At 33.1% G+C, this 53,756-nt stretch overlaps 3 protein-coding genes across 5 annotated transcripts; 2 read left to right on the top strand and 1 right to left on the bottom strand.

Moving 5' to 3' along the window:
• Positions 1–3,332: 3,332 nt before the first annotated feature.
• On the top strand, positions 3,333–5,394 carry LOC108775651 (uncharacterized). Of its 3 annotated transcripts, none has more exons than XR_001940760.1 (5): positions 3,333–3,608; positions 3,874–4,251; positions 4,509–4,607; positions 4,762–5,020; positions 5,341–5,394. XR_001940760.1 is itself a non-coding variant. In XM_018542080.1 (5 exons), exons 2-4 carry the CDS (start codon positions 4,000–4,002, stop codon positions 4,942–4,944), a joined length of 534 nt encoding a protein of 177 aa, XP_018397582.1. In that variant the 5' UTR covers positions 3,333–3,608; positions 3,915–3,999; the 3' UTR covers positions 4,945–4,989; positions 5,341–5,376. The 3 variants fall into 3 exon arrangements, 1 of the variants encoding a protein (XP_018397582.1); XR_001940759.1 differs by having other exon boundaries at positions 3,915–4,251; XM_018542080.1 differs by having other exon boundaries at positions 3,915–4,251; positions 4,762–4,989; positions 5,341–5,376.
• Positions 5,395–5,942: 548 nt separating this feature from the next.
• On the top strand, positions 5,943–6,996 carry LOC108775606 (uncharacterized). The gene is made up of 4 exons (XM_018542023.1): positions 5,943–6,176; positions 6,251–6,349; positions 6,539–6,699; positions 6,834–6,996. The coding sequence occupies exons 1-4, from the start codon at positions 5,943–5,945 to the stop codon at positions 6,994–6,996; spliced, it is 657 nt and encodes a 218-aa protein (XP_018397525.1).
• A 5,160-nt stretch (positions 6,997–12,156) lies between these two features.
• Positions 12,157–34,705, bottom strand: LOC108775607 (neural-cadherin). Its single transcript, XM_018542024.1, has 24 exons — positions 34,627–34,705; positions 26,618–26,761; positions 25,151–25,266; positions 24,398–24,562; positions 24,132–24,269; positions 22,887–23,073; positions 22,354–22,587; positions 21,680–21,852; positions 21,077–21,226; positions 20,470–20,775; positions 19,963–20,236; positions 19,553–19,761; positions 18,956–19,288; positions 18,556–18,762; positions 18,105–18,376; positions 17,705–17,910; positions 17,485–17,627; positions 16,650–17,261; positions 15,639–15,939; positions 15,057–15,246; positions 14,748–14,989; positions 13,678–13,893; positions 13,445–13,600; positions 12,157–13,062 (listed from the first exon to the last, which is right to left on the bottom strand). Exons 1-24 carry the CDS (start codon positions 34,703–34,705, stop codon positions 12,953–12,955), a joined length of 5,163 nt encoding a protein of 1,720 aa, XP_018397526.1. The 3' UTR covers positions 12,157–12,952.
• Between the last annotated feature and the right edge of the window lie 19,051 nt (positions 34,706–53,756).

The following is a 53,756-nucleotide window of genomic DNA, read 5'->3' on the forward strand; positions in this document are numbered from 1 at the left end:
TATATATATATATATATATATATATATATGAATATTGAAACCGTTTGTATAATTGAGTTGCAATTAAAATTGGGATAACTTTAAATAAATTAAAAATCATAAATAGTATACGAGAACTACCTGTTTGTGTAATTTCCCAATGATTCAAGATTTTATCGTGGTAAGATCGGACGGAAAATCCTCGAATGGAAAATATCAAGTCACTTGATATGCAGGAACAGAGTTGATAATAATCTTGAAACGGCTCGGCATAAGAACGCAAAGAAAGTAGGAACGTGTGTTCGAGAAAAGTTATTTCCCCTCTACCCGAAGAACTGAAAAGAGGGATGAAGTTGCGTTGAGAGTAGTCGACTCTCCGAGGACTCTCGCTCGATCGCGGACTTCCCTCTTTAACCTGCCGCATACCACCGTCTTCTTTATTCTTTTTTCTCTTTCCATTTTATTGCCCTACTCCTTACGCGTTGAAAGAAGTCGAACGGAAACAGATGTACGTACGTACTTTTCCCCAATGCACTGTGCCGTCGTCATGACTACCCGTTAGATCGACTTCCAGTAATCACTGGGACTTTCCAAGAATGTGTCGCTAGTCATATTGGGCCACTCTCATACGCGTCATCAGAGATTTAACTTCTCCACGGAGTTGTATCTCTGACGTCAGGAGCCGCTTGGCGTTAAGGAAAGTATAATTTGTAGCAGATAGCACGAAGAAAGATATTAATTCCTTTCAGGACAGTTGGTTTTTCGAAAAGTAATTTGATTTTTACGTGCTGACGTTTTTATAGGATAATCCTACTTCTTCAAATAGTACTATCACATAAATAAAAAGAAGTAAACGAGTCTTTTTTAAATTGAACACATAGGCAAAAAAATTGTCTCGTAAAGCTAATTTAATTTGGATTATATTTTTAATTAGACAAAAATCTCAAGATAATTTGGCTGAATTATCAAAATAATTATGTAGGAATCTTATAATAAGTACGATGAATGATACTGCAAAAAGTTTTGATATTCTAGCAATTTTGATGGCCCAATAAAGTTATTTTTGGATATATATCTATAGTTAAATTTTTAAGTGTTTTAATAAGTATTTTAAGTGTTTATTTTTTCATATATTTTATTATACTTTATTATGATTTTTTTGAAAAAATTTCGTTTTAGAATCTTAAAATATACATTAACTCCATTATGCTTCTTTTTATTTTACTTTTTATAAAAAAGGAACAAATTATTTTAGAAAGAATTAAACATTAAATTTCATTTAGATTTAGCACTTCTTTCATAAGAAATAATAGCTTCTATTTTTCAATGTTAATAATAATGTCATCTCTTTTTCTAATGTCATCACTGTAATCCGAGTTTACGTAGCGAAATTGTCAACCGCATAAGGAGCAGACAAAAGAGAGAGCAGATTGAAGAGACGGCAATTTCCTGGTTCTCTTTACCTAGTTGAGTACCTCTGTCCAAAGTTATTCAACCATACCATGTCTGTGGAAACGACGAGCTTTAACATTGAATCCTCGCAGCCATTGTCAGAATAGTAAAGTAACTACTTTACTATTTATTTATAGTTTTGCACGTTACAAGTTTCCATTTTTAATATTTTTGAAAAGAAAATACGAATCGATTTGTTACGGATATGATTAAAATTGTTCTTTCAAATTACGTAATAAATATTTTTATGTGACTCGGAACTCCGTGTTGCCAGTTAATGGAATACTCTTGTCCACATCTCCTTTCTTTTCAGACTCTCGATTGATTTATTTCCGTCTAATCGTCTTCATTCTTCATTTGAAGAAGAAATCGTTAATTTCTTCCAGATAAGTATATAATAATCCACTTATATCTTTTAAAAGTCACTAATTAAAAATAATACACACAAAAAATATATAAATAGAAATTAGAAATTTTAAATAGGACACACAATTACTTTTTTGTAGACATTTTACTTATTTGAAAAAATACAAAGAGGAAGAGAATTCTTTCTGTATAATTTTTATACTTACTTTTATAAATAATATTTATTTTTATTAACTCTTAAGAATTTGCGCGAGGATCAAACTGACTCAGATGCATGAACAAGATTTTAGGAACTGTTATTTATCGCTATAATTTTTAAGTGTTATCAACTTCGCTGCATCAAGAGAAATTATCATTACATTTTACCGCAAAATTCATTACAAATTTTACCATGTCCATAATATATTAATATTACACACCAATAGATTAAAGTTACAGTAAGCAAAAGTAGTTATAAACATCGACAATTTTGAGAAAATTATTAAGAGAATATACATAGGAGAATATATGAGAATAGAAGAGGATAAGAGTAGCAAGTACAATTTATATAGCTACGTAAAATTAAAATTAAGAATTATATAAGAGGCGTGTTGTTTCGAATTACGTTGCCACAGGTGGCAGAAGAATCTATTTTTGAATTCACGCAGCGATGACATTAGGTCTGTTAGTTTTGTTTGAAATTCCCCAAAATTTTTAAACTTAAAATGAGATGGATGTATATACTTGAGCACTGAAAAGAGAAAAAGCGAATACGCTAAATCCAAAAATTACAAGCAACGCGGACAGACCTATTGTGACTCGACGGTGGGAGGCGAGAAACAGAAGAAGTTTATTCCATAATGATACTTTTGTACATTGGATGCATAATATAACAATATTTCTACTGCTATTTTTATGGTCTATCACTTTAATGAAAAAAGAAGTATAGTCGTTTTTCTTCGCAATAGCTACCACTTTCATCTGATAGCAGGATTTATCCTTTCCAAAACAATGGTATTCGCTTTCATACATAATGCATTGCATTTAGAGATAGTAGCTGCTAAGAAAACAAATGGTATTGAATAATAAAGTCGATTTCTTGTATACTGAATCCGAGTTGAGAGCATTGATATCATTGTAAGAAAAGAAAAAATATAAAAAGTCATAATTAGAACATTTAATTTATATTGATTAATTCGTGTTTATGTTTTATTGTTAAGTAAGATAAACTATATTTCAAAAATTTGTGAGTTATTAAAAAATTATTCAACGTTTAGTGTTTAAAGTAGGAATTTTAATCATCGGTCTTATAGCGAGGAACTAGATAAGCGATTACTTTCATATTTAATGAAGGGAAACTAACAATAAAACTGATAATTAAAAAATTAAATGAAATCATTTATTAAATCATTAATATGATTAATTTAACTATAATAATATTAATAATTTTATATAAATTTATTTAATTTAATTGACGATATTAAAAATTTTTTGTAAAAAATTAAAATATTCTGTAAAACAGAAGCATGAACGCCTTGATGTTTGCAGCATAATAGGACAGTTTTATAACCTGCGTATTCGATGTGTGGACATTGAGATAATAATAGTGCAACGATAAATTAACAGTTCGAGCGAGAATACTCTGTATCGACAGTTAATGTTGGTGAAAATATTAGTGAAGATATAATATATCAAACATTTATATATGGTGTCGCCGATATTAAAAATGAAATATTAACCAAAAATCGCCGCATTTAACCTTATATATATCAAATACTGCATAGCTTTGTAAAGTCACCGTTTTTTTACAACTGTTCTTATCACGATGCGAGGTTTGTTATTATAATAGAATAATTCAGTAACGTGACAAACATCTAATATCTTGAAAGACAGTATATATACGATATCGTTTATCTTGTTTATTCATTTAATATTAATTAATGCGTGTCAGAATATTTTTTTTCTTTTGTAATATTGGACTACAATGAGCAGATTAATTAAATAAAGGACTCCTAAAATGAAAATGGAAATGTAATTTTAAAAAAATAGGCTATTTAATTACTTAAAAAATGTTTTTCTTAAAAGTATTTCTTTTAGGTTTAGTTGATCAATCTTGCGATTTTGATTTGAAATTATAGTGAGGAAAATCATCGCAGAACAAAAGGCACACAAACAAAACTTTTTGAGAAGACTTTCTTAAAAAAGATTGTGTGTTGACGTAAAATGGAAACTGTGAAATACTATGCGAATTTCATAGATCCTCACTGGATTACTGTAGTAGCAACAGGATTATATACTCATTTGCGACAAATCTGTATAATTGGTCTGTGTTTTGAGGAGGAGAACGCTTTGCCTTTCGATCCATCATACGCGTCGGTACTATTTGTGTTCTCAGTTTTGTGTCTATTAGCGGAATACAGACTATGGCCTATAACTCTTAAAGAACCACCAATCCAACTATTATACATTTACGAAGTGAGTCTTAGACTTAGAACCATCATTTAGAGATTTCTTTAAAACCGTTTTAAAATATATAAAAAAAAAACAAATGTAATATTTTCATACAATATCGTTTTGGTTAAGTAATGTAAATATGTAAAGTTATTGGATTAAGATAATTATTAAGTAAGAGAGAGAGAGAGAATTTCTTTTATGATGTGGACAAGATAATATCGAATTGGACAACTATTATACTATTATATTATTGATTCAAAATCGATTTTACTGTGTAGATGTTAATAGCTGCATTGAGCACGAATTTAGCAATCCATATGGTATGGGTACCAATGATGCATGCAATTTTCTGTCTAACTCATGAATCTAATAAGTGGGTATGTATATTTAATATATAATATATGAAAATATGGAAAATTATTACTGATAAATTTTACTTATACAATTATACGAAATTTTCGCCATGCGAGAAACGGAATTTCCAATAGATAGAAGTTTCAAGTTTTGAAATATTCTCATTTTTCATTTTAGTTAATGTGGTTGAATAGAACTATGGGTCTCGATAGTTATTCTTGGTTATATTCCTTTGCGGATTACATGGCTACAGACTACGCAGCCACGTACATGGCATTTTGCATGTCATTATTGTCATTTGTGTGGATGTTAGACGCCACTGAAACACTGGACACGTTTCTGGATACGTGGAGCAAGTAGTGAATTTTGAAAACTTCAAATCTTATCCGCAAAATTGTCAGACATGTAATAAAATTACACAGCAGTTTATCAACTCGTAAATATACAATTCTTAATAAAAAGAAATTTCAAATTTAATTTCGTAAAATTCAACAAAATGTAAATCTTTGCAAAATATAAATAGTGTGCATTTATTTTATTCTGATCCATCAGCAGAATATTTTATTTTACTTAAATATTATTATAGTTATAAACTTTGGAATATTTACTAAAGATTGGAGCATTTTAATTTAATGTCCTTACATAGAAACAGAATTAATATAACCTTTAATTAAATAGTCTTTTAATTAAAATTAAAAGCTTTAATTTTGTATGTAATTATAATCTAATAATAATTCTTTTTTTGTTTTTCTCGAGATATGTGCAATTCACGAATGCAGGACATCCCAAACGTAAAAAGGTTACCTTCAGCAATCCTGAAGTGACTCAATCATTCTTTTATAAATTCTGTCAAATGAATCCTTTTACAATAAATTTTAGAAATTATAATTTTTTTTAATTTGCTAAATTTGTAATATATATGTTTTTACGTTTAATAAATATCTTGAAATATTTTCTAAAATTATTATTGCGTTAATCATCCGCGCGTTGCATTTTGCATTATACAAATATTTACAAAAATATAGGTTTTTTTATTTTACTAATTTAACTTTGAAAAGTAATGGAATTTATTGACAAATTATACTGCAAATTTAAAATATTATTGTTCCATGAGTTTACTATTTCGTAAGTCTATTACATTATATCGATATGCTTTTTCAGACAAATATATTTATTACACACAAACTTAAATTTTAATACAATTATTTTGAAGAACTGTTTATGTTTGATTTAATTAACTAGAAATTATTAAACTAACTTCATTGTAAATGTCAAATATTTTTTCTCTTCTCATAATTGGCGATCTATAAATTAAATCTGAATGGCTAAATTGCGATTATTTAGTATTATTATCAAGAATGACACGATTATCATGTACGATATGGGCATTAGTGCTCAACAGTTTAAGAATACCAATTTTTCAAACATGTTTTGCTAACGCTATGGAAGATGAATTTGGTTATCCTCTGATATCAAGTCCATCAGTTACTTCTTTTTTAATTGCTGCAAGTGTCTACATTATCATCGTCAATTCCACGATATTTCCACAATCTTTTCGAGAACCGAAACCTGTTTTTATGTGTTTATATGAGGTTAGTGTGTCGCTGAATATGCTTTTTTCTTCTATATTTCTACATTACCATCTTTTCTCTATTTTTAATTGCAGTTTCTAGTAACCGCGTTCTTCCTAGAATTTACTATTGCATGCATATGGACGCCGATAGATGTACTCATTTTAAGCACACTGCCAAAGAAAATTTATCCCGTAACGTAACAATTTTTATCAATTAATCTATTTTAATTTTAATATTATAGTAACATATCCAAATAACTTTAATAATTAACTATTTTGTGTTAATATTTATATTTACTGAAAATTAATGTGAACATTTAAATAATTATGTATAAAAAATGTATGTTGACATTTATACTTACCAAAAACTAATGTGGGCAGATACTCATATCCAGTCGATTAAAATTGGGAAATGTAGCCGAAATTTTTTCCATATTTGGTACGATTAAATCATTCATGACGATTCTCACTAATGTAATAGCGACAATGTTTTTTCTAATTACTCTTCATGTTACAAAGGCTGTCGATTTCAAAGATTTAACGTGAGTTTATAATAATTTTGTTTTATTACTGATATTTTGTAATGACAGTAATAAAATACGAATCCTTTATTTAAAAAATGACTGAATTAGAGCTGATACAGATTTTATTTATTGTAACGTAATCAATAATTCAGGGATAATGGAGTAATGTATTTCTTGTCGCATTTGGGAACCAAATTTTGGCAACGTATATGGAGCGAGTTTTCAGAAGTTAAGAAAAACAAAGAAGATAAATATCGTTATATAAATCGCAGAAATAGCCGCAGAAAGAATCGTACGAACAACCACCAGAGATAGCGTTTTGAATATGCTGAGAAGATAAAAAAATCGTGATATAGAAGAAAGACTTATTTCAAATTTTTGATCGTTGTAGGATTATCTTATAAAAAATATAAACATTTTTCCGATATTGATGTTTTGACAAATAATTGATGCAAGTAGTCTAATATAATTTAATTAAAAACTGAAACAGTTTATCGTCTAATCTAATCGACGGTTTTATGAAAAAGAAGGCATTTATTTCGTTCGAACTGAAGTGTAAAGTACAAATGGTATAGATAATATAGTGGTAATAATATAATAATTATAATCGTTAATAAATATCAATTCAATTAATAATACGGTGTGTCCCAGTATACTGCGGATTATTAATATTATTATTATTATTATTATTATATACGGTAATTGTACTAACGGGATGTGTTCAGTGGCAGCGTTACATTATGTAATAATATGTATATCTTACAGTGATCTTTCTTTTCGTCGACCAACAGATAAAGTCATCTTTCTTTATAATAAATCCTTCTTATTCTACGATCGTTAACTGTATTTTGCTGTGAAAGAACATTGATCCATGACATTAAAAAGAACACCTCTTTTAAATGTTAAATTTCTCTAACTTGCGAAAGTAGATTATTTTATAAAATTCTTTATATAGAGGATATTTTCAAGTATACATTATGTGTTTTTTTTTATGTGCTAAAAATCTAGGAAAAAGATTTTTTTAATATAATGAGCAGAAAAAGTAAACTTTAATATTGCACACTTTTTTTTAATTTTAATAAATGCATTAATTTAATTATTAACGACCTAACGTAATAATTAATAATATCAAAAATACTATAATTTTTTGGAATAAATAAAATTGGTTTATAGTGCTAATAGAAAAAAGCTAGCTTGTCAAAAACAAGAGGTGTTCTTTATTGTCTTTCCTAATAATGTGAAGCGAGCTTTGCCATTTTCTCTCTTCGTCCTTTTTTTCTCTCTGTCTTTTATCTCTTTATTTAAAATAAATAGAATTTGGTTGTGTTTTAATTATGTACGAGTTTGCTCGCGCTCGGCCCTATAGTACCCCGCTTACAAAGTGTACTTTTGTGCACGATTAGGCAGTGCTCAGAAAAAGTTAGGGATATGTAGGGGGGGATGAGCATATTTTTATGTTGCGACCGAAGCGATCTTCAGTTGCGGTAAAATGTACTGTAAAATGAGATCTTTTTAAAAGATTTCGTAAGTACATACTTAGATAAATTCCCGTATTACAAATAGAACATTCGAACTTATTTGCCTTCGATTATAACGCCAATTTTATACGCACGAACTAAGTATAGACTAATCTAATTTAATGACGACAAATTACTTTGAGCCGAATCTTTTAGTATTAATTATATTAATATTGCGACAATTGCATTGGAATGGATTTAAGGAACGTATCGTTATTTTAATTGTTTTGTTCGAACAGTCATGTGTTCCTTTGCCCATTTAAATTTGCGTGTCTGTTCGAACATTCTTTGAGTTCTGTAATTTACGTATTTCATGAAATCTTCAATGCCGTTGAATATGTAAGTACGATTAAAGTCAGTCGATCGCAAATGAAATCGTCCGTGAGCATTTTTGTGTTTTGAGCGATAGACTCGCGGACTCTGATTTGCTCATTAACGTTTTAGATTTTATGCAAAAATCGAAACCGATTTAATTACATAATGAGGTTTTTATCGTCATTGTAAAAAATATTTTGTTTTTACAAATGGTAATATTGTTTAAGTTTATAAATAATAATGATGTATACAAATTATTTGAACAGATTATTTTCATATTTATATATTGAAGTATAAGTTTATTAAAAATATTCTGAATTTAAAAAATGCTGTAAAGGTATTTTAAAAAGATCGTGAGATATTTAAAAGACATACTGATCTTTTCAATCTGTTTTAAATATCTTAAATACTTTTCAAAGAGCTTTGTAAGATGTCGGTTTCAATTTCTGCACTCTCTCAACCTTAGAACTTTAGGTTTCGCTTCTGTTATATATTTTTCGGTCATCACGTTTTAAACGCACGTACCGTTTTTCAAAGCTTTTACATAAAACAATCGAGGTGCACGGGTCGAGCGAATGGAAGAGTCTTCGAGCTTCGTCGATGCACGCGATCGCGGATTTTTTATCAAGTTTGTACAATCACAAGAGTGCAAACTTGATCAATACGTTGATTCAAGTATACAGTAGTTTAAATCAATTTCACACAATTTTTAATTTTTATGATAGGAAACTTTTTCCGTAAACGAATTAATTGAATCATTATCGTAGAAAAAACTTAAAAAAATTTAGATGGTACTTAAATTAGAAAGACGATATTTTCTTATGCTTAAAATAAATAAACAATCGATCGCACCTCATCGACGTGTATACTCGCATAATTAGGCTTGCCTGTGTCTGTTTTTTTTTTTTTTTTGCCACTGCACACACGCGACGCGCGCTCGCGCGCTACTCAATACAGTTACTTAACGATAATTCTTTCGTCCTCCAATAACCTCATTCAAATACTGTCTCTGCTTAGAATCTACTTGACAGGGTAGAGTCGATGATGGGAATGTCTGGAGAAACTAAAGGATCTAGGATGAACGACAGGATTCAATGAACTGGACGTGCGGGCACCGAGAAAGCATAATTTTTTTTTAAATAAAATTCATTTTGCCTGTACGAGCCATAAAATTTTAGACTTACAAAAATTTCCAATCAAAATTTCTATAAAATATCAACAAAATTTCGTTTTTCAAACTATTTTCTTGAAAGAGCTTCTCAAGCAATTTTTTTTAGTTTTGAAGAAAGATAACGTATTTTCCTTTTTTTTCATCCGTCATTCTTCTCAGTCAAATGTTCAATTTAATTAAATATGAAGGTATCAACAATGAATACATCAAGTAAATTAAAAAAACGAGGATTAAAGAAAACTATAATCAAAAAATAGAAGTGCATCTATTGCTACCAAACTTATTGCTCGAGGTAGGATTATTGCTGTCCCATAACGCGTTGGTCAAATTACGTTGGACATTCGATGTAGTGCGAAAGAATTTATTTTCTACTGTTCAAAATTCTGTGAGCTTTCCGTAAGCTACTTGATGATAATTTAATATTGAATGGTTTAAGAGAGACGCTTTATTGAATAACTGTCGCGTTGTGATGAGTATTGTCGCCATGGTTTTGCGCTACAGAAAGCTATTATTATAAATCCGTAACGTGCAAAACAAATGCCTGAGACTTCCAATCTCTCGTCAATATTCTTCAGATGTCTTCTAGACTTTTACTTTTGTTGGGTCGTCGTGCTCGGTGCTCGCAGTCTTTGAGGAACGACGATAGTACGCGGGGACGTGTACTGCTGTAGATATACGCAACTTAATATCACAAATTCGTTGAAAAACCATACGCAAACACGATCATTGGTAGGACAATTATACGGCGATGCGCAGTGACGCGAATACTGCGCGCGCCGGCACACTCATACACATGTTAATTACAATATTCGTACAAGTGCTTACGACGTATTCCTAACGCCTTCTCTCTTCGGCCTCCCTCTTTCTCTCTTTCTCTAACCAGTAAATTGACTATTAATATTCCCGTTGAGAATTTTACAGATTCAGTCGGGGCTCGGTGCGTGGAAAGTCTCCTTTCACGAAAGGCGCGATGATATAATCGCACATGCACGAGTCGCCGAGAGGCATCGAAGAGCTCGTGGAGCCTCATTTCGCATTAAATGAATTAATTCCCTTTGATAAAAATCTACCGTTTAACTAATTGCGATTAATGATAATTTTTTCTACATAAAATATCTTGATTTCGCTTAATTCGCGTTTGATCTCGTTTAGAAATTGTGTATCGACTTCGTTCATCATTTAATTCTTAATAGCTTTTTAACACAATCTTTTTTACATAAAGTTAAACGATACTTTTAGGATTTCCTGTTTGCTTTAAAGAAGCTATGTGTATTTACGGGTTATCTCCGTGTCTTAATACATCATTAAATCCAAATGTTTCGTAAACACTGCAATTTACTTTATCGAGGTGAGATACAACCTGATACTTATTGGTTTAACGTTGTATCAAAACATAGAGATAACCCACAAACCGCGCAATTTTTTTAAATTTAACTTTTTCGTTCGCGAACGTTTTGCAGATACTTTTTTTAACAAAAAGAATTTCTCAATGATTCACTAAAAACTCATAGAAATTCTGATAAATCTTGAACGGAGATCCTGCATTGTTAATGCATATAACTGTGTTTTTATTATATAAATTCATTGTCAGTCAGCTTGTTCAGTAATAAGAGAAGAAAAAAGATAAAGAAATTCTATGTAGAAATGATGCCTCAACAAACAATTCGGGATGACTAGAATGGAATTCTGCTACATTTTTCTCATTTTTCCCTCGACTTCTCGTGCACACTTACTCCATATATCTCGTGCCGTGCTAGTTATGCTTTCCGCGCTCCGATCTCCTTTGAGAGATGAGAAAAGTAAAATAAATATTAAAACTATATCAAGATATATCAACGGTGTGAGCATATTTTAGCGAATGTAAATTTCATCTCTCTGTGTTGTCTGTATGTTCGTACGTGTTCTCTGTCTGTATGTATAATATATATTTGTATTTATATTTATATATATATATTTATATTTGTATTTATATTTAGACTTTATGTCCGCTATACCGTAATTATAATAATTACACTGCGCGCGCGCGGTAACTCGTGCTTTTTCCTTTCACGGACTTCCTCCATTAATCACTTTCCTTATTCATTTCGTCGTGCGCTTCTATATAAATCCATATTTATAATATATTTATATAATATATTATAATATTTAATAGTATAATGCTATCGGTAATGAGGATGGCGGTGACGATGACGATGACGACAATGAGCCGATCTCGCGACAATTAACGATATCTTAACGATAATTCCTATTATGGCAGACTATCTACGGTAGGATCGTTCGTCATGAACGAGAGTGCGTTGTTTCCAAGACTCCTCCGCATTCAGGACAACGAAATGTGTACTGTTTGTCGAGGATACGTCCCGCGGGACGTCGTGCAGAAGAACGGAGAAACGAAGAGTTCGTGAGACGAAGGAAACGAAGGATCGTCGCCGAGTAACGACGAATCATGCCGCCTTTGAACGGTATCGTCGGTATCGTGTTAACGTATATGTGTGTATGTATATGCGTATGTTTGAATGTGTGTGAATGCCCTTGATTAATCAGTTACAACACATCTAACACGGTCGCCGAATTCGCGACATTAAATAAATTAACGAATCCCGGTTGCACGAGGACGACACGTCGATCTAAGATCCGACACTTGACGACAACGACGCGATATTATACCTACACGTATATATGTATATATAGGTGTATGCATGGGGTGAATTTACCGATGGTGACCGATGAGCGGAGTCGATGACGGGAAAAGGGTTCACATTAGAAAAAGTCTTTGTCGCGTGTCTTTGGATATTTCACTACGTATAACGTACTATACAGTTAAATATATGCTGCGACTTCTCTGCCTTCTCGTTTACCACCTTTCTACGTATACCGTCGCGCTATTGCAACGTTCCTTTATGCACCTGTGACCCTCGAGTACGTGTGTGCCCGCGTGTGCCTGCGTCCACGCAGCGCCGATGACGCGACAACGTGTCGCGTGACGCGATGGGTATGACGTCACGTGTAATTAGTACTTTCACTAGCTGCACAACTACGAGGAAGCTGTCCCTCGTTGCTCGTCGGGAATTTATCACTCTCGGCGAAGGAAGCCGTGCTCTCTTTTTCCTTCGAGATCCTCCGAATGTACGTCATGACGATCTCTGTCATCCGACGTGACGGATCGGGTCGTCTCGACCGAGGTGGTCTCACGAGCGTTCATTCGGACGATGTGGATCACGTTACTCGGTGCAATGTGATGTGGAGACTCGGCTGTATACTTGGCTGATTATTCCTCCTCTTCGCTCTCTTCCGCGGGACCATACATGTCGGCCAATTTGTCGAATCTCGGGCCCCAGGCGCCTAAATACTCGTACTCGTGTTGTTCATCATCCGTACCTATACAGGATTAGGAAAAATTAAATCTTGATAGCTTATTTGTTATTACAAATAATATATCACACATATAAAAGATGTGTTTTAAAATTTGTGTCCTAACGGTCCACCCAAATTTTTATGTTAATTTAACATAGATGAATATATTAGGAAATAACACAAATATTTGATATGTAAAAAATTACACAAAAAACATTAATGCAAAACATTTTTTACAGTATGATGAAAAATATATCGATATTATTTATTGATATGAATGTTTTGTATTATAATGGAGTAAATTCTTGCAAAAATAATGTTTCTTTAATTTAGAAATGTTTGTAAAAGATATAGTATGTTATACTTTTTTCTACAAAGTGAAATAATTAGATTTCTTTTTCCGTACCGGAGGCTAATGATTCCAAAGAACCCGCGGTGCTTCCGCCACCTTCATACGCGTAATTCCGTAAATCGTCGAAGGGGGGTGCGTTTGGGTCACTGTCAGCTCTCTTCTTGTGATCTTCGATAAAGACACCGACGTTCGGTTCCGGTCCAAGTGGATCTGAAAATAACGTTTCGATTATTCTTCCATTCTTATGAATTATTCCGTTACCTTGTAATAAAAAAAATATAACATACAGGCTACTTTACACGGAGGCAGCTTGCCACCCATTTCCGGTATCGGGCCACCAATCGGGATCTGCAGAGGCGTGATATCGAACGCGGTCATGTCGTCCTCTCCGCCACCTTCGTCATCATAATTGATAATGTTTTCCCTCACATCGTCATCCGGACCAGGATACTTTATGTGCGCCTCTCGTCTTCTGTTGTAGACGACGAATACCAACACGAGAACTAAAATTTTGGTATTAAAATAATTAATTCACATTGTTCGTGTTGAACAAAATTGTTATCAAATATATCAAAATAATACTTCTCTACTGAGAATTCAAGTAAGTGCAAAGTGTAACAAAATCCATAACAACGACTGTGTTGTATAATATTGCAATGTACAAAGCAAGTATCAATCTTATCAGTCGGAACACATTATTCTTGAATCAAGGTTTATTGACGAAGCCATATATTGTGCGATCTTAAATATCTTAGTTCTAATTATAGGCATAGTGCGTTATGAAAATAATCAAAGCAGATGCGCATATATAGAAAAAGTGTATAATTACAAGGGAAGAAATAAAATAAAAAGCAAACTTTTATAAAACTTGTTTTATTTTTTGGTCGATCATTTAGTGGCCACAAAAACAAGAACTGAAACATAATTATGTGCTTAAAAACATAAAATAAAAATAACATTATCAAAGATGTAATACAACTTATAAAATAAAAAGATATGCATATAATAGAAAGAAATAAAAGGCATGCATTAAATTATATCGTTCATTTGTGACAACAACGACATAACTAAAAAAATTAATTGTAATTTTTAAAAAAAGCAAATTGTACTTTTTTTTTAATAGCTTGTAGAAAGAGAACAAATATAAAGATTTGTGAAAAAATATACATTTATTTCTTTACAATTAGTTATTACTAAAATTATATTTTAAAATTAATATTACAAAATTTTAATGATTCAAAATTGAAATTAATTTGTGCATAAAAAATATATATATTTTTTTTTAATTAATCGGTCATGGCAAATGAACAATATATTTAATATTTCAAGTGTCTAATATGTAAATGTTTGTACTAACCGAGAATGATTAAAAGACAAACGAGAATGGCCGCCAATGCTCCCATACTCAGTTTGAGCGTTTGACCTTCTTGAACTAATTCGCAGTTTTCTCCCCAGAAACCATCAGGACAAATGCATCGGTATCGGAATCGTGGATCCTGATTGATACATCTTCCACCGTTTAGACAGGGATAGTCAATACACTCATTTTTGTCCATGCATCCTTTGTTATCTGGCGAAGGGATTCTTCCCTCTCCGCAACTGCATTGAAAAACGTGATTTATCGATTGTCTCGAAGATAAATAAAATTAGTAATAATGATACTCACGTGCAATCGTACTCGTTCCAAAGATCAATGCACTCGAAGGGATCCTGACAAATGACATTGGCGCACGGTTTATTTGACGGACAATTCCTTTCCAGATTTCGCGCCATCGTTGCTTGACCCCATTGAGTCCCGTTCATGGCAGGTGGTAGCGGAAGATGTTTTCCTTCTAATCTTATGTCATCCAAACAACCTGAAATTTTTATTAAAAATTATATGAATATTAACAAATTTATTATGTTATGTGAAAGATTCGAAATAGAAATGATTATAAAGTTCTCATAATAAACTAAAAAGTTAATTCGATTTTTTAATTAATTTCTCAAATAAAAAGTTATCAATAGAAACTATAATTTCTTATATTATTATATATAGATATACGTTTTGTTTTATAATATTATATTTGTCAAAATAGAAAATTATTAAAAGTATGAAGTGTAGGTATCTTTAATTAAATAAATTATAAGTTACAATTAAAAATTATGTAGTATGTCTCTCTTCAATAAAATAAATATAAGTTAATTTAAAAATAATACTACAGTAAAAAAGTATATTTATGTTAATTACTTTTGTGAAGCAATTTACCTTTCTGATAATCCGCATAAACTTCAAATGTGCGGACACCAGTATATTCCGCTTTGCCACCCGCGTAGACACCTTCCTGTTTATCGACGAGGAGCCATTGATGACCCTCGAAGGAGAAGGTCTCATTGAATCTTCGTCCTTCGCCACCGTCCAGCTCCAAAGTTGCGGCAGATCCGTATCTCGATACTCTAACCGTATGCCACTGTCCATCATCTACGGCTATTGCCGAGAGCCAGATATCTCGCTCTTCTGTCCGAAGACTGTTCAGATTATATCTGAAGTGCAGTCTGCTATCTTTGATCTGAAATTAGAAGGAATAGACGTTTCAATTCGCGATTCACTATAGTTTGACTTCCGTACTGAAGTTAATTCAAACCCAAAGTTGAAATGTTTACATTTCAACTTTGTTTGGTAAATACATCCCAATTGTTTGCAAATTATATCTTATTGCTTTATGAATATGTAACTTCGACACTAACAACCGTGGAAGCTTATAGGCATATTGCTTGTACTGGATTATTTTTGTGGAGCCATAAAACTATTAATTTATTCAAAATTATAAAATTATTAATTTTAATCTGTTTTAAAATTTAATCTGTTAGTAAACCTAATTCATCCAAAAATAAATACACATTGTAAAATTTAAAAATCCGGATATTTTGAAAATATATTTGAAGTCCCAACAAAAAGATTTTTTTTAATTAATTTTGTTTTATAAAATATGTTTATTATATAAAAATTGCAGATTTGTAATTGTAATTAAATATTTACTTTGTTAAAAGTAATATAAAAAAATAACTCATGCAAGAAATATTATACATGGTGAAATTAAATTGCTTTAAATTGCAATTGTTTACAACTTGCATTAAAAAAATAGTGAATTTTTTGAATAATTAGAATTATTTAATTGGCGGCTATATATATATTTTGTAAATCTAGGAAATATTTATTGAAAATAAATGTATTAAAAAAAATAATCCTTTAATAGTTTTTAAAACACATCGTTTTTACCTCTAAAATGGCGTATTCTCTGTTATGCTGGTCGCTCACTCTGAACAATTCGCCGTGCATCTCTCTAGTGCGGAATCTCAGTTGCACCTGAGTGGAATATTTATCCGGCTCGAAGGACAACGCATATTTGACGTAACTCTGGGGCTTGAAAGTAGTTGGGATCGTCGGTGTCATGCAACCGGGACCGGTCCAACCGGGATTGCACTGGCATTTTGCCTCGGTGAAGCTGCCGACGCAAGTGCCATGTTCCCAGCAACGGAAGGTCGATTCCTGATTGTTGCAAATCTCCTCCGTTTGCGGGCAACCAGCGACGCTGTTCCGCGAAAGACCCGGGTGAGCAAGGTCGTACAATTTGCTGTTGTGGAACAGATTCTTGATGCAACCGTCGAAGCCTTTGCCCACCGGCATATGTTTCCACTTGTAATGCGTTGGATCGAATTGCTCTACGTAGAGACCGCCGATCTGCAGCGGTGCGTTTACGTTCAGGTACTCGTTGAACGGGGGTATAGTTCCCGTAGCTTGACAACTGGTATCATTGAATTCTGGCGGGCTTCCATCCTCCAGCTCAGATATTTCCGCGGATTTGCAGTAGTCGATGATGAGCTTCACGGTCTGTAGGTAATTCTCATGTTAGGACTATTTTTTGTATTTAGGAAGATCGTAATTTAAATCTTTTTGGAAAATCGTAAATAGCTATTATTTTATGGTTTATAGTAAGGAATATGTATGGCAATTTACCTATTAGAGAGTATAACGAATGATTTTTATTTTTTAAACATTAGTACATGCGTTTCTTATTAAGATTTACAAATAAACAATATAATATCGATTTTACCTCCGTGTTCCAGAAAATATCAAGTCGATGCCATTCGCCATCGTCCAAGGTTTTCTTTGGTTTCACTTTCAACTCCAAAGTGCCAGATCCAAAATCAATCAGTAGTCTCGGTATACCACGTTCCAATTCAATTGAAATAAAGTCTGTAGACATATTTAGCGTAATAAAATTATTGATACGCTATTAAAAATGTAAAAATTCGAAGGATTAAAAATCTTACCAGAAACCATTATTTCATCGACTTCGGGAGGAACAATCGGGCCATTGTATAATAATAATCCTTCAGATTTTCTTGTGACAAATTCGAAGCTCAAATGGCTGTTATCGCACATTTCCAAAGCGGGATACCAGGCCCATCCGTTGCCTCGGAAACTTCTGGCGGTCTGCTGACACCTCGGACCGTTATAGCCAGATGGACATTGACATCTAGAATTGTAAAACACATAAAGAGGGCCCTAACAATATTAAAAAAAAAAAACCGAAATTATTTAATAAAATAATAGTTTTAATTTATCTTGATTTACAAAGATAAAATTCTTTATTTTTATTAATAACAAACCTTGCATAAATGATTGTGATTTGCAATACGTTAACGTGAAATTTAATTGATTTTCACTCACGATAATCCAAATCGGTCTTCCACGCAGCGTCCGCCATTGTAGCAAGGGCTGTTCCTGCAGGATTCGCCTTTGCTGAAATTTCGCGCTCCGCAAGTGCACTCGGCTATCACATCAACGCGTACGCCAACAAGAGCAGTCCTATTCGCGTTCACCATGTATGGCAGGTTGCTGATATCAAGGGTATTCGTACAACTTCCTTCACACATCTCGTTCTCGTAGTAACATTCGTCGATGCCGACCATAGTTACGTTGATACCCACGTCTTTTTCGATCTGTCGGAAATGCGATTTAATTTTTTAAGCTATTTGAAATCAAATAAATACGCGTTAGTTAATTAAATGAATTCTATTATAAGAATTTATTTAAATTCTTGATCTTTATTCCATGTAATTTTCTCTTTCAAAGAATTTAAAATTAAATCTTCAAAATCTTTCTTTTGAATAACGTTTACCTCTTCGCGATGCATAAGCACAATGCCATTCAGCCTGACTGGTTTGTAGTACAGTGAACCATGTGCGGCGAATCTGACATCTGTCAACGGCGGGTGCACTCTCCTTAATTGAACGCTGAAGACGTCCACGTTATCCCTGTCTATGTTCAATAGATGCGACAACTTGTCTCTGAATAGATCTGCCTTGCTCCGTGATAAAGTTTGATTCTAAAAAAAATTAAATTAACTTTATATTACTCTTTTCCGAGTTAAAATACAAACGTTTCAAAAAATTATATCTGTGAAATTTAAGAGCCTAAATATATTTTATATTAAGAGAAATATGTAATTTCATTAATAAAATGTAACATGTGTGTAAGTGAATTATATAATATTTAGTGTAGGATTTAAAAACTCTCACCTGATAATTCCAGACACGAATAAAGTCCTCATCAGTTATCCCGGATATTCGAACTGAGCCTGAATTTAACACCGCCTCGTGCGGGATACTCTTGACGGTGACGGTCACGTTCGCGGGCACGTCTGTCTGCGTGTGCTTCCGATCGTAAACCTTGAATCGTAGGTGATACTTGCCGTCGTGTGTACCAGATTTCATGTAAATCATTCCCGAATCCTCGTCGAGTCTAAATTGAGCGTGTTCCAGTCCCTCCCAATAAAATTTCTTATCAGGCAGATCCCAGTCGTCCAGATCGTATACGTACACTCTACCTATCTCGGTATCCGGCGATTGTCCCTAAGAATTAATTAATTAGATTAATTTGTTTGAATTGTAAACATTTTCACAAAAACATTGTTAAGCATCAAAATTCGTTTTGATCGCAAAACTGGATATGATCTTCGCTTATCGTGTTCAATTACATTATATTGCATTTATGGGACTTTTTGCAAAAATACACTTATGCAATTTTTGAGATTCGTTATTCAGCACAAAAATTTAGATGTAATATGGATAATTTATATAATTTAGCATATAATTCAACATAATTTAAATACATACTGCGTAATTATATACAAAGATTTCCTTAGAGCCAGGTTGCATTTTATTATCGTTAACATCCCCTATGATAACCGTCAATGTACTGGTCCCAGACATAGAAGGGTTTCCAGAATCTTTGATAACAATGGGAATCAAAAATTCCTTTTGTTGTTCCCTGTCAAAAGATCGTAAAGATGAAACTACGGCCATTCCATCTCCATTAGCTCCCTCTGAAAAGTAATGAGAGCATAAGTGATGAACTACATTATTCTCTGCATTTTCATGCAACTGAATTTTTATTATTAATTAAGACAAAATATATTATAATTATATATGTGATAATTAATATATGAAGATAATATTAATATACGTAAAAACAGCGAATTTTGTCGTAATTTTTTACACTGAATTTATTAATTAACGAAACTTACTGTTATCGCTCTCAACTTTGAAGCTAGCTCTGATAACATCGTTGGCGTTAGGATCCATCCGGAAAGTAAACGGAGGGCCATTGCTCCTTGATCGATCATCGTCGTCGGTAGCGAGAATCTCAACGACCTTTTTAGTTTGTGCATATTCTGGTAAAACTGGACGATAGTCTTTGAGGAATCTTGGTGGATTGTCATTAATGTCTTGTACAACGACTGTCAGGGTGGCTGTCGCGGTTTTAGGTGGTATTCCATCGTCGATTGCCAAAATTTTAACCTGAGGTAATAGATCATCATATTTTAATAACTTTTTCATGCTACAATTTATACATTTTAATTTAAAATGTATAATAATATGTAAAATGTTTAATTAGAATTCTATTATAATTTTTATATCAAATGTGACTCTTCTACTTTTTTTTCTATATGATAAAAATAATTAAACGTCAAAAATTTTTTAACTTTGTTTATTTTTCATTTATTAATCCGTGTTGATATTTTATAATTTACCTGATGCCGAGGAGTTTCTTCGCGATCAAGGCTTCTCTGTATCGAAACGGTGCCATTTTCGTTGATGAAGAATTGTCTCTTTCGATCGGAACTTCTGTCAATGGAATACGAGACTTTACTCTTGCCACCTTGATCCGGATCGGTGGCTCTGAACGTTTCCAAGCTGCTGCCTATGCGGGCGTTCTCTGGTACAGTAGTCTCGATATTGGCTTTCTCGAATTGTGGCTGATTGTCATTGATATCTCGCAATTTCACGACTACCCAGGAATAGGCCACGTGGTATTTATCATTGTCATTGTCTTCGCCCTGGAAAAACGATTGTTCCATTAAATTGTTATATGCATGACGAGTTGCTTTATTGGTTTTATTTAATGATTTGATAATTTAAAAATTTAAATAGATACAAAAAAATTTTTTTTCTTGCAAAACTATCAATTTATAGAAGAAAATATTTAATGAAGAATGTTATAAGCGCACATATAATTTAAATAGAAAGTTTTATGAAATTATATTTAATTAGAATATTTCTTCATGTCTCTCGTCTTTTCTTTTTTTTTTCAAAATTACTATAAAAATTTATGTCATATTTAATTTCTTTTTTGCTTACCTTATCGTTCACTTGTATCCTAAATCTAAAGCCATTACTCTGCAGTTGGTCCTCATAATCTAACGATTGCACAATTTTCAACGATCCTGTGCCATCATTGTTTCGTACCATAGTAAATTTGTCGGCACCGTAACCGCTATTCTCGATTACCTTAAATCGTGAATTGTTATTTTTTAAAATTGCTAAATATAGTTATCAGTATATATTGAGAAAAAAGAACTCTAGTTATTATTACTGATAATTATTTCGATCTCGAAAGTTTATAATATTAAAAATATATGTAAGTATAATCAGACACACTTTGCAATTCTTATTTCTAATTGCTTTCATCTCTTTTTAATTTTATCCGTATTATTTATGAAATTATAACATGTCGTAACTACAAATTTTACTCCGGTAAATTGTAATTGTAAAGTAATTGATATATATGTTTATATATTTTTCTTTATTTTATATGCTATGATAACATTTTTAATTACTCGTTAAATGAAAGTTAAACGTCGAATGAGTACAAAGAAGAATACAATAACTTATATATTAAATTTAATCATCCCCCAGTTTTAAGCCGATTAACAATTTCGCGTCGCGAACATAAATGGATACCTTGTATTGGAATTTATTGGTCTCGTCCTCGTCGTGGACGGTTACGGTGAGTATCGGCATCTCTGGCAGATCTGGTCCTTCTGTTTCATCCACCTCAGTAAACCATTCATCCTTCGTGAATTGTGGTGGCATATCGTTTATGTCTTTGACCCGTATCGATGCCGTCCCGGTACCTATCAAGAAATGCATAGAAATGCTGAAACGATGCCTTTCTATGGAATGCCCTGGACAGCTCTTAAAACATGCAAAACGGCATTGCTACTGTTCATGGAAATATCCATAATCGTTTTACACACATGGTTCGGACTCGACTTTCATACTTGAATACGAATGAAGACCCAAAATGATAAAGGACGCATGGAGAGAACATTTAGTAATATTTTAGTAAACGAGTGTAAGGTATAACAAAAATGTAAAGAGTAAGCGCAAACAGTCGATATCTTTTTTTATCTTTACGACAAAGTATTTTACTAGATAGTATTCATAGAAATAAAATAAAAATGAATCAATTTCTCATAAAACACACAACACTCTATCACAATTATTACTAAACCATTTTTATATTTTAGATGTGTGAGAATTATTGAAAAAATAATTATGATGATTATTAATGACACTATAATTAAAAATTATGTGAAAACTTATTCAATTTAAAAGCACTGAAAGAATTTTACCCTTTAACCCCCCTCCATCCATTGCAACGACTTGTATAGAATAATCCGGGGTGCGTTCTCGATCCAAGCAGCACACAGCGGTCTTGATAACGCCAGTTTCCGATTCAATTTCGAAAATGGGTGAACCAGTCTCTTCTTCAATGACATTTTTCTCGATGGAATAGATAAGTCTTGCGTTTGTGCCTTCATTTGGATCATCGTAGTCCACAGCTGTCATCGTCATTACTACCATTCCTAATGAAGAAGAGCATAAAAAGCGTTAATTTCATTTATAGTCCATTTTTTCGTTCTTACATTTTTTTTATTTGTCGGCGAAAATAAATAATTTATCTCTTAATAAATCGTTACATTTTTTCTCTCTTTCTCTTTATCTTTATCGCAAGTTTTAAAATATTCATTCAATCAACATCATTACATGTAGAACTGTATATAACAGTGTAACTACTACGAAACTGGAATCTAATCAGCGTAACTCTAATGGCACGGGAATGTAACCGCGTCTGTGTATAGCCCATTGACTATGTCCCACAAACCTGCGGTGCCGTTCTCGGTGACGTTGCCGAAGTAGACACCCTGCGGGAATATCGGGGCGTTGTCATTGATGTCCTTGAGGTTAACTTGGACGTCGGCGTAACCCACCAGACCTTCTCCACCCTCGTCCTGAGCAAACACTGTGAACCGCCACTGTGGCCGACCATTTGGTTGATCTCTGTCCAACGGCTATATCGGGAGAAAAAGAAAAGTCACGCGCGAATCCTTTGAGAAGCCTGCAGTCAAACGTAGGATTCGACCAGGACGTCGTGTATTGACACGGTCTTTACTCGAAACTCAATATCGTACCGCGATGCTGATATTTGAATTATTCCATCGCAATATTGCGTCGCAGCCACGTGCACAAATATGTGCATTTTGTAGTCATAGAAGAATTAATTTCCGTATCGACCAGGTGTTAGATTATGTCAGATGTGTAATATCAATACAGAATCAGCTGCTCTCCGAGTAACCGTTTTGCAATCTTTTTAGTCGTATGTTAAATTAAATCTTTATTGAAGTAAAATTTACATATTAAATTAATTAGAAAGCAGAATTAACTATTATTTCAACTCTGCAAGATAAACTCAACAAAATTCTTTAATTTTACGGTTTCATTAATTTTGTAATTATGAACGAAAAAGAAATGCTACCGTCATGCTTCATATTTTTTATATTTTTAGTATTAAAAATTTAAAGAGAATTTGTAATACTTTCTATATTGCGATGCACAGTAATAGTTATATTCAATATAAGCTTGAAAAATTCGCGTATCACGCGAATGTAAAAAATGATATATTAACGAATATTTTCGCGTGTTTAAGGATGTATTACGCGTACTTTTTAACAAAATAAAAATTACAGATTTTTCCATACTGTACTATAAAAATAATATAAAAAATTTGGTGGCGCATTTAGAACCTGGATAAAAAATTATATTAACAAGAAATATATAAATGTATTCTTAAAAAATAATTAAAATGAGATTATTTTTATTTAAATTCTAAAATTATGTTGTTAAGTATCAATATTGTCCTTATTAAATTATTTTACACGTAATATTAATTTATAAATGATAAGTGTATATTTCTAATTCTAGTGACTTTTTATAGAGACTTTATACCTAATACATCCTTAATATACACATACTGTATATACATTATTTTTATATGTGATAAATATCTAATTTTTTTTAACGATAAAATATTTTTCTTAAACAAAAGATGTTAATTGATTTAAGAACAGACCTTCAGAACAAAAATCTCCCCGGTCGTGCGATTGATGTCGAACTTGCTGTTCGCAGGATTATCGGGATCAATACCTTGCCCAGTTAGGAAGTAGACAATGTTTTGCGGTCTATCTTTGTCACCATCAGTCGCGGTGACCTGCGATTCAAATATTAATTGCTAATTAACCGCAATCTCACTGTGTGGACGAAGTAAACATTCATTCGACGAATATAATTTCACAAAAGTTTAATATTATATAATGATTACATAAGGAGAGTAATTACCCCAAGAACGCGTTTCGGTAAAGTCCTGTCGTCCTCCTCCGTAATTTGTGTTCTGTAATTTGGTCGTTCGAAGACAGGCGGGTTGTCGTTTACGTCCTTCACGTGAATTACAACTGTCGTATAATTCTCCTTCAAGTTGTCCGACGCAGTAAGCCGAAGCTCATACTACAAGACGCACGCGAAAATTTTCTCGTAAAATATCACATTAAAGAGAGTTCACATATTTAATAGATTAAATACAACTTTCACGTGTGCATGAAATGTACGGATAATTAGTTCAATTGTCATTAATTATCAATTTATTTAATTATCTTAATTGGCATTAAATCAATTATCAATTCATATAATTATCTCAATTGGCACTATATCAATTATTAATTTATACAAAATTAACTCAATTGTCGTTGTATCAATTATCGATTAGTATATAATTGTAGTATATTGCAATATATTGTATTACATGATCTTTCTGTACAGGACTTATTACGAAATAAAAATAGTGCTTACATAAAATAAACCTCATTACCTTCATTTAAATTTGAATAATTAAAAAGGTAATTAAATTAATTGTTTAATATTTTTTATTCGGCAATTATCTTCAAATAACACAATAAGTAAAAAATAATAATTGGAATTTTTTAACGAGTAAAATATTTTTAAACGATATTTCTGAATACAAAGATGTTAAATAAACAGCTATAAAAGTAAGGCGTTCAAGCGGCACGCTCGGATGACATTTATGGCGATACCAACCCTCTTCCTCGTCTCATAGTCCAACGCACCCGCGACGTAAATGGCGCCGGTCATGTTTTTCACGGCGAATGCACCGCCTATGTTCCCGCTCGTGATCTCGTATCGAATACGCGAGGCTGCGACAGAAAGGAGGGTGTACTTTTAATGAAAGCAAGGTGCGACTCTCGCAACGGCGCTTTCGTTGTAATCGAATGAATTCCGAGATAAAAGTTCTCTCGCTGGGAGCGAGTTTTATCGAATAAGAAAGTTTGGGGGGATGTTAGCACGAAGGGAGATGGCCGTCTTCGATCGTTCGAAGTCTACTCGATACTTTCGATCTAGTTCGCGATAATTCTCGTGTTTCGAGATATGAGACTAGCAAAAGTTACTTGACAATAATGGTATCCGGTAAATTCTATTTTAGATCGACTCAGGCGATAGTATAAAGATCAAAAATTTCGAACCATATCTCTTTTTTAGTAATACACTACTTTTGTTCTAAACCTTCTCAACTGTGGGAGTATTTTTTTCATTTTCTTCATTTTCAACCCTTTGTCAAGTTGGATTTTAAAAGCACAATCAATATTTGGATTGTAAATTGTAATATCAAAATATCTGAAAGAATAAATATATAGAAGGTTACATATTTATTTTTACAAACCGATTTAGTCGCACTTTTTTTTATTATGTATCGTTCTTTCAATATTATATTTACACAACGTCAGCTATGTAGTCGATTTAAAAGAAATAAAGTATACGTCTGGTCTCGAAATCTTTTGTAACATACTTTGTAAATGCTGAAGCGTAAATATCATCAATTTCAGTGTATAATGGATATTTTTGTTAAGCTACAAATTAAACGTTTCCAAAATGTGAAAATACGTTTAATGGCCTGTTTATCCGTATTACTCAAAAGATTAAATATCAAGGTAAAGTAAATGAGATGAGGTGCTATTTAATTTATGTTTGGGACATACATATTGCGTGCGTAACCTTTCGCACATAATCCGCACGTTTAAACGCATCCACTGTGTAGCAAACATTTCTATAATGCATACGTAATTATTAATTTCGGTACACTGTGAATTAGAGTAATGGAATTTGAATTTTCGGAGATGGCAATCCTTTTGTGTATGAAATATAATACCTGACGTTCGCAAGTGTATTTACGGGAATTTCTATGTCATTACGTTAAACTTGTCAAACGTGACAAACGAGATTGCGTTTCGAAATTCCTATATATCATATATATATATATATATATCATTAATTACTTCGTATATTAGAATTAACACAACGTATATTATATATTTGTATAATTAGTTGTCCAAATATTTCCAAGGTACACTTGCGGGCACGTTATAATATAGTTACAAGTATTTAATATGTATATATATGGACCGCGCGAATCTTTTCAGTGTAGTTTATATTAAATAGAATGAAAATAATTGATGAAATGGTATTGCTAAAAAAAAGGCAAGTACTTACACTCGTCGTGATCTTTGGCGGTGACGGTGAGCACCGTATGCTGAATGTCCTCATTTTCATCTACTTCAGCCTCGTAGAGGCCCTTGTCGAAATATGGAGGATTATCGTTCTTGTCAGCTATCCCGATGCGAATGAATTTTGTTACTGCAACATGTCAAAAAAATTTCATCATTAGAGACTTTAATTTACACCATTAGAATTTAAATTAAAAAATCAAGTGTTACTTGAGTAAAAATGGGTTAAGTGTGCAAAGCATCGTGCTAATCGTTATAAATATTAAGTTGTTGATTTTAAAAGTTGGTGCAAAGAAGGTCAGATTTATAGAAAAAAATTATAATTTTAATTTTAATAAAAAAAAAAATCCTAAAGAAATTACCATATATAAAATGGTATATAAAAGAGAATTTTTTTCAGATCGAGACACACTACTCTAACATTATCCCTCGTATTATATATTCCCGCGGATCTTGGTCTTAATGCACTTTGCACTAAAGTACGGAACTTGGATGATAAAGAATCCTGGACCGTTAATCATTTTTTCGCCCCGTTACGGAAATTTAAGATGGGCAATTACCGGTCGCCGCGAGCAAAAAGGTTAAGTAGTTTCAGATAACGGCACTTCATTCCAGAAGTAGACATTTATTGATGGAACTAGGTTGCCCGTTAGAAGAAAAATGTATAATTGCAGGAGCTTTTTCTGGATTGGTACATTAAGCCCTTAACCGCATTTTATGGCGGTAAGGAGAGCGGTAAACATCGATCAGTTCCGCATAAATTTTGCATAATCCGCGGCATAATGTACAAGGAATATTTGTCATTTTATCGGCTCGCCGATACGCCGCGGTTCATTATAAAGGGATTTAAACGTACGATTAATTACGCTGTGTCGCGTTATTAAAAGTTCAGAAAACGCCTGTATAATGCGAATTAACCAACGGCGAATTTGTTTTAATTAATCGCTGAATTAAATCAATGTAAGCCGCGTTTTATTCGACGAATGTTTTAGTCCGCGCCTCGTCGCATATTTTCAGCTGCAACAGCCATTTAAAAACACGCAGCAGAAATCAAGCGTATATATTTATTTATATGCGAAATCGTGAAATGAAACGCGTGTACACCGAACGTATTAACAAGAGAGAAATCCATTAAATATATTCCCGTTCGACGCCGACAATACGACGCGGCCAATTTGTCCTGAGAGCCACCCTCCTGTTCGAACTCCATCCTGCTTGAACTCCATGGCCGTTTCCTTCGCTTGGCAAATACTCGGTTGATTAAGTTAATCCAAGCGCGAGTCCCGTCCTTTCTAGCTATTCCGCGAAGTGCGAAGTAATTTAGAAGAGCACGTGTGGACCTTAACGTTACGAGTGCTTGACACTGTCGTTTAATTTAATTGGGAGTTAATTATATCCTGAAGAATCTTCCTCCACAATTATGTCCTTAATCTTGAGATTAAGCTCTAGATTATATTTCGCGAAAACAAATATTTTATAATTCACGGACAATTAGGATTACCACGTTTTTTGCATCGTCCAAGTTATGAATGTAACAAATTTGCTGTTAACGAGCACAAATATTATCCGATATAGTATAATGTTTCGTGTGGCAAATAGAATAGAAAACTTTTATTATAAATTTAAATAAATAATTATTTTTGTTTAAATTATAAATTTATTAATGTTATAACTTTTCATTGTTATTTAATTGATTAAAATGCTATTTAATTGTTCAATACATAAATACCTTTACAGAAGAAATTAATTGACAATTATACAATAATACAATGCGTAATCGAGTTTCTCGTTTGCCATGCAAATAAATATTTTAGTTTGCTTGATCACGGTTTCGAAATAGAGAGCAATCGAGAAATATTATTGCAAATTATACCGACATGATTTAGACATTATCGCGAAACATGATTTTAGAGCTTGCGTTAATGTAAACAAAATCTACGAGATGAAAGAGACTGGTGGTATCGCGTTATTAACACGCAATTGAACAACTGAACCAATTTAACACGAGAAAATCATATTATTATACGAGATTGCCATTAAACTCCCGACAACCGGTTATTAAACCATTGTCGTTAAAAGAGCCATTTATTGTTAACAACTTCTGGAAAATAAATATGGCTCATTTTCGTGAAGATTGCGCTAATCGGAAAACATGATTGATTCGTAAGCTCGCAGTTTCCGACGTAACTGGAATGAAGTTACGTACCAGATGCGCGTGGATATACAGCACGCAAGTGTAACCAGGAGGATCATGATAAGCGAAATTTACGTAATGATAATTCATCATTGTGCTTATCGTAAATGTTACCGCTCCGGTTGTTCATCATTGTTAACGGAGAACGTTAGCTTTCCTTTTAATAGATTACATCAACTTTACACGATGTACGATGCGTTTGCGTTTAGCACTAAATACGAACCCGTATACCGCGGTAACGCGACACGAGATTAGCATAATCGCGATACATCGCACATTTTTCGTGAATGAACAAGTTTTATGTATAGTTACGGAAATTTATTTTTTTACTGGCCCTTGGAAAGTTCCTAGTTTTACTTCAGCTGCTGTATCTTCATTTTTGTTCGAGTATCGAGTTCTAATTTCGAAATACTTTCAATAGTGAAAATATTAATAATATTATGATTTATATTATGATAAAAATGTGTAATGTCATTATAAACGTATATGCGAATTAATAAATTAATCACCAACAAGCAGCTTAATGCTAATGAACATTTGTATTAATTATTAAACTATTTACGAGTACAACTTGATGTGGCATTAAAACAACATAAAACTTCAAAACAATAATATAAAGTAGCTTTATAAATATAATAAATATTAGTTAGTTTTCTTAATTTTTTATAATTACTAAAATATTAAAAAATTAGAATTATCATTTTGTTAAATAATTATAATAATGTAATCAAACGTGTATTAAGATTCTATGATTGTATTAGAAAATATACTTTAAAATCATATTTTAATGACGTCAAATTTTCCATCTAATATGGCAAAAGATTTGCTTTGAAGTCGCGCTAAAATGATAAAATCCTGCGCGCTAACGAGAGGATTTAAGCGCTACCATCACAAAAACTCAACGCGAACGATCGAAGAGACGATCGGTGATCTCCTCGATCGGGCTTGGTGCATTCTGCGGTGCATCAAGATCCTCTCGTCGGGGGTAGCTACACCCAATGACGGTACACGACGGTCCCACGAAACGCGTTACTGGGCCACGGGGTAAGAAATCGATGAAGCCCCCACCCCTCACTCCCACCATCCCCTGTCTCTTCTCTTTGCACTGAGTGCAGCGTCGTCCCAACGGCGCCGAGAGAACATTCGCTTCTTAGCCGCACCCTGCAACACTCGATTGGTTCCTAAAATACGAGCACCCTCGAGGCTTTTCGCCACTCTCGATCCCGCAGACGAGGGGGACTCGTTAACGCTAAGGTGGCCCTCGAGGGTCACCCGCCAGCTTGGAATTATACGCTGGTAAATTAAGGACCGACCTTGCGCTGGTATCAGTGGTACAGCTCAGAGAGAGATCTCCACTTTGATTAATCTCATAACATCATTAAAGATATAGCCATAATACTGTAGCAGATTGGAGCAAAATATTTATCAGCGAAAGAAATCATTTTACCACGCTTCCCTATTACTTTAATTTAAAGGATATTTGTCAAATATAAAATTTTCATAATTATATATTTCATATTTTATAACAATTTATAATTCATAATTGAAACATATTTAATATTATATATATTTAATTTAATTATATTTAAATATTGCATTTATTGTCTTATAAAATATCATAATTATTTTCATTGATCGTATTAGTTTATAATTAATTGTCACAAAAAAGCCAGAAGTAACGATTACATATTTAAGGGATATAAAATTATTAGAAATTATGGTCACATTAATTAATTTATCTGTGATAATAGAAAATATTTTTAGAATGTCGTTTCTCATTTCTTTAATATCCAGTATTTAGCCAATGCAAATAAAGGATTTGAATTAATGTTATACAATGGTAATGAATAAAAAAAGCGTTTATCGCAGTATATTACATTTTTCGACGTTTTTCACATTCAGCGAAAATCAATATCAAATTCCTCAGGGGATCTGTTCGCGAAATGGTCTTGCGGTTGGTTTGAGATGTTCTAAGTAAACTTAATATTCCGCGATTTTCAAAAGACTTACAGCGCATTTTTATGCGCTCACCTTATGATTGCTTTATGGCTCGTAATGTACTTTATACATTGCCGTTCAGCGTAATAAAGCGGACACGTTGACGGCTTTATGTCAAGAGAAACGCCATGGAGTTTCATTATTTCTTTTTGTTTTATTATATGTATAACAACATAAACCGAACAACTCATTAAAGGATATCGTTGAGAATTATATCCATAAAATTCTCATTTTTATCAATAAAAACATTTATGTAACTTTTGTCTTAAGCATTCATGAAATTTAAATTTTCTAAAATGGACTCTACATGGAAAGATGTTAATCCTAAATAAGAGCAGTGAGATAATAAAGTCTAAAACGTAATGCAGGAAATAGTTATAGTTAAGGGAATAGTTTCCGTGCTGCTTTTTAAGTTGATATACATCCATTTATTAGTCAAGGTTATGAGAGAAGAGAGTACGGATGATGTGATAAGTAGAGGCATCAAGCTTATAACATCCGAGTTTACAAAAGCGATTTAACTTTGCGCGTTAATCCTCTCGAAGATCTACTTTTATAGCCTTCTAATGCTGCACCCTAATTATGTTTAATTTAATTACCCCGAAGCGATTATTAGAATTCTGAGAGATGGTTGCCCGTCGATTAGTGCTAATCCTCATTAATTCGGTTTTCTCACGTTTGATTTAAACTGTTTGCCCAAGTCCCTTCCCTTTCGTCTCTCTCATCCTGTCCTTAATATTTTTCTTTTTTGCATTAACGCCCAAAAGAGAAAAATTTTTTTATTTGAAACTTTCTGGTCAATTGCTGTCGCTCAATGAACCGTGAAATGCTGACGGAGGGATAAGATTGGATACTAGCCAATTAATCGATTAACGCTAATTACATACGTATATACATTGTCGACAGATACCGCAGCGGAATTTCGCCGCAAATTTATAGCGGTAGCACGCGCGATGTAAATTAATTATCTGGATGATCAACTCCCTCGCGTTGTGCGTGAAGTTTATATCGTCGCGTGGATTGGAAAAAATCGACTCGAAACTTCATTCGATTCGTTAGCGTAATTGGAATATATCACTATTTTACATTGCTAACATAACCGCATTATGGTCAATTTGCGTAATAGCTAGCGTTGTACGGCATTGTAATGCGGTTTTTCACATAGTGGGTACATAGTGATATTTACTAAAATGTAATAGAGAAAGAAAGAGAGAGATAATGATAATGAGCGTAATCTAGAAATCAACGTAATCAATATAAAGTTGCTGTCTAATTACTAATAGAACAGTTGTGTTATCACAGTCTACGTGGCCATTTGGGTTAAGTTTAATAGTCGAAGTTAGACTCGATTACATGAGCGTGTTACACGTTTCGTTGCCAATTTTCGGAATTCGAAGTTTGCTTAATAAGCACCGAGAATCTTGCTAAAGGACCGTTGTAATTATACTTACACGAGCTAGTGATTTTCGATTGGCAATTATGTAATTCTGTAATTATAAAGATTATGTTCTCCAACGTTCTCTACGTTTATCTGTATACCGTTACATTTATTTGTCGGAATTGTTGTCTGACATCGTTGTTACCTCGTGGCATTACCATTTAAACAGATTTAATAACAACGTCCGCCAACCAACATGCAATAAATTCCATCTTTCTCAGAATTAGCAATATCGACATAATTAAGAACATCGTTACTAACTTTCGCAATTCCAGAAACCTGACAACAATTCTAGTTACTCTCTGTGCCGCAAGCTTATTAATATCTCGATCCCTACCTTCTCATGTAAAAGCTGACGGGCGATTAATTAGTACTCCAATGTTATGTGCGCAACACACGTAGTTATTAATCCTTCTCGACTACTCAAGCGAGTAACTAGGTACGGAGAGTGAACGATCGATTCTGACAAAATATCGAAGGAGAACGTACGACTTCATGAAGTCGTACGAGGAAGGGCGCTTGTAACGAGACAGAGATTGATTCGCTGTGATTCACCGCAACGTCATTCGACATCTCTCTTTCGTCATGTCTTCGTGAAAAATCGACCTATTGGAATGAGGTAATCCGCCGAAGCTATCTTGGGCTCGCTTCCTTCCTCCGTAAGGATTTGGCGGATTGAAAGCCCGACACATAGAAATTTTGTATCTCGCGACAAATCGATGAACGAATTTTCTCATCACGAATGACACGTACATATAATTCTAGATCAAATATTTTTTACGAGATTTTGTCTCTTAATCTGGGAATAGTCACCTGGGATATCGTTGCATCCCAGCTACGAAAAAATGTAAATTCTGAAATATTGTTTTACGTAGATATTGTTTAACATATTTTTTCCTTTTTTTAAAATTAACTATTTTTGACAATTTTTGACAATATGCAATTTTATCAAAAACGCGCAATAAAAAAGTGTTATATTAATTAAAATCTTTATTTATTTAAAAAAATTTTTTAGATCATTTGATTTTTTTTTTAATGTTATCATTATAATTAGTCATATTTAATGTGCTTATTATTGTACTTTTTTCAGAAAATTATAATTATATTTATACTTATAATATTTTCAAATGCTATATAAATATATAAATCGAGAAGTAATAATATATATTACAAACAAGAGAAGAAAGAAACTAATATATATTGTTAATAATATAATTGTAATTAGGATGTAAAAACAGGTAAACGTTTATGTAAAAAAAAAAGTGAAGTGGCTCTACTTTCGAGTTAATAACACTATACATTTTATTATTCTCAATACATTATTTATGGCATTATTTATGGCATTTATTACATTATTTACAGTTACATGGATTTTTTATATTATAATATATAATAATATATTTATAATCGAAGATTAATGAATATCAACTACAATAGATTTCTTGTTAATAACAATGTTATATAATAACCTTGTTAACGAAAGTTCTACTTTAGTTTATACTTGTACTGTACTAGATTAGCCATTTGAGTGTACGAGAGTCTTCTATTGTGCGAATTTAACGTCACAGCATTGGTAAATTGATGTAGTTAAAATAAAATTGTGAAAAGAACAATGCTGCGAGCACTCAAAAGCTTTAATTTAAAGGATTTCTTCTTTCGTGGTTAACTACATCAGTTTTTGCGGTATATCTTTTTATACGATTTCATCGTGTAAAAAAAATGCAGCACCCTTCACAAAGAAATTCCGTTGTTCACGCGGCTAAACGAGCGCGGCGGAAAAAGCGTGCTTGACTTAATTACATCCCTACACGCCGCGGGGTAAATTTTGGGCGAGATAAATACGCCGGTAGATATATCGTCGCGAAAAAAAAATGGTGTCGAGCGTTAACGGCGCGCCAACGAAAGGTGGCCCCTGAGCTTTATCACGCGCCCTGTGTCGTACATGCGCGCGCGGAATTCATCCGGAGTTACCCGTGTGGTATCGGAATCACGCTTCGCGGCGAGATTCTGCGAGAGAAAGAGAGAGAGGAAGTGAGAGAGAAAGAAGAGAAAGCAGGAGAAGCGGAATCGGATTCTCGTGGGGAGGAGAGAGCACGCTAAACACAACGTCGCCCATAATTCGCACAGCCGTCCTTCCTCCGTCTCTGCGCGACTTGAACAAAACGCCCGGATCTGTTCCGTATTTCACCTGTCAGTCTCCGCGAGCTGTATCGCCGCGCCATTACTCGTCGCCGTTTTGCTCCTTAGGATATAAATCGCGAGAACGATGTGCGTATACACCGACTGTCCCGACAGCGGCCATATCTCCTTGCGCTCGTAAATTTTTCTGAGGATTCATTCTTCTCTCGCGGCCGGTATATCGTACCCAGAGTGTCCCGCGTCTCCCGTAATTTGGATGAGCTCGGTGACCAATTGAGAGTTGACAAGTCAGCTAGCCAAAGCATTACGACACAAATTTATTGTGAACACATGTGTAACAAATTAGAAATTAGAAACTTAATTAATATGTTATCAATTTAGAATTAATTTTACCTTAAGTCTTGTAGACTCTTCGCGATTCCGTTTTGATCATCTCTTTTTATTTTGTAAACTGTTTGCTCGAGTTTTATGAATCATATATGACTTTATGGAGCCTATAAAATAGTTTTATTATTGCTTTATTCAAATTGAAGGTAAAAAATGAAAAATAGAAATAGACTCGAAATAGATTCGATATGACAGACAGAATTTCAAAAATATTAATCCGATTATCATAAAACTCGGCGTTTTAGGAAATTTTTAATTGCGAAATATATATATATTATAACATAAAATTTCTGGTTTTGATTTATTTGCCATTCTTCAGATGATTAGAATTGATTTCTAAACTAATTTTTAAACTCTGATTAAATTGTTTTATGACATTGTATTCTTCTTCATAGAGATTACTACCTTTAGTTTAAAATTTGATATTTTTAAGCTACGTTCAACCTCAAGAACCTTCTAAAATTGGTTTTACGATAATTTTTTTGAAATTTAAATTTTAGTATTCTGAGGCCAGAATCGAATTCAGCGACTCTAAAAAAACTTTAAAAAATAGGACTTTCTTCAAGTTTCTTTATTAGAAAGCTCCCGTCAGAGTTCTCCGCAAGGAGTTAATCTTGCCACTTTTGAAAGAAATATTTCATTTAATCTTAGACCTTTGTAAGTTATAAAATTTAATAATATTATAAAAATTTAAATTATAGAATTTTTTATAAGTTATAAATACGTTATTAGTAATAACAAAAGAAGAATTTTTCGCATTGAAAGAGTTAAACGATTACGTAATGTAAAATTGTAACGCAATCATGGCGCGCATAACGGGTGGCTGTAAAAAGGAAAATTGACAAAGATGTCACGGCTTGGTGAACTTTTAAACGCGATCGAAGCGGAATTTTAAACGGATAGAAGGGGTCGACTCGATCATCGTTGTCATCGTCGTCGTCGTCGTAGCAACGAGAAAGAGATTTACAGCCTCTCGGTGCACCGGACTCCGAAATTTCTCGTTCATTCTTGTGCAATGGCCACCGCTGCGCTTTTCCATCGAAAATATTCGATATTTTTCTCCCGCAATACGAGAACGCGGGAACGAATTCGGGGGAAACGAGAGGAGGTGAGGTACGAAATTTACCATCGACTTTGGTAACTCTCGGGGGTGTTAGTGAGAACCATATATCTCGGAACGGGCGACGTCAAACGCTGGCCAGGACGATATATTTTGCTTATCGGGAAATGTTAAACCCGCGCACCCGGCGAGGATTATTTCAGCGACGAAGTCAATCGACGTCGAAATCCCGAATGTCGCGGTCGAAAATCTTCTGACACCGGTTTAGATTATTTTCTTGCTTTTCTTTTTTTTTCTTTTTATTTAACTACGTTGCTTTCACTGACGACTTGCGCTATATAAATCCCCAGTTTAGGTAAAGGTTCTTTCTACGTTCTAACTGAGATTACATTCGGGGCGCAACCGACGTAATATAGAAACAGACGGAGTTAGTAAAGTTAGCAAATTTGCTTAATCTTTGCTGCAAGTAGTTGCTGCTATAGCGAGAGAAGACATGAAGTAGTTACTGCGCGGCAGAGTCAGACGAACTTCAATAAAATACCTCGTTCCGCGTATATAAAATATAGTCGAAAATCAATTTATACACATTTACGTATTTTGATACTAATTTACTACTGTATTAATGAAAATATGAGATGATTGCAATTATAATGTTTTCATTGTTATTATTGAGTTTTCGTTCATGTGGACATAATTGTGAATGCGAGTATTGTTACAATTCAAAAAATGAAACGCCGATACACATCATTATACATAAAGCTTCTGCCTGAACTGGAGAATGGAGAGGATCGTTTTCGCGATACGACAGGAATTTCAAGAGGGAATGACTTCGAGGTTTGTGTTTTATATTTGTCTTTTCGAGGTATAAGAGTGGCTCTGAAAGTAAACGAACGAGGATACATCTATAAATTGAATGAAACCATTCGAATCCTTTCCTGAACCGCGCTGTGTGTACTTTTATTTATTATATACTTTGCAGGAGAACAATATAAATTTCTGTTGTTATATAGTGAGGTATTGAGTACACACTTTACTATCGTTCAACTTCGTTCAAATAAATCGTTCTCCTCTGAAGTCAAGTGAAAAAATTCAACGTAAAAATGAAAAGAATAAATGCACAAAGAAAATGCCTATGAAAATGATATTTATCTGTATAAATTATTCTCTATTTTATTATATTGTATATACGATAACTTTCCCCTCGATTACGTAATTCCTCGGTTTCCTCGGTTTGCCAAGTTTAGAGTTGATCTTTTCGTCGCGAAAGTTACACTACCCTTTGTTATTCGATATACAAAATGATAGAAGCATTACGCTGTAAAACGTACATCGTCGTTTTTGCTCACATGTTTATCGACGAAGACACTCCCGCGTGCTCGTATATTCGCACAACTTTCCTGAGGTCTTGTTTGCGTAAAGATTTATCGACATCGCTCGAAGAGAAACTTTGTGGGTCAAAGTATAGAATAATGTTGCCAAACGAGGACGTTGCAGCGGGTGACGTTGATCCACGAGCGGAAGTGTGGAAAGTCGGGAGAATGTTTCCGTTCCCATACAAAGAAATGTTTGTATCGAGCGAAAATTTGCGGGTACGGCAAAGAAAGGTATAGATAAACCAAGTTTCCGGCGACTATCATTAATTCTTTTCCAGTGCGCCATACTTCATGTCACTGCTTTATTCAACATACGTGGAGTGCGATAAAATTTGCGAAACATTGTGTATGCGTTTATATTGTATTAATGTGATTTATCGTGTCAATAGATTTACAATAAAGTAATATATTTTAAATAATAAACAGAATTAAATAATCATTAATTTGAGTAATAAAATAATAAAATTGATAGTAATTAACTTTCAATAACGATAATTAATTCGCTATTATGTGCAAAATGTAAAATTAGATATATACAGTGAGAGTTAACATTTAGGATTTATAATTATATGGTAATATTGCATAAAAATTTCAAAAATTTAATAAATTAATTTGTGATAGAATGTATAGGATAGAAATAGGCAGCAAAATTTTTTAATTTTTACAGAATTTTAAATAAATTTTTTTGTTATATAAAAATTAAATCTGACTATGCTTGGCTGTTAAAAATATAAATGCAGGAAACTAGTAAAATTGCAAATTGTAATCTTTGATTCAACAAAAGATTTAAAATCGTAAATTTTTAATTCTTACCGCGGGATCTGTCAGTAACAGCTTATGCAGCTGTAGTTTGCAACGCTTCTGTTGTGTCAATATTTTTGATTTACATTGCAGTATTGGACTTTCATGAAGCTATTTGCAATCGAAAACATTTCTCTTTAAAATATCTTATTTCGAGTATTTTTGCGCAAACGGGATGACGATGGAAAAGTAGAATATCTACCTCCCCTATTCCTCTACTCTTGTGGCTACAGTGGGAATTTTATTCAAATATGGGAGAACAAGTCGCAAGAAATGGCATGTAACTGCTTGCAGAATCCTCTAGATGGAATATTGTGTCGTTGTCACAAGTGCTCAATAGGGAAAGAAATTTACGCGTCGAGCATGGAAAAGAAAAAAATTAAGCGGGTACGCTTTCAATGGCGACGATATTATCTCAAGGAAAAGTGCCGTAATCTCCGGCGTTTCCGAGCAATATTTTATATTTGCGATCCCCTCGGCCGATGTAAAAGAAAGAAAAAATATCTTGCGTGCTGTAGACGTCCGCACCCTGGGGACCGATTCGTTGGAAGCTTTGCGCTTGATGTAAAAATTTCAACGACCCACTCGACATCGGATTTATGCAATATGAACGCAAGCTTCCTGGCGCAGACTTCCGAGTTTGCATTAGAATAATAAGAAAGCAGTAACCAGATTTATTCATGAGCAGTAACCAGCGAATGTAACCGAGGAAATCGCAAAGTACTACCGTCATAAGGAAATCTCCGAACACTGCACATTTCTGACGTACGTTTTTTTTAGCCCCGTTAAGTTGCATGCGATGACTTTGATAAAAATTGAATACCTTTGTAAACGTCACGTGGAGCTTGAGGCAATTTCGCTCTAATAACTTTTTAATTGCATTCCTTATGAAGAATGCTTTTTCTAATTATATCTACAAATCCTGCAATTTATTCACTTTGTAAGTTTTTTACGAAATGTAAAAAATAAAAAACGCACACATTTCACGTTTTTATTACTGTGTACACACGTCTAGTATAGTTTGTATCCAAACGTGTCTAAACTTGCAACAGCAACTAAAATAAATATATCTATAAAAGAAAAAACAATGATTTTTTTTTGTAGACACTAGGCATTTAATCAAATATTTCCCCGCATTGTGTACCCAGTTTCTCTTTTTGACCAGTTTCAATTGAACAAATACTACCAGTATCTCGCCACGAGGCGAATATCTCGAACGAGGTACGAGTTAGGACGTGAATGTCGCAGCGCGCAAATATTGCGCTACTTGCACTTTATTGCCACTCGTCTATGCATTGTTTAATCACGCCGGCTGCCGCATGCCGTGATATAAGTCTGATATACCTAACTCGTTTTTCACGGCATAATCTTCCACGGGATAATTATATAGAGGATAATCACTTTTCGTAAAATTAGAATCGCGCACATGGCGGGCAGCTCAGCAGTTTACACGGCGTAATATAATGAAGCGGATAATCAGCTCTCGCGAAACCTTTAGGATCCATTCATCGACCGTGATAAATTGCAGAATTTTATCCGCCATCATCTCGCTTTTAATGAACGTTCGTCGTGGTGATTACGTGACTCTTGAGGGCTGGATTATTTCTAGACTGAAATGAGACACGCCTGTATGACTTAAATTAAATTGAAGTTGAAGGCAATATAATTCTTAAATACCTGAAGGTTTACAGCAAAAAAAACCTCTTTATTAAATTGAACAAAATTATTTAACGATTCAATAAGACCCTTAAGAAAAAAATAATTAAAATGTAATATTTAGCCTAAAGAAAATAGAGATGTAATACTTATGGCATTAAAATTTATTCAATGAGTATTTAATGAGTTTTGATTAAAATTATTCATATTTTGTTTTTGATTATATGATAATTCTCTTAATATTTGCCAATATCGGCAAATAAAATTATGTGATGAATCATATCATTATTCGAAAATTATTTATTAATCAGACATTATGTAATGACATAGGTATAGTAAATGCATTTGCGATTGTCACATTTAAAATTCACTAAATTTGCTAAATTATTAATGTAGTAATAATAAAGGGAATTATATTATTATTGTCAAAATCGTTTAAAATGAAAAATATGTATGAGACTGCAAGTAGTACACATATATTATAACTGTACTTTTGCAGCTTCCGTTTTGACGATTTAGTCGACACAGCTTGTGCGGATTATTATAAATTCCTCTTTATGCAAATACAGAACTGTACGAACAATGCCGTACTACTAATTTGCGGACGGTTTGTTGGAAGCGAAGTTACTTGTTGGCAACCGGCTACCCGTTACTCACTGTTTCCCCAGGCATGCATGTTCGTTCAAAGCTGATATCACCGGAGTATACTGAGCTTTCTAAACACATAGTGTAAAATCCTACATGCTATAATATCTCTTTGATGTATATGATCATATGATTTGTAGTATCAGAATTATATATGGTATACAAGAGAAAAAAGGGGGAACAGAGAGAGAGAGAGAGAGAGAGAGAGAGAATTAACAAGAAATAATTTTTAGAAAAAAGTATATTGTATAATCTATTTAAATAATCAGTATAAAAAAGAATTAATATTAGTGCGTCAAGATATTAAATGTTGAGTCTAAAATAATTATAAGAGTAGCCAAAAGTGAAAATATGTTTCCTTTTCTTGTATTTTAGAAAGGAAGTGTCGTGCAAGATTCGCAAAGTTAGCACACTATATTTTTAATTTTGATTCTTCAATATAAAAAATGCGGAACTCTTCTTTATTTTTATAAGGAACCGTAGAACTCTATAAGTACCTACTATTGAAACTATAATATTATTTTTTTTTTATTAATTAATAGAATGACGAGTGAATTTCAATTTATGTGAATCCGTGAAATTATAGCACGGTATTCTATTAAATAAATAAAAAAAAATAATAACAACTCCACAATAGTACTTTTTATACTAATCCCTTTTATGTTCTATAGTTTCTTACAAAAATAAAAATAAGTTCCGCATTTTTTTTTATACTAAAACAAAATTGAAAAAGTAGTAGCCGAAACTCCGTTTAAAAATTACTTTAGAGCATAGAATTCTGCTAGAACTAATAAGAAATATCGTTGAAATTGTGATAAATTATCAGCACATGTTTTTGTAAATTAAAATAATCTCATATATATATATATTTTATTTAACTGCAGATTAAAATTATATTATCACCCTTTTTTTAAGTTTATTCCTGAAGATTATTAGACAGATCTGTAATTGCTTAACAAATAAAATTCTAATTTTTAATAATTTCATTAACATGCATTAAAATGCTTTTAAAAGGTTGTGAACAATTTCGGTCTTTAATTAATTTGTATAGAGAAATGTATCAAATTTCTGCGAAACCGTCTATCTCTCGTGTACCGTCTGCTTTGCGAGTTGCATGACAGTTTAGGTCGCGGATGCGCACTATAAATCAGGCTTTACTCGCAGCAAGGCGGCTCTCGCCTCCGTTGTCGTTGGTAATGAAAATCCTGCGGCGGATGTTCGCGGATTCTTTCACAATTCCAGGCGTAGCATATGCTTGAGAGACTGCCAAAATAATTTTGAGAAGATCGAAAGCCGCGACGCGTGTGCGGTCGACGAGTTTTTCCTGAGGCGACTAAGCCTTCATTTTTCCTTTTTTTTTTTTACGAATATCGCGAATCCGGTCGAATTCGTGTGGCAGCCGCGGTAACAGCGAGATTAAAAATTCCCGTATCTCTCGGGTGCACGTTGGATAACTCGGATGCTCGCGATAAAAGCTGCACCGCACCGTCCCGCATCGTTCCCATAAATAATTCCCTCTCGACATAGCGAAATCCGGGCACGCGTGCACAGGTGCACCACTGTATTGATTTACAACGGCACGCTTAGATCGTGATGAAAAATTAGTTTCGATTCAGCGAGCGGTATTGGCTGTTCCGATGACTCTCAAGTTAGCTTAATTTGATCGTGATTTAAGGGAAAAGAGAGTTTGCTGTTCCATTCACGGTAAATTGATTTCTATACGATTCTTATTATTTCTTTCTATCTCTATTGTTTTATATTGCTGGGATATTTTAAAAAGCTTTCTCGAATTATTTTATATTTTTAAAAATCGTATATCGCTGGTCGCCAAACTTTACTGCTAATATTCTGCGCACTATGATCATTATTCATGTTGTCAACTTGAGTATACCTACATGTACCAATTTGAAATATTGTACAATATTTGACTCCCTCTTATAGAGTGTGTTGTACTACGTCAAATTCTAAAAATTTCCCATGAGGAAAATTTAAAAGTACGTCAATCTTTCTGACAAAAATTACTTTTCGAAGAATTAATATTTAAGGTACCAATAGTAAGTATAATAACGCTCGAAATTTTACAAAGCAAATAAATACATAAGTAAACAACCAATACGAGCAACTGCTTATTGGTTGTTTATTTATATTTGTATATTTACTTAAGGTTTTTAAATTACCTACGAAGTAATTAAAACGTAAGAGAAGAATATTTGTCTAGCAATAGTTCTTTCTAAAAATAATATTTATTGCGGTCACCGGTTGACCAGCGAGATATACTGATTGACCAAGATATACGATCAATTTTGTAAAATACTATACATTGTATATACGATTAGATATTAATTTTGAATTCTGAAAAAACAAAATTTGTCTAATCGGTCGTTAAGCAAATGTATGCGAGTGTGCACATATTAAAAGCTAATTACATATAAACTTATGCGAGACAAAACGAAGTGCAACGACAAAGGTTGATCGATTGCTGCTGACGACAGTTTGACATCCTTCATAGAAACTTTTCGTTGCAAAACATCGTATTAGTATTAGCGTGATACTCATATTGGCTACACGGTGTAGTAGCACATATTAGTAGCACTCGAGTTCAGGCAAATTATTGAAGCGTTTCGCTTTTAATGATGTTGTACAACGCTGCAATTGCACTTGATCAGATTCTATGCAGGGTAATTTGTAAGCACATGTATCATGAAAATGATTGATGTATTTGTGATTGCTCTCATGTGAAATGAGGTCACGATGTTATCTTTACCACCATGGTTATATATTGTTTTCTTTAGTAATTATTTTTGTAGTATTTATTAATAATAATTTACTAATAAATATTTTTACTGTGTTTTAATTTGCTACTTTGTTTTCTTTATTATTATTTTAATGCTTTTTTTAATAATAATTTTTAATGGGTAATAATATTTAACAGTAGATATTATTTAAACTTTTTTAAACACTAATAAAAACAATTCAATATAAAAAATTTCAATTATATCAGTCAATGTTGTTAGTGCCACAAGGCATGATATATAAATATGACAATTTATTTATATATCTAATGGCATATTAAATGTTTTAATAATTTTTTATAAAATTGAGAAGTGGAATTTAAGTAGTTATTCCCTGTTCTACTAGTCCATTAAAATCAGTCGCTCGCAACTTGCGACCGGAAGGGGGGTGGGTAAGGGGAATTGCTCTTATGAGGCCGTAAACTCTAGGAGAAGTTCCGGAAAGCTTCTCCGAGCCTTCCATCGTTGTCGTCGTCCTCCTAGTCATCGTCTGTCACTGCGGTTGAAAAGACGATGGCGAACTTCTCGAAGGAATGCGGCCGAAGTGTGCGAAATTCCAGCTGCGTCAGAGCAAGAACCGCTGATGAAGTCGTATTATCGCGCCCTCGTTAAGAAGCACTCCTTCTTCGCCCTCGTACAGAACGGGGCGGAAAGGCCTCTTCCAGCTCACAGAGAAAGGAATTCTCAACATCCGTATGCGGACTTTGGACTCCGCAGAGAGAGCCGTGTGGCGGGAATAAAGAATATAAACTACGAACTCTCTCTTGACCAGTAGAAGCCGGCAGACAGCTCGGCAGCGTTCATTCAGGAAGACGCAACAAACGCTCACGGAATGCATGCTGCGAATGAGGTCGGAGGAATTCGTGTTGTTTGACTGCAGCGCGGTACTGCTCAACTGGGAAGAGTTACTTTTGGAAGCAATTTCAGGTTTCGTGATCCTGCATCGGCGGCGTGCCGCTGCAAAAGTATCTTCCGTTCGAAGATGAATGAGTTCACCTCGAAACTCAACTGTCGAAACTTTGAATAAGCTATTACATGGAGAACAATAATTGCCGATGTAGCACTATAATGTACCACTATGCAATAATCATTTAGTGAGAATTTTGCTTTATGTGGTATACAGAATTTTTAAGTCCTTACAAATTCTCATTTTAAGAAAGGAAGCACTGTAAAAATATTAAAGATGTAATTAGATTGTTCTTTATCGTAATATTTTCTTTAGGGTATTTCATAATTTTATAAAATTGAATTTTGTTTGAAATAAAATTGAAAAGAATCAGAAGCGTGTTAAAATTAAAAAAAATATTTCTGGAAAAATAAACATCAGAGATTAGTAATAAAGCTTTTATGAAAAGAAACAAATTTAATGTGAATTATTTGCCATAAATCAAATTAGATATTTTTCCAGAGAATATTAATTAAGCTTTAATAGAATATTTAATTAAAATGCAAAATTTAATTTGCAAATTATTTGTTATTATCTATTGCAATTTAATATAATTAAATTATAATTGTACATTACACGAATAGAACTATTTGCGATATTGCTTTATCTAATTACTGATAAAATTCAGCTGTTCGGCAACAATATTAAACGAAATTACATGAGAGCGAATCGAAAATACCCGACTTTTGATTTACGCGTCAATTTGTCAACGCGCGTATAATGTAATCTATATATACGATATTAATATAGTGAGCTCTTGCTAGTTTGTTTGATTAGGGTTTCGAAAATATGCCCGCTCGTGGAACATTATGCGACAATAAGCGGACACTAATGAAAAATAACATGCGAGCACAGGATGAATTAATTTCCGGTGAGTGGGAATTAATTTACAGCCAGTTGTAAATTTTAGCAACTGTATCAGAATTCTAATGGTCACTTTGCATCATAATTCTTCTCATAAGCATATCTGTTTGCTGAACAAGACCAGTAAAATACGAGTAATAGCGCTGGTGAGAATACAAATTTTTGCCTCACACCATCCCCGGAAATTCTAGTTTTTGCGTTAAGTTAATTAAGGTTTTAGAGAAATTTCTCGAATCCTACCAATTCACAAGCGTTAAATTCTTTTATCGACTCTTGTTAACGGGACATTTAACGATCAATGACATCGATTGTTAAAACGTCGTGAATCTGGTTGAATCGGACAGTCCGATTTTTACTACAGCCTCTTTTACGGGGTAATTCGCGAACGTGGAAAATATTAAAATTTTTTACTCATGACTCGCGGAGATAATTCTACAGCATGCGTGTTTTATAACCAGTCCGAGTTATTAAAACATTCGTCGAAAGTTAGAGCAACGTTATGACTTTGTCCGCGACTTGGTTTCTTGAAATAAGACTTTTAAGTGTGTTTTTGAAGAAGGTCGAGATGCTTCGCCGTCTCCTAAGAAAGCTTTTGTGAATGAAATTTTATTATAGTCCGAGCAGATAATGTTCATAAAAAATATTTTTACAAGTTCATAAAACGCACTGAGGTTACAAATAAATTTTTCAGCATTGTGTCGCTGATAATATTGATAAAATACATTTGACTGAATAATCATTAAAAATATGAATACCTGATGTATCAGAATACTTTCAAAAATATTCAAGCAAATATTGAAACAAATAGAGGTTGATAGAATCGAAAAAAAGTATTCAGAAATGAGGATGGACTTTAATGTTGGATACGAATTTAATGCTATCTAAAATTTTACGATGAGTTTTAACGAGAACCTGTCATGCAACAGTTCCTTCGATATTGGAGTAATAATTAAACTTAAATCGATATGATTCGACCGACCGAACTTGCTCGTTATCGTTCAGCGATGGGATTGCTAGCGAAATCTCGCTATAATCTTCGAACGATCGCGATAAGAACTCTGTGAAAGGACATATTGATCTAAAACGAACGGTGGTACCAGCTGCCGCGTGAATGGACGAAGTAATCGGACTCGTGCTTCCGCCGATTATCAAATTGGCAACCACGAAGGATTATAAGTAAGATCTCAGATGTAATGGTTAATCATTGATTGTCTAGGACAATTGGTTAACCAGCGTTAATTGTCCAGAGAGAACATCTATGTTCTGTTTTTTTGTTCCTGCATTGCACTGCACTAGACCGCATTAAAACTCTCTTTCTCGCTTTCGATTAACATCAAACGTGTACCTATCTCTCATTTTAATTTCCGAAAGTGTACACTGGTTCAATCACAGGAAATGGATCTCTACAATGTGCACTGAAAGAAAAGATTGGCTGATGCAGCAAATTAAATGGTAAAATATGGCACAGTATTTTTAATTGGCTGCAGCAAGCAAATTTTGGTTGCGTTAACCTATCAAAACCCTGTATTGACAGGCTAACGCAACCAAAAATTGGCTGTTGCAGCCAATTAAAAAGGCTATAGCATATTTTTTACTATCTAATTTGCTGTGGCAGCCAAACTTTTCTTTCAGTTTGAGTAAAAAAACATTCGAAAAGTGAGAAATTGTTCTGTAACTATACGAAGGTGGTTCAAAATATGCATGAGACTTTTTTACGTAAGTAAAAATCAATATTATAAACGTACTTGTAATAAGAGACATATGAGAATGTTTGTTTATGCCCTATATAGTTGTGGACTATCCGGTAATTGTGTCTTTCTATAATGTCCGAACAAACAAACCGTTGCATATCGCGTTGTTCATGCATTGAACAAGTCTTTTTGCGGACAAAAATGTTTTAACATTTCGATCACCCTCGTAATTTAGGTATGTCTTTTATAGTTGAACCATGTACAGTCTTTTACTTAATATAAAATAAAAAAGGTACATATTTAACATTTGACACAAAAACGAGAAGGGAAGTTCTAGTTCAGTGCAAAGCTTTTGTTATAGAAGACAAATCTTTATATTGAGAATAATTTCGTTTAGTTAACTTTTTCCCCCTTCAGACATATAATTAAGATACAGTTTTATAAATCATAATAAAAATTAATAATTGTTTTCAATTTATTATGATCATATGAAATTACAGAATTAAAAAATATAGGAATTAATTATTGAGCATATATTAGTTTTACAAACAATGCTGAATCGTCTACTCATTTTGTGTTAATTTAATCGTGCTGACAATCTAATTGGCTCGATGGAACTGATTTTAACAGAATCTGATGTTTAGTTCCTTGTACAATCATGATTACCTTATCTGATAGGCGTTCTGTTTAACGTAGTATATCGCCGGAATTCAATTGCTCTTGCGAATTGCGAAATTCGTCGATGCAATTAGCTTGTCGCTTTTGATTAAACGTATCCTCCATGCTACAGCGGGTGCGTTAAATCCAATCGCCCATCGTGCGGGATGATAAACATGACGGATGGTAAGACGCGAGGAACAGGCAGGCAGTTTGCCATTACAGTTAATGCGATAAATGCATTTCCTGTCGGTCGAATAACAACAACTCGAATTCTCTCTTGCCTTTTTCCTCTTCAAACCGCGTTTGCTCGTCTTCTGTCTTCGCTGCTATTGAGACACTTTCAAGTCTTCTTCACGTGGTTGAAGAGGCTAACCTGTCGGAGAGATCGTTGTGCACGTCCATCGTTGTTCGCTTTGGGACAGAATGACTTTTATTTCAGACACGATTCATCCGCGTAGAGAGATATATTGGACACTTGCCACAAAGAGATGGCTGCGGCAGTTTACCTTGCAACTCACGATCAATTTCTAAGATCTGCAGTTATTTTCTGTAGATAAAGTCAGATTGGTCTTGTCTTCCTTTTTTTCTTGCACTTTTTCTAGCTTTCAATATTATAAATACAATATTTTAACTGCTCAGACTTGGAATAAATTGATATTAAACGTATACAAATTGATTATATTAAATTACATAATTAACAATTTTAAAATCAAATTGCACACATTTGTGATCGCTGAAGCTCGCGAGCTTTTCATTTGCAAGCGCTTATATTCGATACACCATAACGTAAAAATTATTATTTTAACGATCTTTATTAAGAAATTGGTCGAAGATGCTTCCTCTTGACCGTTTATTATTGCCACGTCGGCAAAGATATTAAGAGGAGGGTAAACTCGGTAGAAACCGAGGTAACTTCGCCTCGGCAAATTTCCTCCGAATTAAGCGGAAAAGCGGCCGGAAACCGCAAGAGCTGGCCTTTGAAGCGCCGAAGCCGGCAGTATGCGGTCCATATTATTAGCCGCCTCGACTAATTCATTCGGCGAGATATACACGCTAATTCCTGACGTTCGCTCACATAATGTCTCAGATGTGAAGCAATGCACTTAGATTCCCCCTTTCTGTGCCGGTTGCACTGCTTTGGAACGCGAGGTTGCTTTAAATGCGGAAATTTATAAGCGATTAGAATATATATATATATATATATATATATATATGTATGTATATAATCAAAGCGATTCGAGAATATGCAGGGATGCGCGCAGCGCGTGCATCAGTGCATCAATAATCTTGCATTTCGTGCACGTCAAGTAACAAACTCTCTCCATTGAACTTGAATAGATCAGCTCTCTCTTCGACGGAAATTAAATAAAATTGATTCAAGAATATAAATTTAACAAAGGGAATTAATCACAAAAAAAAGTACAACACATATAATAAAACATATACAATATTTTTTCGTTAATTTCAAATCAAATTTACGTGACTATAACTATGTTGAATTATTACAGAATGTAATATTTTATCTTCGCCAGGTATTGAAAAATATTATTTGCCAAATTATATTTTACAATTATTTTGTCCATATAGATAAATTTTTAATATGCATGTTTATGTGAGACATGAACATTGTTTTGTGAAGAGAATATCCACGCGACTTGTATTGAACAATGGAATCAGCTAACACGTGTTTTATATATGACTTTTATAAAAAAAAAATATACCTGACACACACACAAACATGACCAGAGCTTTGTAACATGGGCGATATTTTTTCACCGATTTTTCATGTCACGTACAAAGCACTGATCATGCATATTCGAAACAAAATTGATTGCAGCAATATCGTCGAATACAGAATAGCGTACATGATGTATTATTATTGAACAGAAGCTAACCAAATTTCGTTTTTATCATAAATATGAATTGTGTTTATTAAAAAACGTTAATATAGCTTTTCGAAAATTTGCATGGTACGCAAATTTACATGAAACTATGTATTAAAATGATATATATTAAGTCCATTTTTTTTAAATATTGTCTAAGTCAGCCGCGGCGCATTTATTTTCAAATTATTTGATAAATTAAAATTATCCCACACTCTCGACATAAACGATTCATTTATACTCGTCAGTCTCGGTGGAGATACTCGAGCAAGCCTCGAGAAAATGCTTGCTCCGAACGACGTGATTGATTCCGCTAGCGTTATACGAGACCGTGACGTTTACCGACAAGCAGCTGTAAATTGAGCGGAAAGGCGAACAGAAGAGTGCGGAATGCAAGCGCTTTGCAAACACGACATTATTCTGCCCGAATGGGAAACTGTTTTTCCGCGAAAATAACCGCATTTCGCTTGGCGGAGATAGACAAGCCGTGGTTCATAAAAATATTATAAACCATTGTTTTCCCACAAAATTGCATCATTGATAAACATCAATCATATGCTTATCGCAGAACATGAGAGTATTGTTCAATATTATCCAGTGACGTTAAATGATTAAACGTTAATTAATATCGCGGTCTTATTCTGTATGATCATGAATACGCCGAATAAATGCATTCACGTTCCAACAGAATCTAATAACAATCCGTCAGTCTTTGTTTGAAGCTATTGTATTTATAAAAGGTTTTTCCTTTTTCCGCTGTTCTAACAATGGTGATAATAGAATACTTTAATATTCTAAAAATTCACATAATTAAGAATTTTTTAAACACTTTGTTTACGTCTGCTTTTAATAACAAAATTTTAATAACAAAAATTGTATTAAACTTGAATTAGCACTTGCGTGAAAATTCAAATTTAGTACAATTTTTGTTATTAAAATTTTGATAATTTAAAATGACACTTAATCAGTAGTTTCATTCCAGAGTAAAATGGAAGTAAATTGTTGCACGTAAATGATTTATTAACGATTCATTAACGAAAAAGCATTTTGCGAAACATAAGCGCGCAGGGAAGCTAATATATGCATAATATGTACAAACGATTAGATTATATAATATTAATATTACAATGTAATATTAATACTAATTAATGCTAAATAAAATAATGATTACAAAGACAATTATATACAAATATCAACCGATATAGTGCTGATAATATTGTTTGACACACAAGATCGTAATCTTTCTATTTGCATTTGCTTCTGAAGTTTTGAAATAATGCACACATGAAAACAAAAAACCATTGAATATTGTAGAATAAAAAAAAAATTACGGCTTTTCATATCATTGCATTTAAAGAAAAATAAATGTATGATACACTCAAAGTTTTATATATATTTTAGGAATACAATCAATTTTAATATGGGCTTGAGATTTTTCTTTATTCAAAGAATGTCATATACACAAAAATTCTAGTAATCGCAAAAAAGTCGATTGCTAAAAGTTCAATTATGTTTTGATTGAAACAGTTGATGGAGAAAGCTTTTTTATCTATATACATTTTATTAATAAAGAAGTAAAAACAGCAGCTTTTCCAAGTACTACCATTACAGACGCATGAAATACATGACGTAGAAATTCGATAAAAGTGAAAACACAGCAGAAAATACAGAGAAATGTTCGGGAATGTACGGAATAACGAAAAGTAATGTACTGCCGATCGATTGAGCGATAAATAATCGGCTTTCAGTCGGTGCCGTTCGTAGTTGAACGTGTTTATTTAACGAATAGCAAGCTGTAAAAAACAACGATGTAAGTTTTGTTATTAGCAGCAAATGCGTTGGAATTGTATGTACATAGCCATGCATGTTTGGGATTCGCATTAAATCGCGTCCGTTATAGATATTTTCCCGTTAATAAAACGCACGCACCTCGCGCGGGGAATCCGCGAATGGATTGTTTCGCCAGTCGTTAATGACTTCGATTGTACCGTGATCGCGGCATTGCGTTTTCGTAAATTCCATTTCATCACCCCCGGGGCGTTGTCCTTTGAAATTGCTTTCGCCGAGGGAAAGGAGATTTTCCTCGCACAATACGTCGCCGTTGAATGACGCGCTTCGGGGATTTGCTCTGCTTTCGTGAGAGGAACGAGAGGAACATCTGAACGTCGTTTTAAAAAAAAAGGGGTCTCTTGGAGAAACCATTAATTCTCTTAATTTCTCAGAGCCTTATTTTGTTTCTATTTCCTGTCATAATCGCGTCGACCGCATTAAAAGAGTTTGGTTGAATGCACCACGAGGTAATTGCTGCAAAACTTTTAATTAAATGCGAGTGAAAGGTTTCAACATTTTATTTAAAGCTTGCGGGATTTTTAATTTTTTGCTGTTTTGAAGTCTTCGAGATTTCTTTATAGACTCTTCTAGAAAACCTGATCATAAAACTTTAGTGACGGATCCTTAAGTAATTGGTGCAGTCGGGTTTTTCTTAAAAATTAATTTAATATTGATCAGACTGTTTAAAGAAGATTAATTAATATTGTTTTAATTATTATGATCCTTTTGAGTGTAAAAGCTTAAGATAACTTAACTTTAGAAACATTTTTCTTGTTTCGACATCTATATGAAATAACGAATAAAAATGTATAATGAATAAAAATTGATTTTATAAATATTTAATTTAATATTATGATATTGTATTTATAAGTAACTGCTTGCTTTAATTATTCTTCAATTTATCTCGCGGAAATAATCGCTTAATTTAAATTCATTTTACATTTAGTATTCGGCAGGTATAATAAATATTGTTGGTCAACAATAAAGTGATTGACACTTTAATCAATATTATTCACACGTCATTTTTCATATCGAGACTTGATGCCAAACGAGAAATATTCAGACAACGTATATTCAAAGAAGTTTCCAATAATGAAATTTTCTTGGGTGCAAAAGACAGCTTTACATAATTCGATTCTTTATAAATCGGGGGAGAACTATTTTGATAGAGTTTTTTTTGTTATCGTTTCGATGAAAATAATCATGTAAAATTTGATCATATAACTGTTGAATAAACATTTAAATCTTTATTCTATTATTAAATTATTTAATTATCTCATTATTGATCTTCTCTCTTTCATGCAATTAACTTGATCGATTAGATACGTTTAGTTTAATTATTTTCTGTAAAATTATTATTGTAAAATTATTATGAGCATAATAATATGAATTATTATAAAAAAGTAAATGCTATATAACGATAAAACTTTTTATGCAAATTTACATGTAAAAGTTCAAAATAAAAAATTTTTTTAACTGCTATTAAGAAACAGAATTTTAAAAGAAATACTCTTTATGTAGGAACGATAAACATATTTTCCAAATTTTACTATTGTATTTTTAAATGAAAATTAATATATTTAATTAACATATAAATTCATATGTGCAATTCATTTAAATTTAAATTTAAATCTGGTGACGTAAAATGGCGAATTTTAATCCGATTTATACGAATCTAAAATTATGAAATATTTTAGATACATTTTATATACATTTGGAAATATATATATATTTATATTTCTCAATAATTTATGAAGTGTTTCAACGAATTAAGTTAGGATTACAACAATCATAAAGCAATCAAAGCACATTCGAAACATACCTATTCACTATAATTACTGTGATTCATATTTAACTACTATTTCGTCTCTTCGAAGTTGATTCACGTTAAAAATACACTGAAATGAAGCTCGGAGAGAATAATGCAGGATTGGGATTTTAATACATGAAGATTACTTGGCTTTGCAGATAATAACGACCATTAAAGTTCCAATCATTTTCGATATTGTAACTTAAGATGCAAGTACTCGAACGAGAATAAAGATCTAAAAGTTGCCATGGAAATTATAGCGAAGAGATTATAAAGCTTCACTTCGAGCATATCAAGATTTCTTTCGCCCAATGATATCCCATCGAAACGATAAAAGTTCAATAACTCCACTTGAAATCTTTCGATTAATCGAGATGTGTGCTCTTCAAGGTAATACTCGTCGACTTCGGAAAGGGGGAGGGAGGAGGAATTATCGTGAAAATTTCCCAAGGTTTCTTCAATAAAGAAGAGTAAACCGCCTTGGGTCCGTTGGTTTTTGAGTAGAAATACAGGCCGCACCGAAAACCTATCGGTAACTACTAAAAAGTAGTTTCCAATAAAATTAAACTTTTCCTTCGCTATTTTTCAGTAAATGTGAGTTTTCTGCTTCTGCTTGAAATTGTAAGTTTAAACAGAACATTTCGAGACTCTCTTGTAACGTTTTACAGCTTTATTTCGAACTTTTAAATATTATTTTTACCAAAAATATACTAATACATACAAAATTAATGTATAAAAGTGTAAAATATAATTCATCTTATACATATGCAGAAAATATACAGAAATGTTTTTTTATTTGCCGTTATTTGATATATATATCAAAATGCGAAAAAAAATTTCCTACAATATTTAATATATATTTAATTAAAACTTTATTAAACTTAATTTATATTTATACGCGCGTATATAAAATTTTCGCTTTGTTATATGCTGTTTTTTTTTTTTTTTTTTTTTTCGG

The sequence above is a fragment of the Cyphomyrmex costatus genome, unplaced genomic scaffold, assembly GCF_001594065.2.
Source record: "Cyphomyrmex costatus isolate MS0001 unplaced genomic scaffold, Ccosl1.0 scaffold302, whole genome shotgun sequence".
Lineage (NCBI taxonomy): Eukaryota > Metazoa > Arthropoda > Insecta > Hymenoptera > Formicidae > Cyphomyrmex > Cyphomyrmex costatus.

Coding starts and splice junctions, on each gene's coding strand:
- LOC108775651 (XM_018542080.1), top strand. CDS start 4,000: ATGGAAACTGTGAAATACTATGCGAATTTCATAGATCCTCACTGGATT. Junction 4,252..4,508: donor AACTATTATACATTTACGAA/GTGAGTCTTAGA, acceptor TTTACTGTGTAG/ATGTTAATAGCTGCATTGAG. Junction 4,608..4,761: donor CTCATGAATCTAATAAGTGG/GTATGTATATTT, acceptor TTTTCATTTTAG/TTAATGTGGTTGAATAGAAC.
- LOC108775606 (XM_018542023.1), top strand. CDS start 5,943: ATGACACGATTATCATGTACGATATGGGCATTAGTGCTCAACAGTTTA. Junction 6,350..6,538: donor TGCCAAAGAAAATTTATCCC/GTAACGTAACAA, acceptor TAATGTGGGCAG/ATACTCATATCCAGTCGATT. Junction 6,700..6,833: donor GTCGATTTCAAAGATTTAAC/GTGAGTTTATAA, acceptor TCAATAATTCAG/GGATAATGGAGTAATGTATT.
- LOC108775607 (XM_018542024.1), bottom strand. CDS start 34,705: ATGCTTTGGCTAGCTGACTTGTCAACTCTCAATTGGTCACCGAGCTCA. Junction 24,563..25,150: donor ACTATGAGACGAGGAAGAGG/GTTGGTATCGCC, acceptor TGCGTCTTGTAG/TATGAGCTTCGGCTTACTGC. Junction 15,247..15,638: donor TTATGCGGATTATCAGAAAG/GTAAATTGCTTC, acceptor TAAAAATTTCAG/GTTGTTTGGATGACATAAGA.